A 72089-nucleotide genomic window follows, 5' to 3' on the forward strand; every position below is an offset into this window, starting at 1 on the left:
TCACAGCCTGGTTGATCTGTCATCTGGTGAAGATACTTGTCCAGTTTCCTCTTGAAGGCTTCTGCACTTGTTCCAGCCGTGTTTCGGATATCTTCTGGTAAGATGTTGAACAGTCTGGGACCCCGGATGTTGATACAGTGTTCTCTTATTGTCCCCACCGCACCCCTGCTCCTCACTGGGTTTATTTTACACTTCCTCCCATATCTCTCGCTCCAGTATGTTGTTATGGCAGTGTGCACATTTGGAACCAAGCCCTCGAGTACTGTCCAGGTGTATATTATCATGTATCTCTCTCTCTCTCCGCTCCAATGAGTACATGTTCAGACTTGCAGGCGTTCCCAGTAATTTAGGTGCTTTACTGGCTCAATGCGAGCCGTAAACTGTCTTTATTTGTTCCAGCTTTGACATTTCTCCTGCTTTGAACGGGGCCGTCAGCACTGAGCAGTATTCTAAATGAGGGAGCACTTGTGATTTGAAGAGTGTCACCATCGGCATTATTTCCCTCGTTTTGAAAATTCTTAAAACCCACCACGTTATCTTCCTAGCTATCGTGATAGCCTAACCTACATAGCGCAAATCGAGAAATTTGCTGCTAACCTTATGTGAGGAGTCCACATAGCATTTGTCAAGATGGAATACATGGTAATTGTCCGTGTTCTTCAGACATGCCTTCAGGAGGACAAAATACGCCTGCAGTGTGGATAATACGAACAACATGGTGACATACATTCTCACATCATGGACTGGGGGCAAAAGCATTTACGACGTAACAATTTGGACAGACGCAGAATCTCAATTACAGCCACGATCCACCTCAAACACTCTCAGACCCCATTCCCAAGACAACCCCTTCACCATCCTAACACTACTCACCTCAACCTCTGACCCTCATCTCACCAGTACCGCCGCCACCACCAACCACCACTACCACCAACCACTACCACCAACCACCACTACCCAACCACTACTACCACCAATAACCACTACCACCAACCCACACCACCACTACCACTAACCCACACCACCACTACCACTAACCCACACCACCACCCCAGACCACCACCACCACCACCACCCCACCACCACCACCACCCCACCACCACCACCAGCACCCAACCATCACGACTTATCACTACCTTCCACCACCAACACCACTACATGAGAAACGTCCGCCAGGGAAGATCCGGGTGTTTTGCTTCACACGCTATTTCAATTAATGTTTATTCTCCAGCGAGCTCATTTTCTGCCAGCGGGGGTCAGATAGACCCCTGCTAACACTGCTTTACAAACACTAACCTCATCACAAAATTTCTGCTCCTTTTTTCTCTCCTGGAAAATTTAGAGATGAAGTTTTGCATGTGTTTACTTATTTAGTGGAGAGCCGGGGAGGAGAGGGGGTTTGGGCTCTAGTCTAGGGTGGTCCTGGGTGGTCTAGGGTGATTTGGCGCAGTCTTGGGACGTCTGGGACGGTCTTCCGAGAGTATGGGATGATTTGGGGTTGGTTTAGGTTCTTCTTTGGGATTTTGTGGTCTTGTGAGACTTCTGGGTTATCTGGGTTGATCTTGGATGGTCTGAGGTTGTTTTCTGCAAGTTTGAAGTGGTATGAATCGATCTTTAAAAGTGTTAAGAATGGACTGGAATGATTCTGACGGGTCTTGGTCGAAGCTGGTACAGTTTTTCGGGCGTTCTAGATGGCTTGAGTTGTCTTTTTGGGTCTAGGACTGTCTTCGGTCTTGTGCTGAGGTGGTCAGTCTTCATATTTTTTTTCCCAGGATTATTATATAATAGTTGTGTGCTTCCTGGAGAGTCGAACGCGCAGGTACTGACTGCTGGGACATAATGGATTAGTGGACTGTTCCTTAAACTATCATTTGGTAGATAATATGTAAAGATTAACACTGAAGCAGAGGAGAAATAGGAGAGAAATATAGGGAAAGGGTGGGAGAAATGTTGGGAGAGAGGAAGGGAGAGATACAGAAAGAAAGAGATGAGAGCAGCAATGAATATCTCGTGAAACCAAGGAATGAGTAGTGAGAGATACTTTATGTAAAGAGTGGTGGAGGCTCGATTTTCCCTCCGCTGATGACGAGAAAGACTTGTTACCTATCTGTAATCACCTAGTGGTGAACCAGTGAGGAATCAACAATGATTCGCTGTTCCATCTTCTAATGAGACAACGCTTCACTCTATATAGAGCTTTGTGAACTCGCGACTTAATAAAGCTCTTCACAAAACGACACGTTTCCTCACTGAAAGCTTGTTCTGTAACCTACCTACTTGGAGTCTAGGTTGCAGAACAAGCTTTCACTGAGGAAACGTGTCGTTCTGTGTAGAGCTTTATTAAGTCGCGAGTTCACAAAGCTCTACATAGAGTGAAGCGTTGTCTCATTAGAAGATGGAACAGCGAATCATTGTTGATTCCTCACAGGTTCATCTGTTTTTGTTATAAATGGTATGGTGATACCAACAGACATATTTGCAGTTTGAGGGCTGATTCAGTCACTTGTGGCGAAAGGGTCCCTTTCATTAATGTCTGGAACTGTAAGCAAGAGTCCTTATCCACAAGCAATATGTCCTTGTTTTTAGTAAACCCGTGTGAGACCTGCAGTAGACTTGCGCCGTAATCCAAGAGTGTCACTCTGTGATTACCTGCTCAACCGTGTATGAATCTCTTGAATAAATCCAGAATGTTATTACAACAGTGGTTTAGTAATCCCTCCACCTCACAGTACCATGTAAGATTATACTCCACACTAGTGATTTTTAGTTGTTTTTGTAGTGTTTTGTATTCGTAGTTGTTTTGGTAGAGATTTTTTAGTGTTTTACAGTGGTTTTGAATTTTTTTATAGTGTTTTATGTTGTTTTTGTAGAGTTCTTGTAGAGGCACGGGGTAAAGGAGGATTTCCACTGGAACGGCGGATTAGCAAGTTGACAAATGGATTGCAAAACATGCCGCAGTCTCAGAGAGACTGCGGCAGGTGTCAACCTACGCTGCGCTGCTCTCAGAAAAAAATTCCGATCAGACCTTCAGTTGCTGCCTTGCAATATTGCATAGCTCCTGATAACGCAGATAAGTGTGAAAGTACTTGAGCTAAAGATTTACACCCCCTCCCGTGTCTTGTCATGCATTGTTAAGATCATCTGTCTGCGATTGTTTGCTTTTATATATATATATATATATATATATATATATATATATATATATATATATTTTTTTATATATATATATATATATATATATATATATATATATATATATATATATATATATATATATATATATATATGTCGTGCCGAATAAGTAAAACTTACCATTTTGGCTTAAATAGCTACGCATTTCTTACCTCTACAAGAACCAGCCGCAGTCGTGCCGAATAGATAAAATTGGTCATTAGATAGAACTCGTTCAAAATTAAGTCCTTTCTAAAATTTTCTCTTATACACTTAAAGATATATTTTTTAATTTATGTTAATATAAAAATTAATGATTTTGTACCATAAGAACCTTAGGAAACTTAGTTAACCTTATTATAACAAGCGCAATTTAATTTAGCTTAATCCAACCAAATATATTTTAGGTAAGTTTACAATAATTTAATAATAAACAAACACAATAAAACATATTTTTTTCGTTAGGTTCAGAATGATTTTTGCAAAATTATTGCATACACAAATTTTAGCTTGCCCTATTCGGCAAGAAGTTCTTTGCTATTAAAGCCAAAATAGCAAGTTTTACTTATTCGGCACTATATATATTATATATATATATATATATATATATATATATATATATATATATATATATATATATATATATAGTGAGAGAGTAATTGTGGTAGGGGATGTGAATGCTAAAGTAGGAGAAACTTTTAGAGAGGGTGTGGTAGGTAAGTTTGGGGTGCCAGGCGTAAATGAAAATGGGAGCCCGTTGATTGAACTTTGTATAGAAAGGGGTTTAGTTATAGGTACATATTTTAAGAAAAAAGAGGATAAATAAGTATACAAGATATGAGGTAGGGCGAAATGACAGTAGTTTGTTGGATTATGTATTGGTAGATAAAAGACTGTTGAGTAGACTTCAGGATGTACATGTTTATAGAGGGGCCACAGATATATCAGATCACTTTCTAGTTGTAGCTACACTGAGAGTAAAAGGTAGATGGGTTACAAGGAGAATAGAAGCATTAGGGAAGAGAGAGGTGAAGGTTTATAAACTAAAAGAGGAGGCAGTTAGGGTAAGATATAAACAGCTATTGGAGGATAGATGGGCTAATGAGAGCATAGGAAATGGGGTCGAAGAGGTATGGGGTAGGTTTAAAAATGTAATGTTAGTGTTCAGCAGAAGTTTGTGGTTACAGGAAGGTGGGTGCAGGAGGGAAGAGGAGCGATTGGTGGAATGATGATGTAAAGAGAGTAGTAAGGGAGAAAAAGTTAGCATATGAGAAGTTTTTACAAAGTAGAAGTGATGCAAGGAGGGAAGAGTATATGGAGAAAAAGAGAGAGGTTAAGAGAGTGGTGAAGCAATGTAAAAAGAGAGCAAATGAGAGAGTGGGTGAGATGTTATCAACAAATTTTGTTGAAAATAAGAAACAGTTTTGGAGTGAGATTAACAAGTTAAGGAAACCTAGAGAACAAATGGATTTGTCAGTTAAAAATAGGAGAGGAGAGTTATTAAATGGAGAGTTAGAGGTATTGGGAAGATGGAGGAAATATTTTGAGGAATTGTTAAATGTTGATGAAGATAGGGAAGCTGTGATTTCGTGTATAGGGCAAGGAGGAATAACATCTTGTAGGAGTGAGGAAGAGCCAGTTGTGAGTGTGGGGAAAGTTCGTGAGGCAGTAGGTAAAATGAAAGGGGGTAAGGCAGCCGGGATTGATGGGATAAAGATAGAAATGTTAAAAGCAGGTGGGAATATAGTTTTGGAGTGGTTGGTGCAATTATTTAATAAATGTATGGAAGAGGGTAAGGTACCTAGGGATTGGCAGAGAGCATGCATAGTTCCTTTGTATAAAGGCAAAGGGGACAAAAGAGAGTGCAAAAATTATAGGGGTATAAGTCTGTTGAGTATACCTGGTAAAGTGTATGGTAGAGTTATTATTGAAAGAATTAAGAGTAAGACGAAGAATAGGATAGCAGATGAACAAGGAGGCTTTAGGAAAGGTAGGGGGTGTGTGGACCAGGTGTTTACAGTGAAACATATAAGTGAACAGTATTTAGATAAGGCTAAAGAGGTCTTTGTGGCATTTATGGATTTGGAAAAGGCGTATGACAGGGTGGATAGGGGGGCAATGTGGCAGATGTTGCAGGTGTATGGTGTAGGAGGTAGGTTACTGAAAGCAGTGAAGAGTTTTTACGAGGATAGTGAGGCTCAAGTTAGAGTATGTAGGAAAGAGGGAAATTATTTCCCAGTAAAAGTAAGCCTTAGACAAGGATGTGTGATGTCACCGTGGTTGTTTAATATATTTATAGATGGGGTTGTAAGAGAAGTAAATGCGAGGGTCTTGGCAAGAGGCGTGGAGTTAAAAGATAAAGAATCACACATAAAGTGGGAGTTGTCACAGTTGCTCTTTGCTGATGACACTGTGCTTTTGGGAGATTCTGAAGAGAAGTTGCAGAGATTGGTGGATGAATTCGGTAGGGTGTGCAAAAGAAGAAAATTAAAAGTGAATACAGGAAAGAGTAAGGTTATGAGGATAAAAAGATTAGGTGATGAAAGATTGGATATCAGATTGGAGGGAGAGAGTATGGAGGAGGTGAATGTATTTAGATATTTGGGAGTGGATGTGTCAGCGGATGGGTCTATGAAAGATGAAGTGAATCATAGAATTGATGAGGGGAAAAGGGTGAGTGATGCACTTAGGAGTCTGTGGAGACAAAGAACTTTGTCCTTGGAGGCAAAGAGGGGAATGTATGAGTGTATAGTTTTACCAACGCTCTTATATGGGTGTGAAGCATGGGTGATGAATGTTGCAGCGAGGAGAAGGCTGGAGGCAGTGGAGATGACATGTCTGAGGGCAATGTGTGGTGTGAATATAATGCAGAGAATTCGTAGTTTGGAAGTTAGGAGGAGGTGCGGGATTACCAAAACTGTTGTCCAGAGAGCTGAGGAAGGGTTGTTGAGGTGGTTCGGACATGTAGAGAGAATGGAGCGAAACAGAGTGACTTCAAGAGTGTATCAGTCTGAAGTGGAAGGAAGGCGGGGTAGGGGTCGGCCTAGGAAAGGTTGGAGGGAGGGGGTAAAGGAGGTTTTGTGTGCGAGGGGCTTGGACTTCCAGCAGGCATTCGTGAGCGTGTTTGATAGGAGTGAATGGAGACAAATGGCTTTTAATACTTGACGTGCTGTTGGAGTGTGAGCAAAGTAACATTGATGAAGGGGTTCAGGGAAACCGGCAGGCCGGACTTGAGTCCTGGAGATGGGAAGTACAGTGCCTGCACTCTGAAGGAGGGGTGTTAATGTCGCAGTTTAAACTGTAGTGTAAAGCACCCTTCTGGCAAGACAGTGATGGAGTGAATGATGGTGAAAATTTTTCTTTTTCTGGCCTCCCTGCCTTGGTGGGAATCGGCCAGTGTGATAATATATATATATATATATATATATATATATATATATATATATATATATATATATATATATATATATATATACCCAGGTATAAATATACTGTAGTAACCATTTGCATCCATATCTACATATGAAAAAGTTATTTGCGTTCAAGATGGATTACTTTAAAGGGTATCCATTACTACTAACTCACATGACTACAGCACTACATCAGACCAAATGTTTACAATTTATATTTTTGCAGTCCGAAAATATCAAAATCAGTGCGTTTATCCTGCTCAAAATCCCCCCAAAATCGAGATTGAAACTAAAAAAAAAACATGTATTCATGAAAATGTATAATGAGTCTTGTATGTTTTGAACAGAGATGAGTGTATGACACAAAGGAAGCCACGGTTATTGCCGCTGCTGCTGAGCTCTGTGCAAAAACGTACCTGGCTCATTGTCCTCCAGCAGGTCCCAGCAGGACCGGCACAAAACCACCAACAACATTTGCTCATTTCCACCTGCCAGGAGTCCTTGAATGGAATGGTGCCTTGATGCCGTTCAAGGATTCATGATTCGAGGAATTTAAGGTATCCTTTCTTTCACCGGATAAGACCCGATTGCTTCCAATTCTCCAGTCGCTGCATACTACTACTACTACTACTACTACTACTACTACTACTACTACTACAACTGCTACTACAACTGCTACTACAACTGCTACTACTACTAATACTACTACTACTACTACTAATAATAATAATAATAATAATACCTGCCTGGGAACCTGCCTGTCCCCTGACCTACTAACAGAGTCGAGCAACGATGCTGCCGCACTTTATTCATGTTTTCTTGAATAATGTTTTAAAAAATCGCGAAATGTTTTATGTATTTTGAGTGTTGAATAGGTATAACTCACAGTCTACCTGGAGGATTCATTCATTAGAGGTTTGCCGGTACTTCCGGCCCGGGTCTTCTCCATATGGTGACCCGGCTATACCTGGAGGAGAGCGTGTGTTAAATTACGTCATAGGTGCAAGAACACAAGCCTTAATACATAAATGACAGACTGATAGGGGTACATATCGTAGAGTTCCAGCTAGTTGAAGAGTGTGAATAGCCAGCTTAAGGACCAGAGTAAACAGTTACATTGGTGAATTTGCCTAACTTGAATCCATTTCTTGGAATCTTTTTTTAGTTAACTGTCCTATTTATTTATTCTTTATACCCATCGGTGACTTGTACGATCTATTTCAAACCCTCCTCAAATGAATGTGCGTCTTACTCTCGGCAGAGAAGAGCCTGTATTAAAGTATGAGTATACTTATGTATGAGCGTTAGAACGAGTTACATGTCCACTATGTATCACTTGTCAATTATCTATGTTAAGCATAACTACACTTCAACTTTCTCATCATAGTAGATGGGCCACTGACCTTTTGCGTTCATCTTACTATTTACCCAGCACCTTGTTCAGCCCCTTTCAGTATTTCCCAAATCGTCTTTTCCAGCTCCTCACCATATACTACGGTTACAAACCCTTGTAATCCCTGTGAGGCATGAAGGGAAATGAGAGAGCAAAATTCTTAGAAGAGAATTTCGAGGAGTCATTGAGAGTCCCAAAGAAGAGGAGTGAGAAAAAAAACTGATTATTATCAGTATCTCATATCAAATTTGTTTTTTTTCCTCTGCCATTCGATTGCTGCTTCTAGTCTTTCTTTAGCAATACCGTGTCCAGCATGATTTCGTAAGCTTTTAGCTTCTTAGAAACGACAAGCATAAGTCTTTTCATTCTCTCATGTTTAAACTCTCCCAGTCATTTTAGTCTCATGAAGAGCTAAAACGTCTGTTTCCTTTCATAAGAGACACACTCAATCTTTTCATAGCATTCCTACAATGACAATAATAACATCAATAGCAGCAGCAACAATTACACTATCACCACCACCGCCATCAACAACAACAGTAAGAACATCAATAACACCAGCAACAATTACACCATAACTACCATCAACAACAAGAGTAACAACGTCAGTAGAAGCAGCAACAATTACACCACCACCACCATCAACAACAACAGTAACAACAAAAACACCACAACACCCCCACCAACTACTAAAAAAATAAAAAAAGCAGCAAGCAAAAATGTTAGACATGTAGGACTTGAGAGTAAGGTATAAAATAAAAGGAATATTGTTGATTGTTTTTCCAGTAGACGGAGTTGCAGGCACAAGACAAAGTTGACAATAGGAAAGATATATGAGCTAAGTCACTGTGATCCTCTTAAGCTAAGATGAAAAAACATACTTGTGTTTTTGATTGGAAATACTTGTTCGACCTTGTGAACTCAAGACTTGAGGTTATATACACTATATACCTTGTGTAGTCGACACTTAAGGTGTAGTCGTGACTGGGAAGTTAAAAACAGCGTCAGCTTGTAAAGGTCTTATTGCTTCTTTATTCGTTTACCAAATTATGCTCAGCGTCAATAAAAATATGTATATTCTAAACAACACTTTAAAAAATATTAAAATTGGTTAATGGGCAATGTAACAGATAGTTTCCATATTTAGAATACCGAGGAGAAGGCAGACCATAAAACTTGCAAATTTAATTTTTAGGATTTTTTTTTTGTAGAAAAAAAAAATAAACACAGAGTGGAAGACCAAAGGACCAGAGAAAGTACATTTGCTGTGCACCACAAAAGGGAAAAAAATCATCGTCGCTAAGAGCTTCAGCGGAAGTGGGCCATAACACAGGAGGAGTACAAAGGCAGCAACAATTAGCGGAACAGTGGGTAGAGTGCTGGAGACGCAACCAACACTTAAGTGGGACCCTCCCAACACACACACACACACACGCACACACACACACACACACACACACACACACACACACACACACACACACACACACACACACACACACACACACACGCACACGCACACGCACACGCATATACGACAGGCTTGGTGTCTAATCGACATGTGCCTAGGACATCATGGTAACTAACACACACATACTCCTTCCCATTACTGCAGTTCTTTTCCATTCCCATCACTTCAACTCCTCCCTCTTCTTCTCTCAGCACACATTATTCAGTACTAGAAACCCACATAACCTCATCCTTCCCAGCCTCACTAATCTCACTGACCGGGGTTCCACCCCTCGTCCCTTAAGATCAGGTACGATAGGCGCTACGATTCTAGGAGGGAGTGAATTTGGCAAAAACTCGATCCTCGCAATCACACATACGTGAATACACTCACACACAGATACATGCACGCACGCACGCGCACACACAACAGACTGACCGATAGAACAACAGATAATCAATTGGTTTGGGAGAGAGAGAAACCAGAGACCTTGAATGACAGAATGTGGATAATTGTGTGGTAGCTGGTGCTTGTTCTAACAACCTGTCTTAGGTCTCCCGCTTTCTGGAGACTTCCTTCATTTGTTCTCGAAACTTTAAAAATAATAATAATAATAATAATAATGCTGTATTTCTACAGGTACATGCACATACAAGGTATACAGGCCTAGCTGACATCAATGACATACTACTAAACAGAAAGCCCCTTGTTATGCAGAGCATTTCAGGCAAATTAGGTCAGTTTTGTCCCCAGGATGCGACCCACACCAGACAGCTAACCAGTCAGGAGTTACACGAGTTATTATAATTTGTTGTATTATCGTTTATATTTTTATTTATTTGTTTATAATCAGTATTTTATAGATAAACCTAAACATTCCAAATATTAAGAAACACTTTAATTTTTTTTTTTTTTTACACCAAAGCGTGCAAGAAAAGTTTGCAGATTTTGTGAATGACCCGATCTACTGGAGATGCTCATGCAAAACTACCACTGACTACATTCTTCTGCTAGATGAGCCAAAACGGCCTCATCAAACAAAACTTTTAACATTTCCCACAACGTACCTATGTGAACAGGGATTCTCTATTCTTTGCATTGTCAAGAGTAAGTTTCGTGAAAGGCCTTTTTGTAGAGGGCGACTTGGGTCGTCTGTTAAACACAACACCCAAATTTGAAGCTCTGGCTTTGAATAAGCAAGCACATCCTTTACACTAAAATTCTCAGGAGCAAAATCAAATGCAAATATTTCATATCTTGATTAACGATTTACAGTATAGGCTATAAATTAGCATCTTTATTTCAGAACTGTGTATGTTTTCTTAATATGAAAATACAACTATTTTTTGTGCATCGTAATTGGTTTTCAAAGTAACATTGTATATATGAATAGGCCAACATTTTGTTTCGTAAGTTTATCATTTTCCTATACGATACACGAAGGTGCAGGGATAACAGGGAGGGCACTGCAATGGATCAGGGAATACCTGTCAGGAAGATAAAAGCGAGTCATGGTACGTGACGGGGTGTCAGAGTAGGCACCTGTGACCTAACCCAATTAAATATATTTTAGATTTGTTTACAATAATTTAACACTAAACTAACACAGTGAAATATATTTTTGTCGTTAGGTTCAGAATGATTTTGGCGAAATTATTGCATACACAAATATTCACTTGTCCTATATGGCAAGATGAGCGTTGCTATTTAAGCCAAGATCGCAAGTTCTACCTATTCGGCACGACATATATATATATATATATATATATATATATATATATATATATATATATATATATATATAAATATATATATATATATATATATATATATATATATATATATAAAGATACACAAAAATGTATCGCTGGCAGATACACTGCACGCCTGAAGACACACAAACCGCTCCCAGTCTGTGTTGAACCTTTGGCTTCCAATATCACAAGCTGAATTATATGCTCAGCAAATATTTAAGCAGCGATATTTATACAGCTATTTCTCTCATGTTTCCAAGTTGGCTTCCGTCGCCCAGAAAGACTAATAACCACTTTTTCAGACTTGAAGTTGCATTCTGTGTAAAGCTTTTTCTATCAAGACATGGGATTAAATTGCCCTTCACCTTATACTTATTCTTCTTATACTACTACTTTTTTTTTCTTCTTCTTCTTCTTCTTCTTCTTCTTCTTCTTCTTCTTCTTCTTCTTCTTCTTCTTCTTCTTCTTCTTCTTCTTCTTCTTCTTCTTCTTCTTCTTCTTCTTCTTCTTCTTCTTCTTCTTCTTCTTCTTCCGGGAACTTGCACATCGGTTAGTCGCTGCAGTGTTGTCACGGATGGCAGACAGGTTATTTACTGCTCTCTTCCCTTCTGTTGTGGGCGGAGGAGGAAATTCTGTTGTGGGTTGAAGAGGGGTATTCTGTGGAGGGCAGAGGAGGGGTATTCTATTGAGGGTTGAAGAGGAGTATTCTGTGGAGGGCAGAGGAGGGGTATTCTATTGAGGGTTGAAGAGGAGTATTCTGTGGAGGGCAGAGGAGGGGTATTCTATTGAGGGTTGAAGAGGAGTATTCTGTGGAGGGCAGAGGAGGGGTATTCTATTGAGGGTTGAAGAGGAGTATTCTGTGGAGGGCAGAGGAGGGGTATTCTGTTGAGGGTTGAAGAGGAGTATTCTGTGGAGGGCAGAGGAGGGGTATTCTGTTGAGGGTTGAAGAGGAGTATTCTGTGGAGGGCAGAGGAGGGGTATTCTGTTGAGGGTTGAAGAGGAGTATTCTGTTAGGGGCGGAGGTGGGAATTGCTTCAGAGTTTAGGAGTAAAGATTTATTTTAACAAAATTAAATACTCCGACAGTGTGTAACTTTCGTAATGTGTATGATAGTTACATTGTGGAAGCAAAGACTGCTTTTGTTTTCCCTGTCATGTTTCATCACAGAGTACGAGTTTCATACATCAAGTATTGAAATCTGCCAGCTTGAGCTGTGGAACTTTAGTGCGGTAATGAGCATATCGTCAGAGCTAGGAATTTATTGTTTGCTCTTCAGGTTTTATAGAATCTGAAATGTAAAAAAAAAAAAAAAAAAAAAAAATTAGCCACGTATGTTAATAATTAAACAAACTTATTTTTTTTAGGCAGGTCCACCTCACACCCACCAACAACTACTTATATACTTGTCTAACCTATTTTTAAAGCTACACATGGGACTGAGAGCAGTGCTGACAGTAATAGGTACATTGATATCGACTATTTTGATGAAAGGACATCTTTACTCGATACATTTCGGTCCCGGAACTTTGGTCACCGCAAATAATATAGGAGAATGAAGAAAAAACAGTGTATAGTGTTTAGAATGAAAGTCATTTGAGGTCATTAGAAGACGTCTCACGACGAAACGCATTCAATCGATAACTAAGTACATGTTCTTGTGTCCTAAAGTAGAGCTGTATTATGTCATGTGTGATACTACGGGGCCAAGAGCTGTGACTCGACCAGCATAATATAGATTCTGATAGTTTTAAACTAGCGTTTATATCTAAAAGAGCCACTGTTGATTTCATTCTTTTTACCTGAGTTCCAAATTTCAGTTTATCTCATGGCCAGTTTTCTTATAACTGGCAATGCACGACGGGGCCAGTAATTATGTCCACAAAACATAAGTCAAACCACTTTTAGGAATCAGGCCATACCTTTGATATACCTTTGATGAGTTACGAAAGTTTTCTACTCCCGGAGCCCGGCCATGGGCCAGGCTCATCTGTTACTTGCCTGGACAAACAGGTTGTTGCTGTTTGGTGGCCCATAGCTACACATATCCATCACAGCCTGGCTGATCTGGCGCCTGGTGAAAATACCATATCTGGAAGTCAATCCTGATACTCCCTCTGACACGCTACTGGTCTGCTCATCCCAACTACAGACACTATGTGGTATAAGACAGTGGTACTGCGTCCAAGTCTTCGATCTTAATAATGTTACTATCGTATTCTTTTAAGTTATTCTTAAATTATGAAGGAAATTAAGATTTTGACGAAGGAAAAAGTACTTTGCAGAACAAATTTTTGCGGGCAACGCCTTGCTCTGAGTAGAAGTTTATCAAGTCATGGCTTGCTAGAGTACTTAGCGAAATATTGTCCCAGTAAAAACTGGCTTTGCAAAGTTGTCTTCTCTTCACTATAAATAACAAAAAAGGCACAATACCGTGACTGGAACGATACACAAATAACCCGCACATAAAAGAGAGAAGCTTACGACGACGTTTCGGTCCGACTTGGACCATTGACAAAGTCACACTAACCAGAGGTGGAGCAGGACGGCTATATAGAGGCACGAAGAGGTGGTGGTAGTAGTAGTAGTAGTAGTACAAGAATTGTATATATATTATATACAATTGTATATATATTATATACAATTCTTGTACTACTACTAGTACTACTACTACTACTACCACTACTACCACCACCTCTTCGTGCCTCTATATAGCCGTCCTGCTCCACCTCTGGTTAGTGTGACTTTGTCAATGGTCCAAGTCGGACCGAAACGTCGTCGTAAGCTTCTCTCTTTTATGTGCGGGTTATTTGTGTCTTCTCTTCACTATTGTCGGCAGTAAGCCAGTGGATCCAGAGTTTGTGATGCTATGCAATAGCGTTCAGTGTTGATGGTGGTGGTAGCGCAGACTCTGTCCTGGTGGAAAATACATCAGGTTATTCTGTTAATAATGTTAAAAACTGGACGATCCCTTGTTTTTAAAGTAATTTTTTAAATTCAGAATATGCATAATAATTTATCATCGATCGATGTACAAACAATTCTCAAATGGAACATTAACGCAATAAATGCAAAAATATGGAGATGCAATAGTTTATATGAGGGTGGATGAGTTATTATTTCAGATACTTGTTAAGACACGTGATTATGAGACAGAGAGGCAATGTTTCTGTGTAGAAACACTGAAACACTGCTCACCAAGTTGGTGCACTGATACCCCTGAAAAACTTTTCATTCAAGGAAGGAACTGAAGCTGACCTCATCCTGATTACCCCAGTTTCCCAGCACCAGTTTGACCACTATGGGTTTGTCGCTTCTTATAATTATAACAGCAGTTAGAAATAGGTAATATTTAGAAAAAAAACTATATATATATATATATATATATATATATATATATATATATATATATATATATATATATATCGTAAAGAAACCACTAAAGATGATTAGTTAATGTTTTCTCGTAATTTCTACTACAGTGGTCTATTTTACTCATTTATATTCATGTATTTTTCGTTGCGTCTGCTGTATCCTTGAAAAACAACCGCGGCTCGCGTCTTGTTGCCGAAGACATCTTGTTTCTTATGGTTTTATCGAATTCCTATTTTTTACTCTGCTCCCGAAATTGGAGCATCCTTTTTTGTCTTGAGGTAGGGAGGAGGCGTTTCCAGGAAGGGGAGAGAGAGAGAGAGAGAGAGAGAGAGAGAGAGAGAGAGAGGGAGAGGGAGAGAGGGGGTTTCGAAAAATGTTCCATGTGGAGAAAGCCTTCGACTGTGCTTGTGTGTGTATACTCTCCCATATATGGTTGCAGGTGTGTGTGTTGGGGGGGGAATGGGACTCCCGCTACAACACAGGAAGTCTCCCGCTAGTGTAAATAGCCTCCCGCAGCAGTAGACGAAGCCTCTCTCTGCAGTGCAGAAAGCCCCCATTGCAGGTGTGCAGTGAAGGAAGCCTCCTGCTGTAAATGTGTAGGAATGAGAAATACGCCATGGCTGAGAGTTATAATGTGGTGACCAGGAGCTATAATTAGACCCCTACAATCACAAATACAGCTGGTCGTAAACATAATGAAAAATTGATTTTTATCTATTGTAAAATGAATCGTAATAATACTTTAAATAACAAGGTTCTTTGTCTAACCAAGTTTACCTGAAGTTGGATAGAAAAACGGGCCCTAAAAATAAATAAAAATATGTAAAAATGTGTAAATAGATATGTAAATTTTTAAAAAACTAAATATACGTAGAAATATGTGAAAATGTATAAATAGGCTTGTAAATATTTGTAAATAAACATTTTGATATGTAAAATAAGATATTGCATGCAAGGCAGACTTTTACTGGCGAACGATGTTTCGTATGTGATGTTTCGTTCTGTATTAACTTTGTTAAGTCAAAATGCATCGAATTAAGAAAGCTCTTCCTTGAGCAAAAAGTCGTGTGTAAATAAAGATCTACCGTTCAGCAAAGTTTTTTTTAACAAGTCCGTTTAAATTGGTGCGTCCCACTTTGGAAACATGCTTAGTGGCAAATTTTCAACCTCCCGGGAGGCCGCTTCTGCGTACTCTATTACGTGATTTGGCGAGCTTACAGTATGGCATCATTACTTGCGGATTCGCAGAGTACTCAGCGAGTTGTGCTGGCGATACCACGAGTATCAGTGCCTTGCTCTCCTCCTCAAAGCTTACATTCGACTGGTGTTGCTAGTTCCAACATTCGTGGCCACTTGAAATTGTATTGATCAGATTGGTTTACAGAGACACTTGAACAATAACTAGGAAGTATTAGAGAAGGGTCCTACGACCGTGATCACTCAGAAGTGATCAGGGTCCCAGGACCGAAACGTTTTCTAGTATACATGTCCTAGTGTTTTGCTCACGTGTCTCTTCAAAGCAATTTGTCAGTATCTGTTTCAAGGTTTATGCCATAGATTAGAATAAAGACACGTATACATATCATGACAATTATTAAAGAAAAACGTTTCGCCCACGAGTGGTTTCTTCAACTCTATTGATAAGGATTGATGTAACCACAATACCAAAATACCAACAATCCAACAAAGGGACGAAGTGAGATATGAAACAACGTAAGCTTTTATTTTTAACTTGATAGTTCCCCTTCGAGCGAAACGTCGCTATAAGAAAGGCTGATGCTGTTTTATACCTTTCTTCACCCCATCCACATGAAGCTGTGGTGATGTAGGTTTATTGTGTCAACAACAATGTGGTCGTTGTCATATTCACCCTATAACCGTTTATTTGTCTAATGTCTTGAGTTACTTCTCCTCTAAGTCTGTATGTCTTCTCTGGTCTATTCGTAACCCCCCCCCCGCCATTTTTTTTACCTTAATCTTGCTGGGGTTTAACTCCAATAGCCACATGCTGCGCCATATTTGTATTCTGCCTATCTCTTGCTGATCTCTGTAAGCTTTTGGCTGCTTACCTCTGTTTTCTGTGGTCGTTTCCCACGGTGAAGGGCTCTTGATCTGAGTAATTAGAGCCCTTCACTGGATCGAACCTCAGGCACAGTATGATATGAATTACGGGTTTAGAGTGTCCACCATTTATGCAGTAATAACTATGGCCAGTTTGCCTGGCAGATGGCGCTGACTCGGATAATATACAGACTAAGCCTTTATTTTGACGATGGTTATGCTAGTGTCGAGTTTCAAGTCTGAAAAGAAAAACACTGAGCGAAACGTTATCAAAATGTAGACGTTGTCTGTAAACTTTTTGTATCGTTTTCTATGGTCCTTTATAGCAGGAAATTTTGTCTTATCATTTTTCAGCCTTATTTTGGTATCATTATTTTTTTTTTCGTTAGACAATTAGCAACCCTTGTGTTGTCCATGTTTACTCTCCTAATGAGTACTAATTCCTTCTTAAACATTTCATTCTAGTATTGTTGTTAGATTCGCTCTCATTATTTCACTGTGCCTTCGTCTCTAACATATTTCTCGTTTGAATGGTGTGCTAAGTTAGGACAAAGTCTAGAGTAAGTCTCGACTTAATCTAGACTATAAAACTAACTTTTACCTATCAGGGTTGAGGGACTGATCACCTCAAAATTACCTCTCCACTTCTCCAGTGTTATATTTCCTTATTGTGCAAGCGAAACATTTTGGCAGTATAGATACGTAGGTGTTGCACGTGTGTGTCGCTCTGTTATTAAATCAAGCTCAACACAGAGCGAAACTGTCCCAATAAAAGCTTGTTTTGCAATGTTTTTCTTATCGTAATGATAAAGGTACACAGTAAAGATTAAAGACATATTTCAATTTTAGAAAAGAAGAAACATGGTAAACCACAGAACGGGTGGGATTTCAACCTACCGTGAGTCCTAAGAATGGGTTCAACCCATACCAATTCCATGGTTTTCTTGCAATCATGTTGTTATGATTCCGTGAATCAGTAAACTTGATATTGGACAGGAACTCTACATAAGACCAAAGTTGGTATGAGTTCAAGAAATAATAGCTATGGTGAGATCATTTGACAATGGGATAATGATTGTTAAGCTTAAAATTATGTTTCGGATGATGAGATAAAGTTAGTTTGTATCTTAAGAAAATATCAATGGAAAATATCAATGATTTCCTCAAGCTAGACTCGCCATTCCATCCACTTCAGGATTATTTGCAAGCGGAGAATAAGCAGAAGTGAATACCTAGGGCAGTCACCTCTGAATACTCTCAATATTCCCAAGTCTCTATACATATGTATCACCAGTTACACAGTGGATCCGCAATCCATTTGCTCATTCAATTACTCCTTCCAGTTCCTTCTAAGAACTATCTACGTTTCTCTCATACATAAATTCCCCAAATGCCTCTTCTTGATCTCTCCCAAGACGATCTAAGGTCTCCCCTTTGTCATTGTCCTGCACTGCTTCAGATGCTCGCCCACTTTATGCTTCCTTTAACGATATACATTATTTAAGCAGCTACATAAATCTCGTTTATATATGTAATTCGTTCTCGTAATATGTTCACCTTCACTAGTTTCGTTTACGTGATCTGGTGTTTTCCAACAGCGGAACCTCGCTTATTATGTTTCAGTTGCACATTTTTATTTGTAAATAATATATATATATATATATATATATATATATATATATATATATATATATATATATATAAAATATATATATATATATATATATATATATATATATATATATATGTCGTGCCGAATAGGCAGAACTTGCGATCTTGGCTTAAATAGCAACGTTCATCTTGCCATATAGGACAAGTGAAAATTTGTGTATGTAATAACTTCGCCAAAATCATTCTGAACCTAACGAAAAAATATATTTCACTGGGTTTGTTTAGTATTAAATTATTGTAAAGAAATCTAAAATATATTTAGTAGGGTTAGGTTAAAATAAATTGTTCTTGTTATAATAAGGTTAGGTTAGTTTTCTAAGATTCTTTTGGTGCAAAATTAAAAAATTTTACATTAACATTAATGAAAAAAATATATTTTTAAACGTATAAGAGAAAATTTCAGAAAGGACTTAATTTTAAATGAGTTCTTGCTAATTGACCAGTTTTACATATTCGGCACGACATATATATATATATATATATATATATATATATATATATATATATATATATATATATATATATATATATATATATATATGCAATAAGATCACAGTAAACAGGTGATTTCAGAATATGCAAAACAACCACTCTGAAAGAATAGAGAAATTCCAAGCGCTTTCGTGACAATGTGATAATGTGAGTAGTCACGAAAGCGCTTGGAATTTCTCTATTCTTTCAGAGTGGTTGTTTTGCATATTCTGAAATCACCTGTTTACTGTGATCTTATTGCATATATATATATATATATATATATATATATATATATATATATATATATATATATATATATATATATATATATATATATATATATATATATATATAAATATATATATATATATATGTATATATATATTATCACACTGGCCGATTCCCACCAAGGCAAGGTGGCCCGAAAAAGAAAAACTTTCACCATCATTCACTCCATCACTGTCTTGCCAGAAGGGTGCTTTACACTACAGTTTTTAAACTGCAACATTAACACCCCTCCTTCAGAGTGCAGGCACTGTACTTCCCATCTCCAGGACTCAAGTCTGGCCTGCTGGTTTCCCTGAACCCCTTCATAAATGTTACTTTGCTCACACTCCAACAGCACGTCAAGTATTAAAAACCATTTGTCTCCATTCACTCCTATCAAACACGCTCACGAATGCCTGCTGGAAGTCCAAGCCCCTCGCACACAAAACCTCCTTTACCCTCTCCCTCCAACCTTTCCTAGGCCGACCCCTACCCCGCCTTCCTTCCACTACAGACTGATACACTCTTGAAGTCATTCTGTTTCGCTCCATTCTCTCTACATGTCCGAACCACCTCAACAACCTTTCCTCAGCCCTCTGGACAACAGTTTTGGTAATCCCGCACCTCCTCCTAACTTCCAAACTACGAATTCTCTGCATTATATTCACACCACACATTGCCCTCAGACATGACATCTCCACTGCCTCCAGCCTTCTCCTCGCTGCAACATTCATCACCCATGCTTTACACCCATATAAGAGCGTTGGTAAAACTATACTCTCATACATTCCCCTCTTTGCCTCCAAGGACAAAGTTCTTTGTCTCCACAGACTCCTAAGTGCACCACTCACCCTTTTCCCCTCATCAATTCTATGATTCACCTCATCTTTCATAGACCCATCCGCTGACACGTCCACTCCCAAATATCTGAATACATTCACCTCCTCCATACTCTCTCCCTCCAATCTGATATCCAATCTTTCATCACCTAATCTTTTTGTTATCTTCATAACCTTACTCTTTCCTGTATTCACCTTTAATTTTCTTCTTTTGCACACCCTACCAAATTCATCCACCAATCTCTGCAACTTCTCTTCAGAATCTCCCAAGAGCACAGTGTCATCAGCAAAGAGCAGCTGTGACAACTCCCACTTTGTGTGTGATTCTTTATCTTTTAACTCCACGCCTCTTGCCAAGACCCTCGCATTTACTTCTCTTACAACCCCATCTATAAATATATTAAACAACCACGGTGACATCACACATCCTTGTCTAAGGCCTACTTTTACTGGGAAATAATTTCCCTCTTTCCTACATACTCTAACTTGAGCCTCACTATCCTCGTAAAAACTCTTCACTGCTTTCAGTAACCTACCTCCTACACCATACACCTGCAACATCTGCCACATTGCCCCCCTATCCACCCTGTCATACGCCTTTTCCAAATCCATAAATGCCACAAAGACCTCTTTAGCCTTATCTAAATACTGTTCACTTATATGTTTCACTGTAAACACCTGGTCCACACACCCCCTACCTTTCCTAAAGCCTCCTTGTTCATCTGCTATCCTATTCTCCGTCTTACTCTTAATTCTTTCAATAATAACTCTACCATACACCTTACCAGGTATACTCAACAGACTTATCCCCCTATAATTTTTGCACTCTCTTTTATCCCCTTTGCCTTTATACAAAGGAACTATGCATGCTCTCTGCCAATCCCTAGGTACCTTACCCTCTTCCATAGATTTATTAAATAATTGTACAAACCACTCCAAAACTATATCCCCACCTGCTTTTAACATTTCTATCTTTATCCCATCAATCCCGGCTGCCTTACCCCCTTTCATTTTACCTACTGCCTCACGAACTTCCCCCACACTCACAACTGGCTCTTCCTCACTCCTACAAGATGTTATTCCTCCTTGCCCTATACACGAAATCACAGCTTCCCTGTCTTCATCAACATTTAACAATTCCTCAAAATATTCCCTCCATCTTCCCAATACCTCTAACTCTCCTTTTTATAACTCTCCTCTCCTGTTTTTAACTGACAAATCCATTTGTTCTCTAGGCTTTCTTAGCTTGTTAATCTCACTCCAAAACTGTTTCTTATTTTCAACAAAATTTGTTGATAACATCTCACCCACTCTCTCATTTGCTCTCTTTTTACATTGCTTCACCACTCTCTTAACCTCTCTCTTTTTCTCCGTATACTCTTCCCTCCTTGCATCACTTCCACTTTGTAAAAACGTCTCATATGCTAACTTTTTCTCCCTTACTACTCTCTTTACATCATCATTCCACCAATCGCTCCTCGTCCCTCCCGCACCCACTTTCCTGTAACCACAAACTTCTGCTGAACACTCTAACACTACATTTTTAAACCTACCCCATGCCTCTTCGACCCCATTGCCTATGCTTTCATTAGCCCATCTATCCTCCAATAGCTCTTTATATCTTACCCTAACTGCCTCCTCTTTTAGTTTATAAACCTTACCTCTCTCTTCCCTGATGCTTCTATTCTCCTTGTATCCCATCTACCTTTTACTCTCAGTGTAGCTACAACTAGAAAGTGATCTGATATATCTGTGGCCCCTCTATAAACATGTACATCCTGAAGTCTACTCAACAGTCTTTTATCTACCAATACATAATCCAACAAACTACTGTCATTTCGCTCTACATCATATCTTGTATACTTATTTATCCTCTTTTTCTTAAAATATGTATTACCTATAACTAAACCCCTTTCTATACAAAGTTCAATCAAAGGGCTCCCATTATCATTATCACCTGGCACCCCAAACTTACCTACCACACCCTCCCTAAAAGTTTCTCCTACTTTAGCATTCAGGTCCCCTACCACAATTACTCTCTCACTTGGTTCAAAGGCTCCTCTACATTCACTTAACATCTCCCAAAATCTCTCTCTCTTCTCTGCATTCCTCTCTTCTCCAGATGCACACACGCTTATTATGACCCACTTCTCGCATCCAACCTTTACTTTAATCCACATAATTCTTGAATTTACACATTCATATTCTCTTTTCTCCTTCCATAACTGATCATTCAACATTACTGCTACCCCTTCCTTTGCTCTAACTCTCTCAGATACTCCAGATTTAATCCCATTTATTTCCCCCCACTGAAACTCCCCTTCCCCCTTCAGCTTTGTTTCGCTTAGGACCAGGACATCCAACTTCTTTTCATTCATAACATCAGCAATCATCTGTTTCTTGTCATCCGCGCTACATCCATATATATATGTATATGAGCAGGGACTCAGGTGTAAATGCTCAACTTTCTCCTCGTCTTCTTATCATACAATCTCTGAGGTAATATCCACGGGTTGTGCTGAGTGTGTTAGTGCTTGCGGAAGCACTGCTGCTCATTAAGCTCTTCTCAGGAGCATTCATCCTGTGTTAGACACACCCTACAAAGCCATGATCTTGCAAGCCAGGTGAAAGCACAGTTGGCCAGAGCCATCTAGCAGTTAGTCGAAACACCCTATTTGGACTGGTTAACTAGGTTGGTTGGTTGGGTAATGGGGTTTAATGCCTGTCGACTACACCAGGGTCATTAAAGCTGCACATACCCTTTTCTCCACCAGACAAGTATATTTTAAACCCAAGAATAGGGATTCATGTAGATTCTCAGCATATATAAGCTGAGAGAAACACATCTCTCCGTGTGTATGTCCTGTTCAACCAGGTGCACTGTGGGATTTTAGCACATAAGAGAGTGAGTTAGCTAGCCAGGATAATTACCTCGTTCCCGGAACCCTCTGACAACCCAGACTCTTTCGAGCATCAGCTAATTTATAGCATACTCTAGATCTGTACCCCTCAAGGAAGGTTCCTTGATGTTGGTGAGGGGCTCTTGATTTAGGGAATTGGATCTGTGCTCCAGTTCCCCAAATTAAGCCTGAATGCCTTCCACATCCCCCCCCAGGCGCTGTATAATCCTCCGGGTTTAGCGCTTCCCCCTTGATTAGAATAATAATAATAATAATAATCTAGATCTGTATATCCTTAATTTAGCAGCGCGTAGACACTGTTGTGGTCGAGGGAGAGAGAGAGGGAGGTTCCATTTTTGACAACTCTTCACAAACTCTGTTCACATATATTTGGTATTTTCTTTACTTTCTAGTGTATATATTTGTGTACTTACTTTCTAGTGATGGAATACAGTATTGTTGAATTACTATATCCTAAAGTGGCTGCTCTATTTCCTTGTTTTGATTGAATTATTGACTGTTGGTAATCAACGTCTGCAACACGACCTGGTAATACAAATCTTCAGAAAAGAATTTTGGTTCGTGATAATGTTAATAATATGATAAAGTTAATTGCTATGGCCATAAGAGTCACGCAGCGCTTCGGGGAGGGATGTACGAAAATGTGCCACAGTAGGCAGCAGTGAGTGGTAGAGGTGTGAGAAGGTGGGGGGTTAGTAAGGGTTGTGGGTTTGTGAAGGTTGGTGTAATTGGTTAGATTTCGGTAAAAAAATTCAAAGAAGAAATCTGCGTTCAGATGGGACTTTCAACGAGAAGGTCAATTAGAGTTTCTATTTACCTGCAGTTTACCTGGAGAGAGTTCCGGGGGTCAACGCCCCCGCGGCCCGGTCTGAGACCAGGCCTCCTGGTGGATCAGAGCCTGATCAACCAGGCTGTTGCTGCTGGCTGCACGCAAACCAACATACGAGCCACAGCCCGGCTGATCCGGAACTGACTTTAGGTGCTTGTCCAGTGCCAGCTTGAAGACTGCCAGGGGTCTGTTGGTAATCCCCCTTATGTGTGCTGGGAGGCAGTTGAACAGTCTCGGGCCCCTGACACTTATTGTATGGTCTCTTAACGTGCTAGTGACACCCCTGCTTTTCATTGGGGGGATGGTGCATCGTCTGCCAAGTCTTTTGCTTTCGTAGTGGGTGATTTTCGTGTGCAAGTTCGGTACTAGTCCCTCTAGGATTTTCCAGGTGTATATAATCATGTATCTCTCCCTCCTGCGTTCCAGGGAATACAGGTTTAGGAACCTCAAGCGCTCCCAATAATTGAGGTGTTTTATCTCCGTTATGCGCGCCGTGAAAGTTCTCTGTACATTTTCTAGGTCGGCAATTTCACCTGCCTTGAAAGGTGCTGTTAGTGTGCAGCAATATTCCAGCCTAGATAGAACAAGTGACCTGAAGAGTGTCATCATGGGCTTGGCCTCCCTAGTTTTGAAGGTTCTCATTATCCATCCTGTCATTTTTCTAGCAGATGCGATTGATACAATGTTATGGTCCTTGAAGGTGAGATCCTCCGACATGATCACTCCCAGGTCTTTGACGTTGGTGTTTCGCTCTATTTTGTGGCCAGAATTTGTTTTGTACTCTGATGAAGATTTAATTTCCTCATGTTTACCATATCTGAGTAATTGAAATTTCTCATCGTTGAACTTCATATTGTTTTCTGCAGCCCACTGAAAGATTTGGTTGATGTCTGCCTGGAGCTCTGCAGTGTCTGCAATGGAAGACACTGTCATGCAGATTCGGGTGTCATCTGCAAAGGAAGACACGGTGCTGTGGCTGACATCCTTGTCTATGTCGGATATAAGGATGAGGAACAAGATGGGAGCGAGTACTGTGCCTTGTGGAACAGAGCTTTTCACCGTAGCTGCCTCGGACTTTACTCTGTTGACGACTACTCTCTGTGTTCTGTTAGTGAGGAAATTATAGATCCATCGACCGACTTTTCCTGTTATTCCTTTAGCACGCATTTTGTGCGCTATTACGCCATGGTCACACTTGTCGAAGGCTTTTGCAAAGTCTGTATATATTACATCTGCATTCTTTTTGTCTTCTAGTGCATTTAGGACCTTGTCGTAGTGGTCCAATAGTTGAGACAGACAGGAGCGACCTGTTCTAAACCCATGTTGCCCTGGGTTGTGTAACTGATGGGTTTCTAGATGCGTGGTGATCTTGCTTCTTAGGACCCTTTCAAAGATTTTTATGATATGGGATGTTAGTGGGATGAGCAGTGAAGGTGTGGAAAATGAACCTTACGTGTCTGCTGATAGATACGACAAGCTATCATGATATGGTGGACTGACAGTGGTCTGATAGTACACACACACACACACACACACACACACACACACACACACACACACACTCGACCCCCGCAACCTCAACTAGGTGAGTACACACACACACACACACACATTATATCTGTTGGTAACGATATACATTCACACAATCACGAACTTCATAACAGAACGCCAGCACAGATTCGGAAAGGTTAAGTCCAGCCTTGATGAACAAGACACATGTGCAAGACTCGAGACACCCAGGTGTTACACATGTGTCTTTATTCGTCAACGTGTAGATATTATTTACAATACATAGTTATGAAGTCCCGTCTTGCAGATCAAATACAGATACATAAAACGTGGGCAGATTGCATATTACTTGCTGTACTCATCCTGTATGTGGTTGCAGGGGTTGTGCCTCAGCTTCTGGCCCCGAGTCTCAGTTCCTGTATTTAATGAGGCGCTAAACCCCTGTGGATTATTCACTACAGGGACAAGTGGAGGCTCGACCCTCCGTCAAGTCGTAACTTGATAGTGTTCAATCTAGGGTGAAACGTGCTTTATAATAAATGTTTACTCTCCATCAAATGTCTATAATTATGTCTAAAATACCTGTATACTAGTCTAACATAACCTAACCTATCCTAGCAAAACCTAACCTAACCTATCCTAGCAAAACCTAACCTAACCTAACTAACCTCGAATTCGCTTAACCTATAATAGCACAACCAAACCTAACTTTACCTAATGTAGCTTTTATCTATTCTATCCTAGCAAAGCCTTATCTAACCTGACCTAGCGAGCAATTAACGTATCCTAGCAGAAGTTAACCTAGCACGCACAGCTGGTGTAATTTAGCAGGCTTCAGAGACATGTTAGGCAGGAATACCCACTAGAGTGTATCTAGGAAACAGAGCTTAAATGAGTGTGGCAGCAGCAAGAGAGATGTGTCACCAGTAATCTCTCCTTTCTACCACATGTTTACATTTGCAGGCGTGGGCGGTGTAAGGTGTGGGCGATGCAAGACGTGGGCGGTGGAAGGTGTGGGCGATACAAGATGTGGGCGGTGCAAGGCGTAGTGGGGTGCAAGCCGTTGTGGGGTCTAAGCCATGGGAGGAGGTACAAGCCATGTGGGTGTACAAGCTATGTGGGGGGTACAAGCCGTGTGGGGGATACAAGCCATGTGAGGGTACAAGCCATGTGAGTGTACAAGCTGTGTGGGGGTACAAACCATGGGGTACAAGCCGTGTGGGGGTACAAGCTATGTGGGGATACAAGCCATGGGGTACAAACAGTGTGGGGGTACAAGCCCTGTGGGGGGTACAAGACGTGTGGGGATACAAGCCATGTGGGGGTACAAGCCATGTGGGGTTGCCATCAGTCGGTATTATCTACAACTACGGCAATATACTCCCCATAACCCTCTCAGGAAATTCCTATCTCTACTTTCACGAGCCTGGGAATAGCTGGTTCTTAGTAAACCAAGGGTCATAAACCATGGAGAGAGCGAGAGAGAGAGAGAGAGAGAGAGAGAATATACTCGCCTTTATGTATTCACCAATATGTGCTCGAAGAGGTCGGTTCATAGCTCCTGGCCTCGTCTCTTTGCTGGTCGCTACTAGGTCCACTCTCTAGCTGCTTCAAGAGCTATATGTGTGTGTGTGTGTGTGTGTGTGTGTGTGTACTCACCTAGTTGTGGTTGCATGGGTCGATTCACAGCTACCAGGCCCCGCCAGGTAGCTGTCCTGCCTCCATTACATCACTTCCCAGACTATTCCATTTCCTGACTACTCTGTGACAGAAGAAATACTTCCTAACATCCCTGTGATTCATCTGAGTCCTCAGCTTCCAATTGTGACCCCTTGTTGCTGTGTCCCATCTCTGGAACATCCTTTCTTTGTCCACCTTGTCTATTCCTCTCAGTATTTTACATGTCGTTATCATATCCCTACTATCTCTCCTGTCCTCTAGTGTCATCAGGTCGATTTCCCATAACCTCTCCTCGTAGGACATGCCCCTTAGTTTCGAGACTAGTCTTGTTGCAAACCGTTGCACTGTCTCTAATTTCCTGACGTACTTGCCTAGGTGTGGGTTCCAAACTTGTACTGCATACTCCAATATAGGCCTGACGTACACGGTGTACAGAGTCCTGAACGATTCCTTATTGAGATGTCGGAATGCTATTCTTAGGTTTGCTAGGCCCCCATATACTGCAGCAGTTATTTAGTAGATGTACGCCTCAGGAGATGTGCTCGGTGTTATACTCACCCTAAAATCCTTTTCCCTGATTGAGGTTTGTACTCTCTGGCCACCAGAATGTACTCTGTCTGCGGTCTTCTTTGCTTTTCCCCAGTCTTCATGACTTTGTACTTCGTGGGGTTGAATTGCAGGAGCCACTTTCAGGACCAGCCCTGCAGCCTGTCCAGATCCCTTTTTAGTTCTGCCTGGTCCTTATCCAATCGAATTCTTCTCATTAACTTCACATCATCTGCAAACAAGGACACTTCTGAGTCTGTTACTTCAGTCATGTCGTTCACACATATACCAGAAACAGTACCGGTTCTAGGACTGACCTCTGTGAAATCCCACTCGTCCCAGGCTCCCACTCTGACACCTCGTCACGTACCATTACTCGTTGCCTACCTGTCAGGTATTCTCTGATCCATTGCAGTGCCTTCCCTGTTGTACCTACCTGTTCCTCCAGCCTTTGCACTAATCTCTTGTGTGAAACTGTGTCAAAAACCTTCTTGCAGACCGAGAAAACGCAACCCCACCTCTCTCTTTTCTTACTGCTGTCACCCTGTTATAGAACTCCATTAGGTTTGTGACACAGGATTTCCCGTCCCTGAAACCATTGCTGGTTGTCGTTGATAAGCTTATTCCTTTCTAGGTGCTCCACCACTCTCCTCCTTATAATCTTTTCTATTCATTTGCATACTATACATGTCATTGACAGTGGTCTGTAGTTTAATGCTTCGTGTCTGTCTCCTTTTTTAAAAATTGGGACTACATTTGCTGTCTTCCATACCTCAGGGAGTTGGCCTGTCTCGATAGATGTGTTGAAGATTGTTGTTAGTGGTACACATAGCGCCTCTGCTCCCTCTCTCGGAACCCACGGAGAGATGTTACCCGGTCCCATCGACTTTGAGGTATCTAGCTCGCTTAGCAGCCTCTTCACTTCCTCCTCGGTTATATGTATAGTGTCCAACACTTGATGGTGTACACCACCTCTCCGTCTTTCTGGAGTCCCTTCTGTCTCCTTGTATTTGCCTGTATGTAGTTGAAAAGGTCGAGTGTCAGCTCTTGGCCCCGTCTCTTCACTGGCCGCTTGTGACTTCCTAAAATTAGGTATAAATCACGACTCTACCACTTCACTATCCAGGCCGTTCCTCTTCATGACTACTATAAAGTTGAAGAATTATTTCCTGATGTCTCTGTAACTCATCAGTGCTTTTAACTTCCGGCTGTGCAATCATGTTCCTATTTCCAATCTCTTGACGAGACTGTGTGTGTGTGTGTGTGTGTGTGTGTGTGTGTGTGTGTGTGTGTGTGTGTGTTAACCAAGTTATCATGGTGGCGTCATGTAAGTAGAAATATTGTAGCACTTTTAGCGAGAGTTGTAGGACTTTCACTACCAAAGTAGCTGACAAAAACCAATGTTCCATCTGTGTTCACAGGATATATACCCCTGTAAGGTATATATCTCTGTGTGTATATCCTGAGTATACAACACACAATATCCTAAGTATTTTGTTTCATTCGTACTTTAGGGATTGACGTGCTCTTGACTGAGGGTGCAAAAGTGACATGGAGTCTCAATGACCCTCGTTTAGTTGATAGGTTTTAAACCCCATTAACCAAGCAACCTCTGCTCCCTAAGTGTGCTTCCACTCTACTTGCCTCCAATTCCTGTATTTCTCTCACTCTCAGACGTGTATCGAAAAAGCAGTATGTTTGGTAACGTAATTTTTTTCTATTTTGTCAGTATATCATGTAAGTTTTTGACCTCTTGTTGTGGAAAAGAACACATATTCAGCTAATGTACCATTTTATTGCGGGAACGTTTGGCTCAACAGGAGCTTTATCAAGCCTGGAGAGAGAAACGTTGCAGCAATAAAATGTCACATTAATTGCACATGTGTCCCTTTCTCCAACATATCATCGTTAATTCTCCCAACATTATAACATTTTGTGTTCGTGCGAGTCTTTTTTTATATTACCTTGCACAAATATTTACTCTTACGGTCCAGCACAAGTCCCCAAAAAGATTAATATGCATGCACGCAGAGTTGTATATTTTACGCAGTATAACCACTTTAATTCTTGGAATATACAGGGAGAGGAGTGCAACTCCCAGTGTGTGTGTGTGTGTGTGTATATATATATATATATATATATATATATATATATATATATATATATATATATATATATATATATATATATATATATATATATATATATATATATATATATATATATATATATATATACACGTAAGTTATTCTCGACTATTGAAGTACAGGTTACATTGTAGCCTTGATGACCCTTGTGTTGTCGATAGGATTTAATCCCAATGTATGCACCAACCATAGTTAAGCCAGAGTATACATACCGCGAGGTGTATATTAGTATATAAACGCTGAGAATTTGCTTTAATTTTTACTTTAGGTATACAATTAGTATTTTTGTCTTTTAGGTAAACACAACCTTAATGACCTCATACAGTCAGAAGACTTTTAAACCTCCCAGATAGTATAGCATATATGATTGGTGTATTTCTCTCGATGTATATGCGCTGACAGCAGTGTGTACATACACACACTCCGAGAAGCTTGTATCTCACGTTATATACAAAGGGCTCAACTGTTATCTGTTTTAGAGATTAAAATGTTTTTGCTGGAGTGTACAGGTGATAAGCGGCCTTAATGACCCCTCGAGTAGTCGATTCGTTTTAATGACCCTGGTTTAGTCGATAGACTTCAAACCCTTAACCAGCCAAGTGCCACGGTCTAGAAAGTTTATCAAGACCTGTTACATGTGAAAAATACGCTAGTTTCAAAGCCCGCCTTTACTGAGACAACGTTTCGCTCTGTATTGACCTTCATTAAGTCATATCAAGAAGAAACGCGACACAGAGAGAAACGTCACAATAAAAGCTTGTTTTGCAACTTGTGTCTTTTATATAATAAATGATATAGAATTCCGACAAGTTGATATATAAGATGCATGTTCAACACTTGCGTATATTTATTGTAGAAATGCTTCAACTGCATAGCAGGCTTCTTCAGTTGAATACAGGCGAATTCAACACTGAAGACAGTAGTTTTGACGTGATCAGTGTTGTAGTCACCTGTATCTGAAGAAGCCTTTTGTTGCAGTCTATACACTGCTATTGTTGCAGTCTATACACTGCTCTTGTTGCAGCCTATACACTGTTCTTGTTGCAGTCTATACACTGCTCTTGTTGCAGTCTATACACTGCTCTTGTTGCAGTCTATACACTGTTCTTGTTGCAGTCTATACACTGTTCTTGTTGCAGTCTATACACTGCTCTTGTTGCAGTCTATACACTGCTCTTGTTGCAGCCTATACACTGTTCTTGTTGCAGTCTATACATTGTTCTTGTTGCAGTCTATACACTGCTCTTGTTGCAGTCTACACACTGCTCTTATTGCAGTATATACACTGTTCTTGTTGCAGTCTATACACTGCTCTTGTTGCAGTATACATACTGCTCTTGTTGCGGTCTATACACTGCTCATATTGCAGTATACATACTGCTCTTGTTGCAGTCTACACACTGCTCTTGTTGCAGTATACATACTGCTCTTGTTGCAGTCTACACACTGCTCTTGTTGCAGTATACATACTGCTCTTGTTGCGGTCTATACACTGCTCATATTGCAGTATACATACTGCTCTTGTTGCAGTCTACACACTGCTCTTGTTGCAGTATACATACTGCTCTTGTTGCAGTCTACACACTGCTCTTGTTGAAATCTACACACTGCTCTTGTTGCCATATACACACTGCTTTTATTGCAGTCTACACACTGCTCTTGTTGCAGTCTACACACTGCTCTTGTTGCAGTCTACACACTGCTCTTGTTGAAATCTACACACTGCTCTTGTTGCCATATACACACTGCTTTTATTGCAGTCTACACACTGCTCTTGTTGCAGTCTACACACTGCTCTTGTTGCCATATACACACTGCTTTTATTGCAGTCTACACACTGCTCTTGTTGCAGTCTACACAGTGCTTTCGTTGCAGTCTACACACTGCTCTTGTTGCAATCTACACACTGCTCTTGTTGCAGTCTACACACTGCTCTTGTTGCAATCTACACACTACTCTTGTTGCAATCTACACACTGCTCTTGTTGCACTCTACACACTGCTCTTGTTGCAATGTACACACTGCTCTTGTTGTAGTCTACACACTGTTCTAATTGCAGCATAAACTGTCCTGGTTGCAGTATGCATATGCTGTTCTCAAAACAGCATATACAGTGCCCTTCATTATAGCATAGACACTGTCCATGTAGTACGATGCACAATGCGACGTAGCATACATACTGCCCTTGTTGCATACGCAGTGTTCTTATTGAAGCATACACACTTCGTGTTGCAAAACTCGCAATGTTCTTGCTCAGACATTCAAGAGTGTTGTTGCAGTATCAACACTGTCATTGCGGCAGTATAAAGATTTAAATCCTACATGCAGCACATAGAATGCCGTACCTTGTCTCTAAGCTCTACTGCTACTCAGACAGTGGTCCATGTTACAACGCCAGGCTTTATGCATGTAGCAGAGCGTGTAGCACATGTAGCTGCGCTTGTAGTACATGAAGCGACAAGGATTGCATACAGTCTCGGGCACCTTGCAGCATCATTGCACGAGTTGTGCTTCTCTTGTTATTCAAGGCTCTTGGATAGTCCTGAGGGTATATCTGGAGGGTATTCCGAGGATCAGTGTCTCCGCGGCCTGGTCCATGACCAGGCCTCGTGGTGGATCAGGTCCTGATCAACGAGGCTGCTACTTCGGGTCGCACGCAAATCGACGTGCGAACCACAGCCCGGCTTTTCAGGTACTGACTTTAGACTGGAAGTAAATTTTGATCACGACGGATGTCTGCACTGCGTGTGAAGAATCGTTGACTCCAAAGGGGTATAAATAAGAGGATGAATAACATACACGGTTATAAATAAGAAATGGATGTCTCTGATAGACGTTTCGCCCACTACAGGCTTTATCAGTCTAATTTATAGACGAACTCCTCTGTTGCTACTTTGTGCGTACTTAAACTAGTGGGCCCCGCTCACGTGTGACATCGTCTACAACTGCTGCATCTCTCCACTTCTTCCACTGGTTCCACTATAAAAGTCTGTCATCATGTCTCTGTATTAGATTGGAAAAGATTGTGGTGAGCGAAACGTCTCTCACTAAGGATACCCAGGTGTCGCACATATGTCTTACTCGTCAGCTTGTCGCCATTGTATATAAGCTGTTGATCTAATGATCTAAAAGTATTGTTGGTACAGGGAGTGTAGAGCTCTGTAGAACAATGCTGGTGCAGGAAGTGTAGAGCTCTGTAGAACAATGCTGGTACAGAGAGTGTAGAGCTCTGCAGAACAATGCTGGTACAGAGAGTGTAGAGCCCTGTAGAACAATGTTGGTACAGGGAGTGTAGAGCTCTGTAGAACAATGTTGGTACAGGGAGTGTAGAGCTCTGTAGAACAATGCTGGTGCAGAGAGTGCAGAGCTCTGTAGAACAATGCTGGTACAGGGAGTGTAGAGCTCTGTATAACAATGTTGGTACAGAGAGTGTAGAGCTCTGTAGAACAATGCTGGTACAGAGAGTGTAGAGCTCTGTAGAACAATGCTGGTACAGGGAATGTAGAGCTCTGTAGAACAATGCTGGTACAGAGAGTGTAGAGCTCTGTAGAACAATGCTGGTACAGGGAGTGTAGAGCTCTGTAGAACAATGCTGGTACAGAGTGTAGAGCTCTGTAGAACAATGCTGGTACAGGGAGTGTAGAGCTCTGTAGAACAATATTGGTACAGGGAGTGTAGAGCTCTGTAGAACAATGTTGGTACAGGGAGTGTAGAGCTCTGTAGAACAATGCTGGTGCAGAGAGTGTAGAGCTCTGTAGAACAATGCTGGTACAGGGAGTGTAGAGCTCTGTAGAACAACGTTGGTACAGGGAGTGTAGAGCTCTGTAGAACAATGCTGGTACAGGGAGTGTAGAGCTCTGTAGAACAATACTGGTACAGAGAGTGTAGAGCTCTGTAGAACAATGCTGGTACAGGGAGTGTAGAGCTCTGTAGAACAATGCTGGTACAGAGAGTGTAGAGCTCTGTAGAACAATGCTGGTACAGGGAGTGTAGAGCTCTGTAGAACAATGTTGGTACAGGGAGTGTAGAGCTCTGTAGAACATTGTTGGTATAGGGAGTGTAGAGCTCTGTAGAACAATGCTGGTGCAGAGAGTGTAGAGCTCTGTAGAACAATGCTGGTACAGGGAGTGTAGAGCTCTGTAGAATAGTGTTGGTACAGGGAGTGTAGAGCTCTGTAGAACAATGTTGGTACAGGGAGTGTAGAGCTCTGTAGAACAATGCTGGTGCAGAGAGTGTAGAGCTCTGAAGAACAATGGTGGTACAGGGAGTGTAGAGCTCTGTAGAACAATGCTGGTACAGGGAGTGTAGAGCTCTGTAGAACAATGTTGGTACAGGGAGTGTAGAGCTCTGTAGAACAATGTTGGTACAGGGAGTGTAGAGCTCTGTAGAACAATGTTGGTACAGGGAGTGTAGAGCTCTGTAAAACAATGCTGGTACAGAGAGTGTAGAGCTCTGTAGAACAAGAATGCTGGTACAGAAAGTGTAGAGCTCTTTAGACCAAGAATACTGATATAGAGAGTGTAGAGCTCTGTAGAACAATGTTGGTACAGGGAGTGTAGAGCTCTGTAGAACAATGTTGGTACAGGGAGTGTAGAGCTCTGTAAAACAATGCTGGTATAGAGAGTGTAGAGCTCTGTAGAACAAGAATGCTGGTACAGAAAGTGTAGAGCTCTTTAGACCAAGAATACTGGTACAGAGAGTGTAGAGCTCTGTAGAACAAGAATACTGGTACAGAGAGTGTAGAGCTCTGTAGAACAAGAATACTGGTACAGAGAGTGTAGAGCTCTGTAGAACAAGAATGCTGGTACAGAAAGTGTAGAGCTCTGTAGACCAAGGATAGCATCAGAGCCAAATATTCTGTCATCTGCGTCTTCATACAGGCACGTAGATGATGAGACGCACTTGAATATATTCTGGTAATACTGAGAGCTTTTCGTAACCTAAGACAGCTTTACTGATAAAGCTCACTCCGATGCAGCACAGTATAGAGGTAAATCCCTCCAAATGGTCGCAGTTTACACCAATACATCTTCAAAGGCGTCTAAAATCCTGACAGACGACTATTTTCACCTCTTTCTCGGTCAAGCAAAAAAGGAATGCCATTTACCTCTACTCAAGAATATATATCCAGGGAGAGAGAGAGAGATTTTAAGTTATATTAAATATAAAATGTTTATGGTGACTTTGCCTGTAAAATTACCCCCTCCCCCCCCCCAACTTATGATTTGCATAAAAGAATTTTGCAGTTTATGCACAGAAGACAGAGTTTATTGGAGACGAAAGAGAACGAAAATTATTATTGAACATTTTGTCTGTAATGAAAAAATATTAAAAAAAAAGGCGTGGGTTAAAAGGGAAAAATTACGCCTCTGCAGTAGCAGCGGAAAGTCAAATTTTAAACCGTCTGATGAGTTGTCACTTTGTATATATACTACAAAATATACCTCTCTTGATGTGTATACACTGAGAGCAGCCGTGTGCATACAGAACTGTTTACATAATTGTGTGAATGTGTGTGTGTGTGTGTGTGTGTGTGTGTGCTGTGTGTGCTGTGTGTGTGTGTGTGTGTGTGTGTGTGTGTGTGTGTGTGTGTGTTGAATAGGTAAAGTTGGTCAATTAGCAGGAACTCATTTAAAATTAAGTCATTTCTAAAATTTTCTCTTATATTTGTAAAGTTATATTTTTTTTCATTTGTGTTAATGTAAAAATTAATAATTTGTACCAAAAGAACCTTAGAAAACTTATCTAACCTTATTATAACAAGCGCAGTTTAATTTAGCCTAATACGACTAAATATATTTTAGATAAGTTTACAGTAATTTAATAATAAACACAATGAAATATATTTTTTTCGTTAGGTTCAGAATGATTTTTCGAAATTATTGCATACACAAATTTTCGCTTACCTTATTCTGCAAAAAGTGCGTTGCTATTTAAGCCAAAATCGCAAGTTTTACCTGTTCGGCACGACATTATGTATTTATATATATATATATATATATATATATATATATATATATATATATATATATATATATATATATATATATATATATATATATATATATTATACATATATATATATATATATATATATATATATATATATATATATATATATATATATATATAGTATAGATATAGATACTCAAGTCTAGGTAGTAGGTTGGTAGACAGCAACCGCCCAGGGAGGTACTACCGTCCTGCCAAGTGAGTGTAAAACGAAAGCCTGTAATTGTTTTACATGATGGTAGGATTGCTGGTGTCCTTTTTTTCTGTCTCATAAACATGCAAGATTTCAGGTATGTCTTGCTACTTCTACTTAAACTTAGGTCACACTACACATACATGTACAAGCATATATATGTATGTATATATACACATCCCTCTGGGTTTTCTTCTATTTTCTTTCTAGTTCTTGTTGTTGTTTATTTCCTCTTATCTCCATGGGGAAGTGGAACAGAATTCTTCCTCCGTAAGCCATGCGTGTTGTAAGAGGCGCCTAAATGCCAGGAGCAAGGGGCTAGTAACCCCTTCTCCCGTATAAATTACTAAATTTAAAAAGAGAAACTTTCGTTTTTCTTTTTGGGCCACCCTGCCTTGGTGGGATACGGCCGGTTTGTTGAAAAAAAAAAAATATATATATATATATATCGTAAAATTAAAACCGAGTTATCGTAAGTCTCTGCCAGTGAAGTTAAAGTTATCTTTCTTGAGCAACTATGTTGTCATGTCTGGGCTAGAGAAAAAAGTGATGGAAGGTGTGGGATAGAAGGCAAGAATGAGGGAGGTGAAGAGGATGCAAGTAGAGGAGGGATGGAGGGATACACTCCAGGTTAACACTAACTAGTACTGGTTAACTCAGATACACTCCAGGTTAACACTAGCTAGCACTGGTTAACTCAGATACACTCCAGGTTAACACTAGTGCTGGTACACTCTGAGATACTGTCCAGTTTTGGGAATAGGTTGGACAAACCGGTTGGTGAAAGTAGTTAAATTTGAGAAGGGCCTACCAAGCCCGGGCCAGTAGACCTGCTGCAGTGTTTCTTCATTCCACTATAAATCTTTGTAAAATTTTAGACGTCATGGCTGGGCAGATTGAAGCATAAGATACAATTCCTCTACGGATTAGTATACGTGTTCGTCCTTTCAACCATTTCGAAGTTTATTTTTTCTGGTCATAGAAATATCACATTCCCTTTGACACTTGTAACTCGCTGATTACGTATATATCACCTACCGGACACCTCTTTCTAGCTAGTTAGGTAAATAACACCTATTGGGCACCTGTGTCTCGCTAATTAGGTAAATAACACCTATTGGACACCTGTGTTTCGCTAATTAGGTAAATAACACCTATTGGACACCTGTGTCTCGCTAATTAGGTAAATAACACCTATTGGACACCTGTTTCTCGCTAATTAGGTAAATAACACTTGATTTAGGTAAATAACATCTATTGGACACCTGTGTCTCGCTAATTAGGTAAATAACACCTATTGGACACCTGTTTCTCGCTAATTAGGTAAATAACACTTGATTTAGGTAAATAACATCTATTGGACACCTGTGTTTCGCTAATTAGGTAAATAACACGTATTGGACACCTGTGTTTCTCTAATTAGGTAAATAACACTCGATTTAGGTAAATAACACCTATTGGACACCTGTCTCGCTAATTAGGTAAATAACACCTATTGGACACCTGTGTTTCGCTAATTAGGTAAATAACACCTTTCGTACACCTGTGAAAGAGAAATAGTGACAACCATACAAAAGAAATTGGAAGATAATTTAAAATAAAACAATAATGAAACTAACAAAGTGAAAAGTAGATGGTAAATACGACGATGAAAGAGGAAGACGAGAGAGAAATCTTAGGAAAGATGTAAGGAAATATGAAGAGGAGGATGAGAAAGGAGTCAAGAGAAAAAAGTTTAAAATGCAGAGATGGGAAGAAGGGTCGCAGTTTAGATGATAGTAAAAGAGAAAGAAAAAAAAATGGGAGAGAGGGAGACAGAGAAACAAGACAGGAGAAGATGGAAGAAAGGACAGACGAAAGGAGAAACGTTAGAGAGAAAAAATTAAGGCACAGAGGGAGAGGGCGAGGAATTTAGAGAAAAGGAAGGAAGGAAAACGTTGTAAGATAAACGAGGCAAAGGGAAAAAAGGAACTGAGATTGTTGGTAGAGTGAAGCACTGCAGGTGGCCTCTCATGACTGTCTGGCGATGGTCTCTTCATCCAAGGTGTCAGAGCTACTGATCTTTTAGGATCAAACATGGTTACCACTCATTCTCCTTCCTCCACCCTGGCCACTAGTCGTGGCCGTCTCCCTCCACCCTGGCCACTAGTGGCCATCTCCCTCCTCCCTAGCCAGTAGTGGCCATATCCCTCCTCCTTGGTCAGTAGTGGCCATCTCCCTCCTCCCTGGCCACTAGTGGCCATCTCCCTCCTCCTTGGTCACTAGTGGCCATCTCCCTCCTCCCTGGCCACTAGTGGCCTTCTCCCTCCACCCTGACCTCTAGTCGTGGCCATCTCCCTCCACCCTGGCCACTAGTGGCCACCTTCCTCCACCTTGAAAACCAAACGTGGCCATCACCCTCCACATTGGCCACCACTCTGGGCCACTCACCGCTGAGGCATGGCCAGAGGGTTCGTTCACTATCTAATGAGATACTTTTTATGCCTTGGGATTTACAAGACTCGTATTTTGGCCCATAAAGGCAATAAACTGCGTCTTTCTCGCCTGAATATATAACGGGTTTGTGCGCTGCTCTGAAGAACAAAGATTTTATGGTGTGTGTGTGTGTGTGTGTGTGTGTACTCACCTAGTTGTACTCACCTAGTTGAGGTTGCGGGGGTCGAGTCCGAGCTCCTGGCCCCGCCTCTTCACTGATCGCTACTAGGTCACTCTCCCCGAGCCGTGAGCTTTATCATACCTCTGCTTAAAGCTATGTATGGATCCTGCCTCCACTACATCGCTTCCCAAACTATTCCACTTACTGACTACTCTGTGGCTGAAGAAATACTTCCTAACATCCCTGTGATTCATCTGTGTCTTTAGCTTCCAACTGTGTCCCCTTGTTGCTGTGTCCAAACTCTGGAACATCCTGTCTTTGTCCACCTTGTCAATTCCCCTCAGTATTTTGTATGTCGTTATCATGTCCCCCCTATCTCTCCTGTCCTCCAGTGTCGTCAGGTTGATTTCCCTTAACCTCTCCTCGTAGGACATACCTCTTAGCTCTGGGACTAGTCTTGTTGCAAACCTTTGCACTTTCTCTAGTTTCTTTACGTGCTTGGCTAGGTGTGGGTTCCAAACTGGTGCCGCATACTCCAATATGGGCCTAACGTATACGGTGTACAGGGTCCTGAACGATTCCTTATTAAGATGTCGGAATGCTGTTCTGAGGTTTGCTAGGCGCCCATATGCTGCAGCAGTTATTTGGTTGATGTGCGCTTCAGGAGATGTGCCTGGTGTTATACTCACCCCAAGATCTTTTTCCTTGAGTGAGGTTTGTAGTCTCTGACCCCCTAGACTGTACTCCGTCTGCGGCCTTCTTTGCCCTTCCCCAATCTTCATGACTTTGCACTTGGTGGGATTGAACTCCAGGAGCCAATTGCTGGACCAGGTCTGCAGCCTGTCCAGATCCCTTTGTAGTTCTGCCTGGTCTTCGATCGAGTGTATTCTTCTCATCAACTTCACGTCATCTGCAAACAGGGACACCTCAGAGTCTATTCCTTCCGTCATGTCGTTCACAAATACCAGAAACAGCACTGGTCCTAGGACTGACCCCTGCGGGACCCCGCTGGTCACAGGTGCCCACTCTGACACCTCGCCACGTACCATGACTCGCTGCTGTCTTCCTGACAAGTATTCCCTGATCCATTGTAGTGCCTTCCCTGTTATCCCTGCTTGGTCCTCCAGTTTTTGCACCAATCTCTTGTGGGGAACTGTGTCAAACGCCTTCTTGCAGTCCAAGAAAATGCAATCCACCCACCCCTCTCTCTCTTGTCTTACTGCTGTCACCATGTCATAGAACTCCAGTAGGTTTGTGACACAGGATTTCCCGTCCCTGAAACCATGCTGGCTGCTGTTGATGAGATCATTCCTTTCTAGGTGTTCCACCACTCTTCTCCTGATAATCTTCTCCATGATTTTGCATACTATACATGTCAGTGACACTGGTCTGTAGTTTAACGCTTCATGTCTGTCTCCTTTTTTAAAGATTGGGACTACATTTGCTGTCTTCCATGCCTCAGGCAATCTCCCTGTTTCGATAGATGTATTGAATATTGTTGTTAGGGGTACACATAGCGCCTCTGCTCCCTCTCTCAATACTCATGGGGAGATGTTATCTGGCCCCATTGCCTTTGAGGTATCTAGCTCACTCAGAAGCCTCTTCACTTCTTCCTCGGTTGTGTGCACTGTGTCCAGCACTTGGTGGTGTGCCCCTCCTCTCCGTCTTTCTGGAGTCCCTTCTGTCTCCTCTGTGAACACTTCTTTGAATCTCTTGTTGAGTTCTTCACATACTTCACGGTCATTTCCTGTTGTCTCTCCTCCTTCCTTCCTTAGCCTGATTACCTGGTCCTTGACTGTTGTTTTCCTCCTGATGTGGCTGTACAACAGTTTCGGGTCAGATTTGGCTTTCGCTGCTATGTCATTTTCATATTGTCTTTGGGCCTCCCTTCTTATCTGTGCATATTCGTTTCTGGCTCTACGACTGTTCTCCTTATTCTCCTGGGTCCTTTGCCTTCTATATTTCTTCCATTCCCTAGCACACTTGGTTTTTGCCTCCCTGCACCTTTGGGTAAACCATGGGCTCATCCTGGCTTTTTCATTACTCCTGTTACCCTTGGGTACAAACCTCTCCTCAGCCTCCTTGCATTTTGTTGCTACATATTCCATCATCTCATTAACTGGCTTCCCTGCCAGTTCTCTGTCCCACTGAACCCCGTTCAGGTAGTTCCTCATTCCTGTGTAGTCCCCTTTCTTGTAGTTTGGCTTCATTCGTCCTGGCCTTCCTGCTTCTCCCTCCACTTGTAGCTCTACTGTGTATTCGAAGCTTAAAACCACATGGTCACTGGCCCCAAGGGGTCTTTCATATGTGATGTCCTCGATATCTGCACTACTGAAGGTGAATACTAAGTCCAGCCTTGCTGGTTCATCCTCTCCTCTCTCTCTTGTAGTGTCCCTTACGTGTTGGTACATGAAGTTCTCCAGTACCACCTCCATCATCTTAGCCCTCCATGTATCTTGGCCCCCATGTGGGTCCAAGTTCTCCCAATCGTGTGTGTGTGTGTGTGTGTGTGTGTGTGTGTGTGTGTGTGTGTGTTTGTGGTGTGTGTGTGTGTGTGTGTGTGTGTGTGTGTGTGTGTGTGTGTGTGTGTGTGTGTGTACTCACCTAGTTGTGGTTGCAGGGGTCGATTCATAGCTCCTGGCCCCGCCTCTTCACTGAACGCTACTGGGTCACTCTTCCTGCTCCATGAACTTTATCATACCTCTTCTTAGAACTATGTATGGACCCTGCCTCCACTACATCGCTTTCCAACCTATTCCACTTCCTGACAACTCTGTGACTGAAGAAATACTTCCTAACATCCCTGTGATTCATCTGAGTCTTCAACTTCCAACTGTGACCCCTTGTTTCTGTGTCCCATACTGTTAGTTAGTTAGTGTATGTGTGTGTTAGTTACCATTTGGTCTTAGGCACATGTCGATTAGACACTAGGCCTGTTGTATGTGTGTGTGTGTGTGTGTGTGTGTGTGTGTGTGTGTGTGTGTGTGTGTACTCACCTAGTTGTACTCACCTAGTTGAGGTTGCGGGGGTCGAGTCCGAGCTTCTGGCCCCACCTCTTCATTGATCGCTACTAGGTCACTCTCCCTGAGCCGTGAGCTTTATCATACCTCTGCTTAAAGCTATGTATGGATCCTACCTCCATTACATCGCTTCCCAAACTATTCCACTTACTGACTACTCTGTGGCTGAAGAAATACTTCCTAACATCCCTGTGATTCATCTGTGTCTTCAACTTCCAACTGTGTCCCCTTGTTACTGTGTCCAATCTCTGGAACATCCTGTCTTTGTCCACCTTGTCAATTCCTCTCAGTATATTGTATGTCGTTATCATGTCCCCCCCTATCTCTCCTGTCCTCCAGTGTCGTCAGGTTGATTTCCCGTAACCTCTCCTCGTAGGACATACCTCTTAGCTCTGGGACTAGTCTTGTTGCAAACCTTTGCACTTTCTCTAGTTTCTTTACGTGCTTGGCTAGGTGTGGGTTCCAAACTGGTACCGCATACTCCAATATGGGCCTAACGTACACGGTGTACAGGGTCCTGAACGATTCCTTATTAAGATGTCGGAATGCTGTTCTGAGGTTTGCTAGGCGCCCATATGCTGCAGCAGTTATTTGGTTGATGTGCGCTTCAGGAGATGTGCCTAGTGTTATACTCACCCCAAGATCTTTTTCCTTGAGTGAGGTTTGTAGTCTCTGGCCCCCTAGACTGTACTCCGTCTGCGGTCTTCTTTGCCCTTCCCCAATCTTCATGACTTTGCACTTGGTGGGATTGAACTCCAGGAGCCAATTGCTGGACCAGGTCTGCAGCCTGTCCAGATCCCTTTGTAGTTCTGCCTGGTCTTCGATCGAGTGAATTCTTCTCATCAACTTCACATCTGTAAACAGGGACACCTCAGAGTCTATTCCTTCCGTCATGTCGTTCACAAATACCAGAAACAGCACTGGTCCTAGGACTGACCCCTGTGGGACCCCGCTGGTCACAGGTGCCCACTCTGACACCTCACCACGTACCATGACACGCTGCTGTCTTCCTGACAAGTATTCCCTGATCCATTGTAGTGCCTTCCCTGTTATCCCTGCTTGGTCCTCCAGTTTTTGCACCAATCTCTTGTGTGGAACTGTGTCAAACGCCTTCTCGCAGTCCAAGAATATGCAATCCACCCACCCCTCTCTCTCTTGTCTTACTGCTGTCACCATGTCATAGAACTCCAGTAGGTTGGTGACACAGGATTTCCCGTCCCTGAAACCATGTTGGCTGCTGTTGATGAGATTATTCCTTTCTAGGTGTTCCACCACTCTTCTCCTGATAATCTTCTCCATGATTTTGCATACTATACATGTCAGTGACACTGGTCTGTAGTTTAATGCTTCATGTCTGTCTCCTTTTTTAAAGATTGGGACTACATTTGCTGTCTTCCATGCCTCAGGCAATCTCCCTGTTTCGATAGATGTATTGAATATTGTTGTTTGGGGTACACATAGCGCCTCTGCTCCCTCTCTCAATACCCATGGGGAGATGTTATCTGGCCCCATTGCCTTTGAGGTATCTAGCTCACTCAGAAGCCTCTTCACTTCTTCCTCGGTTGTGTGCACTGTGTCCAGCACGTGGTGGTGTGCCCCTCCTCTCCGTCTTTCTGGAGCCACTTCTGTCTCTTCTGTGAAAACTTCTTTGAATCTCTTGTTGAGTTCCTCACATACTTCACAGTCATTTCTTGTTGTCTCTCCTCCTTCCTTCCTTAGCCTGATTACCTGGTCCTTGACTGTTGTTTTCCTCCTGATGTGGCTGTACAACAGTTTCGGGTCAGATTTGGCTTTCGCTGCTATGTCATTTTCATATTGTCTTTGGGCCTCCCTTCTTATCTGTGCATATTCGTTTCTGGCTCTACGACTGCTCTTCTTATTCTCCTGGGTCCTATGCCTTCTATATTTCTTCCATTCCCTAGCACACTTGGTTTTTGCCTCCCTGCACCTTTGGGTAAACCATGGGCTCATCCTGGCTTTTTCATTATTCCTGTTACCCTTGGGTACAAACCTCTCCTCAGCCTCCTTGCATTTTGTTGCTACATATTCCATCATCTCATTAACTGGCTTCCCTGCCAGTTCTCTGTCCCACTGAACCCCATTCAGGAAGTTCCTCATTCCTGTGTAGTCCCCTTTCTTGTAGTTTGGCTTCATTCGTCCTGGCCTTCCTGCTTCTCCCTCCACTTGTAGCTCGACTGTGTATTCGAAGCTTAAAACCACATGGTCACTGGCCCCAAGGGGTCTTTCATATGTGATGTCCTCGATATCTGCACTACTCAAGGTGAATACAAAGTCCAGCCTTGCTGGGTCATCCTCTCCTCTCTCTCTTGTAGTGTCCCTTACGTGTTGGTACATGAAGTTTTCCAGTACAACCTCCATCATCCTAGCCCTCCATGTATCTTGGCCCCCATGTGGGTCCAAGTTCTCCCAATCGATCTCCTTGTGGTTAAAGTCACCCATGATCACGAGCTTTGCCCTGCATGCATGAGCTCTTCTGGCCACTCTAGCCAGTGTGTCAACCATCGCTCTATTGCCCTCGTCGTACTCTTGCCTTGGCCTCCTGCTGTTCTGTGGTGGGTTATACATCACTGCTATTACCACCTTGGGACCTCCAGAGTGAAGCGTTCCCGCTATGTAATCACTTCTCCGCTGTCTCCTCTCTCCAGCTCATCAAAATTCCAGCGATTTTTGATCAGCAATGCCACTCCTCCACCCCCCTTGTTCCCTCTGTCTTTCCTCAGGATTTGGTATCCCGTTGGAAAGATGGCATCTGTTATCATACCTGTAAGCTTGGTTTCTGTGAGAGCTATGATGTCCGGTGATGCCTCTTTGACTCTTTCATGCCACTCCTCCCACTTATTTGTTATTCCATCAGCGTTTGTGTACCGTACCTTCAGTTTCCTTTCCAACACTGTGGTTTGGGGGGCCTGTGAGGGTGGGAGACCTGGTAGCATACTGTGAGATTCTATAGCTCGGTGTTGGGTGGAGGCTGTGGGTATGGATTGTAGTGTGTGTTGGGATGGTGTGATAGGTTGTATGGTTCTGAGAATAGTTGTGTGTGTGCTTGCCCTTGCTGTTCTGTTCTGTGTGTGTGTGTGTGTGTGTTTGCTTGTTTCCTAATTGAAAATATGAAAGAATATACACACACACACACACACACACACACACACACACACACATATATATATATATATATATATATATATATATATATATATATATATATATATATATTGATGAATGGACTTAGGAAGCCACTTGTTGGTGAAACGTTTTCACGAGATCCCTAAGTGTTGCACAAGTGTCATCACAACTACGACTTGACAGTGGTCGAGTTTTTTTTTTTGGCGATTGTTCCAACCACTGCATTACGCTTTTTTATCCTTCAGTATATGGGAACAGAGAGAGAAATGCAGGAGGAAGAAGTAAAATAAGTTATATGAGCAGACGTTTCGCCACGAATGGTTTTATTGAGAACTTAAGAATTTATTTGTGGCGAAATAAGAGCTCCTAACACAGCAGAAATGTCTTATTTCGCGATTCCTGATATTATGTACAATCTCTTATTCATGGACTGTACACATAAGAACAGGCAGGTCCTTCACAAGTCCAACCTACTAACAAGAGTATACGCTATCCAAGCAATAATCTTTGATAATTCTATTTACTCAAAGCAAAAGAGTCGGCAGTCGATGCAACATCCCCCAATGAAAAACAGGGGTACCACTTGCACGATAAGAAACAACACAGTAAGTGTCAGGGGCCCAAGACTGTTCAATTGTCTCCCAGCATACATAAGGGGAATTACTAATAGATCCCTGGTTGTCTTCAAGAGGGCATTGGACAGGCATCTTAAGTCAGTACCTGACCAGCCGGGCTGTGGTTCGTACGTCGGGTTGCGTGCGACTAACAGTAACAGTCTGGTTGATGAGACCCTGATCCACCATGAGGCCTGGTCACAGACGGAGCCGCGGGGGCGCTGACCCCCGAAACTCTGCAGGTATACTCACATTCAATTCCCACTCAAATCCAACCATTATTATTACTATTGCTGCTGCTACTATTATTATTATTATTAATATTACTATTATTATTATTATTATTATTATTATTATTATTATTATTACTATTATTATTATTATTATTAATTCTACATAAGAACATTTTTATCATTATATAGGAGGAGGACGCGTTGTATGTTCTAATGTGAAGTGGGAAGAGAGGTCGTGTACCCCAGGATGGTGTAGGAAGATGAGGGGTAGTGTACCCCAGGATGGTGTAGGAAGATGAGGGTTAGTGTACCCCAGGATGGTGTAGGAAGATGAGGGGTAGTGTACCCCAGGATGGTGTAGTAAGATGAGGGATAGTGTACCCCAGGATGGTGTAGGAAGATGAGGGTTAGTGTACCCCAGGATGGTGTAGGAAGATGAGGGGTATTGTACCCCAGGATGGTGTAGGAAGATGAGGGTTAGTGTACCCCAGGATGGTGTAGGAAGATGAGGGGTAGTGTACCCCAGGATGGTGTAGTAAGATGAGGGATAGTGTACCCCAGGATGATGTAGGAAGATGAGGGGTAGTGTACCCCAGGATGGTGTAGGAAGATGAGGGTTAGTGTACCCCAGGATGGTGTAGGAAGATGAGATGTAGTGTACCCCAGGATGGTGTAGGAAGATGAGGGTTAGTGTACCCCAGGATGGTGTAGGAAGATGAGGGGTAGTGTACCCCAGGATGGTGTAGTAAGATGAGGGATAGTGTACCCCAGGATGGTGTAGGAAGATGAGGGTTAGTGTACCCCAGGATGGTGTAGGAAGATGAGGGGTATTGTACCCCAGGATGGTGTAGGAAGATGAGGGGTAGTGTACCCCAGGATGGTGTAGGAAGATGAGGGGTAGTGTACCCCAGGATGGTGTAGGAGGATGAGGGGTAGTGTACCCCAGGATGGTGTAGGAAGATGAGGGGTAGTGTACCCCAGGATGGTGTAGGAAGATGAGGGGTAGTGTACCCCAGGATGGTGTAGGAAGATGAGGGGTAGTGTACCCCAGGATGGTGTAGGAAGATGAGGGGTAGTGTACCCCAGGATGGTGTAGGAAGATGAGGGGTAGTGTACCCCAGGATGGTGTAGGAAGATGAGGGGTAGTGTACCCCAGGATGGTGTAGGAAGATGAGGGGTAGTGTACCCCAGGATGGTGTAGGAGTATGAGGGGTAGTGTACCCCAGGATGGTGTAGGAAGATGAGGGGTAGTGTACCCCAGGATGGTGTAGGAGTATGAGGGGTAGTGTACCCCAGGATGGTGTAGGAAGATGAGGGGTAGTGTACCCCAGGATGGTGTAGGAAGATGAGGGGTAGTGTACCCCAGGATGGTGTAGGAAGATGAGGGGTCGTGTACCCCAGGATGGTGTAGGAAGATGAGGGGTAGTGTACCCCAGGATGGTGTAGGAAGATGAGGGGTCGTGTACCCCAGGATGGTGTAGGAAGATGAGGGGTCGTGTATCCCAGGATGGTGTAGGAAGATGAGGGGTAGTGTACCCCAGGATGGTGTAGGAAGATGAGGGGTCGTGTACCCCAGGATGGTGTAGGAAGATGAGGGGTAGTGTACCCCAGGATGGTGTAGGAAGATGAGGGGTAGTGTACCCCAGGATGGTGTAGGAAGATGAGGGGTCGTGTACCCTAGGATGGTGTAGGAAGATGAGGGGTCGTGTACCCCAGGATGGTGTAGGAAGATGAGGGGTCGTGTACCCCAGGATGGTGTAGGAAGATGAGTGGTAGTGTACCCCAGGATGGTGTAGGAAGATGAGGGGTAGTGTACCCCAGGATGGTGTAGGAAGATGAGGGGTCGTGTACCCCAGGATGGTGTAGGAAGATGAGGGGTAGTGTACCCCAGGATGGTGTAGGAAGATGAGGGGTAGTGTACCCCAGGATGGTGTAGGAAGATGAGGGGTAGTGTACCCCAGGATGGTGTAGGAAGATGAGGGGTCGTGTACCCCAGGATGGTGTAGGAAGATGAGGGGTCGTGTACCCCAGGATGGTATAGGAAGATGAGGGGTAGTGTACCCCAGGATGGTGTAGGAAGATGAGGGGTCGTGTACCCCAGGATGGTGTAGGAAGATGAGGGGTAGTGTACCCCAGGATGGTGTAGGAAGATGAGGGGTAGTGTACTCCAGGATGGTGTAGGAAGATGAGGGGTCGTGTACCCTAGGATGGTGTAGGAAGATGAAGGGTCGTGTACCCCAGGATGGTGTAAGAAGATGAGGGGTAGTGTACCCCAGGATGGTGTAGGAAGATGAGGGGTAGTGTTCCCCAGGATGGTGTAGGAAGATGAGGGGTAGTGTACCCCAGGATGGTGTAGGAAGATGAGGGGTAGTGTACCCCAGGATGGTGTAGGAAGATGAGGGGTCGTGTACCCCAGGATGGTGTAGGAAGATGAGGGGTAGTGTACCCCAGGATGGTGTAGGAAGATGAGGGGTAGTGTACCCCAGGATGGTGTAGGATGATGAGGGGTCGTGTACCCCAGGATGGTGTAGGAAGATGAGGGGTATTGTACCCCAGGATGGTGTAGGAAGATGAAGGGTAGTGTACCCCAGGATGGTGTAGGAAGATGATGGGTAGTGTACCCCAGGATGGTGTAGGAAGATGAGGGGTCGTGTACCCTAGGATGGTGTAGAAAGATGAGGGGTCGTGTACCCCAGGATGGTGTAGGAAGATGAGGGGTAGTGTACCCCAGGATGGTATAGGAAGATGAGTGGTAGTGTACCCCAGGATGGTGTAGGAAGATGAGGGGTAGTGTACCCCAGGATGGTGTAGGAGGATGAGGGGTAGTGTACCCCAGGATGGTGTAGGAAGTTGAGGGGTAGTGTACCCCAGGATGGTGTAGGAGGATGAGGGGTAGTGTACCCCAGGATGGTGTAGGAGGATGAGGGGTAGTGTACTCCAGGATGGTGTAGGAAGATGAGGGGTCGTGTACCCCAGGATGGTGTAGGAAGATGAGGGGTAGTGTACCCCAGGATGGTGTAGGAAGATGAGGGGTAGTGTACCCCAGGATGGTGTTGGAAGATGAGGGGTAGTGTACCCCAGGATGGTGTAGGAAGATGAGGGGTAGTGTACCCCAGGATGGTGTAGGAAGATGAGGGGTCGTGTACCCCAGGATGGTGTAGGAAGATGAGGGGTAGTGTACCCCAGGATGGTGTAGGAAGATGAGGGGTAGTGTACCCCAGGATGGTGTAGGAAGATGAGGGGTAGTGTACCCCAGGATGGTGTAGGAAGATGAGGGGTAGTGTACCCCAGGATGGTGTAGGAAGATGAGGGGTCGTGTACCCCAGGATGGTGTAGGAAGATGAGGGGTAGTGTACCCCAGGATGGTGTAGGAAGATGAGGGGTAGTGTACCCCAGGATGGTGTAGGAAGATGAGGGGTCGTGTACCCCAGGATGGTGTAGGAAGATGAGGGGTCGTGTACCCCAGGATGGTGTAGGAAGATGAGGGGTCGTGTACCCCAGGATGGTGTAGGAAGATGAGGGGTCGTGTACCCCAGGATGGTGTAGGAAGATGAGGGGTCGTGTACCCCAGGATGGTGTAGGAAGATGAGGGGTCGTGTACCCCAGGATGGTGTAGGAAGATGAGGGGTAGTGTACCCCAGGATGGTGTAGGAAGATGAGGGGTAGTGTACCCCAGGATGGTGTAGGATGATGAGGGGTAGTGTACCCCAGGATGGTGTAGGAAGATGAGGGGTAGTGTACCCCAGGATGGTGTAGGAGGATGAGGGGTAGTGTACCCCAGGATGGTGTAGGAGGATGAGGGGTAGTGTACCCCAGGATGGTGTAGGAGGATGAGGGGTAGTGTACCCCAGGATGGTGTAGGAAGATGAGGGGTAGTGTACCCCAGGATGGTGTAGGAAGATGAGGGGTAGTGTACCAGAGGATGGTGTAGGAAGATGAGGGGTAGTGTACCCCAGGATGGTGTAGGAAGATGAGGGGTAGTGTACCCCAGGATGGTGTAGGAAAATGAGGGGTAGTGTACCCCAGGATGGTTTAGGAAAATGAGGGGTAGTGTACCCCAGGATGGTGTAGGAAGATGAAGGGTCGTGTACCCCAGGATGGTGTAAGAAGACGAGGGGTCGTGTACCCCAGGATGGTGTAGGAAGATGAGGGGTCGTGTACCCCAGGATAGTGTAGGAAGATGAGGGGTCGTGTACCGCCGGATGGTGTAGGAAGATAAGGGGTCGTGTACCCCAGGATGGTGTAGGAAGATGAGGGGTCGTGTACCCCAGGATAGTGTAGGAAGATGAGGGGTCGTGTACCCCAGGATCGTGTAGGAAGATGAAGGGTCGTGTACCCGAGGATCGTGTAGGAAGATGAGGGGTCGTGTACCTCAGGATGGTGTAGGAAGATGATGGGTCGTGTACCCCAGGATGGTGTAGGAAGATGAGGGGTCGTGTACCCCAAGATGGTGTAGGAAGATGAGGGGATCGTGTACCCCAGGATAGTGTAGGAAGATGAGGGGTCGTGTACCCCAGGATCGTGTAGGAAGATGAGGGGTCGTGTACCCCAGGATGGTGTAGGAAGATGAGGGGGTCGTGTACCCCAGGATAGTGTAGGAAGATGAGGGGTTGTGTAACCCCAGAATCGTGTAGGAAGATGAGGGGTCGTGTACCCCAGGATGGTGTAGGAAGATGAGGGGTCGTGTACCCCAGGATGTTGTAGGAATATGAGGGGTCGTGTACCCCAGGATGGTATAGGAAGATAAGGGGTCGTGTACCCCAGGATGGTGTAGGAAGATGACGGGTCGTGTACCCCTGGATAGTGTAGGAAGATGAGGGGTCGTGTACCCAAGGATGGAGTAAGAAGATGAGGGGTCGTGCGCCCCAGGATGGTGTAGGAAGGTGAGGGGTCGTGTACCGCCGGATGGTGTAGGAAAATGAGGGGTCGTGTACCCCAGGATGGTGTAGGAAGGTGAGGAGTCGTGCGGGCCAGGATTTTGTAGGAAGGTGTGGGGTCGTGTACCACCGGATGGTGTAGGAAAATGAGGGTTCGTGTACCACAAGATGGTGAAGGAAGATGAAGGGTCGTGTATTCCAGGAATGTGTAGGAAGATGAGGGGTCGTGTACTCCAGGATGGTGTAAGATGAGGGGTCGTGTACCCCAGGATGGTGTAGGAAGATGATGGGTCGTGTACGCCAGGATGGTGTAAAAAGATGAGGGGTCGTGTACCCCAGGATGGTGTAGGAAGATGAGGGGTCGTGTACCCCAGGATGATGTACGAAGGTGAGGGGTCGTGTACGCCAGGAGTATGAGGAGTCGTGTATCCCTGGAGGGTGAAGGAGGATGAGGGGTCGTGTGTAAGTGTTGTGCTAGCTGGTGTCATCCATGTTGGTTTGACACTTAAAACTTAGCCAATGTTTCTCTGCTTTACGAGGCAACTTTGTTCAGCGGCCTCTTATAAGAGAGATAAAGCTGCGTCATCTTGAGCTGCAGCTGATGAAGATGTGACATAGCTGTGACCTAGTGACTCAGTGACCTCTGACCTTCCAGTCACACCTACACCCGACTACCTTTGATCTCCCAGTGACCTCTGACCTCGTACACATATCCCTCACCAAGTGACTTCTTGATATCCCAGCCACACACATCCGGTGACCACTGACCTCCCAGGGACGTCTGACCATCCATTCACACCACTCACAGGATGACCTCTCAAGTTAGGTATCTGGCAGGTTTCGATCCTGTAGCAAGCCAGTGCTCTTACCACTGGTCCACGCTGGCTTAGACTCATTCAGCTAGTTATATTTCTATATACTGGGCAGGTTAGCATAGGCCTCACTGTGACCACAAAAGTATTTTTTACAGAAACAAATCTCACTTCATGTGAAAGCGATAAAATCAAGCTCGAAGAGCCTTCAAAGAAATATAGGCAGTTGAACGACCCTTACTAAGCCTGTGTGAGCCAGTGGTAAGAGCGCAGGACTCTTAGTTTAAAGACTCACGAAATCGTAATAACTAATTGCAAACAAACCACGGTACGGGTACTGCCCAGGAGTTTTTTGACTCACCTCCCATGATTTCTATCCCCACCTACACCATGGCTTGTTGGTTTTTAAGTGTGGTTTGACACGGGTTCGAACTATGCCCTTCACCCCGAGTTGTTTACGGAGACATTTTGAAGCAGGAGTTGAGCGTCACCTCTGAACTCCCAGTGATCCGTAACCTCTGACCTCTCAAACCTGCTCGAGTTACTTCCAATTAAACCACCGGGTGGGACTTGGCTTGGAGTTTTACGACTCACTTGCCATGAGTTCGAGCCCTGCCCGTACCGTGGTTTGTTTACAATCGTGTTATTAAGATTTCCTGAATCATGATGGCTACTTAAATTACCTCCTTTAACCCCTCTCATCCTCCATCCCTGCTGGCACTAGGCCGGTCCATAGTGGTAATGGTGAATTTAGAGCCACTTAGAATTACTGTGAAGATTCCACAAAGCGGAAAATAATTGAAGCAGTGGATATAAATAACCCGGTTAAAATATCTAATCAAGACAGGACTCGCAACAGTGAGTTCAAGCAGGGAAAATTTAAGTTTCGAAACATAAAAAGGAAGGAGCACTACTCCAGGCTTGCTGGCCCATGCTAGGCAGGCCCAACTCACACCCACCCACACAAACTTGTGTACTTATCCACCCTATTTTTAAAGCTACACAAGGTTTTCGATTCAGTGACGCTACTCGGGAGTTTGTTCCACTTATCCACAACATTGTTACCAAATAAAATCCTTCTTAAATCAAAGTTTTTCCAGCTTGAACCCATTGACGCGAGTCCTATCTTGGTTAAATGCTTTTATCACGATACTTACATCCCCTTTATTTATTATCGCTTTCCATTTATATCCTTCAGTCATATCTCCCCTAATCATACAACTTTTTAGAGCGTGCAGATTCAGTGTCCTCAGTCTATCCTCGTAGGAAAGCTTTCTGATACATGGGATCAACTTTGTCATCCTTCTCTGTATGTTTTCCAGCGCATTTATGTCCATTCTTTAATACGGTGACCATAATGGCGCAGCATAATATAGATGAGGCCTAACCAGCGATATATAAAAATAGTAAAACACTGGTTTGACACTGGCGTTGAGGCTGACTGGAATAAACCAGGTAGTCTCATTAAGTAGCATTAAGTAGCCTCATGAAGGTGAGAACTTTAGGTAGCATAAAAAATAATATTACAAGTGGAGCATTCCTAAAGTTAGTCCATGCTAGGTGCACTGTCACCAAAATTACGCCACTCTACGCGCCGTAATTAACGTAATGGCGCTGACCTTCACTAAAATTACAACGCTTTACGCAGCCTAACTAACGGGTTGGCGCCTCGCCGAATAAGCAAAATCCGACCGATCGAATTATAACAAGGGCACAGAGGTGCCTTGATACTGGAGGGCTCTTGATTCAAAGAACTAGAGCTAAACTCCCCGCCCCTTTGTAAACGACGTTTCGATTTCATAAAAATGTCTTTGTAAGTCGTTCGAACTGTGATATTGTGACTTTTATTCGTCCAGTTCCTCAGCTTCTACATACACACACAAAAAAAAAAATCACAGTTTTTCAACAGTCCACCACTGACTCTGGGTATCGCATCAGCACACTCAAACTAACCACATGCATTTTTTCTGATATTTTTTCTAATTATATAAGGCTTGGTGTATAATGAATTTTGTTATTAAGGTGAACATCAGAGGCATTAACAAGCGAGAGGGTAATTACCTAGCACTAGAGGAAGTAGCAACTCGCTTACCTCTTCATTACTGCCATCATAATAATAATAATAATTACAATAATAATGAGTAAAAGGCACGATACCGTGGCTGGAACGATGTTCCCATAACCCGCACATATGAGAGTGAAAGTCCGATTTGGACCATTGACTAAATTATAGCGATGACTATAATTTGAAAAGCAAGGAAAACCAGGATATGACTGTGTGAAGGTTTTTTCGGAGGCAAGATTTTGAGGCTCCAGGAGGCATCTGTGAACGTGTTAATTCAGAGAGGAGGTTAGTGATTCATGGGATTTGACGCTCTGGTGATATCTGAGCAAGGTAATAGCTATGAAGGGATTCTGGAAAACCGGTTAGCCGGAGTTTTGCACTTTAAGAGACTGGTAGGGCTGTTGTGATGCGGTGAATGTCATCATTGGGTCAGCATCAAATATCAATTCTGGGAAGAGAGTTTACGAACGAGTGATGGTGAATGAGTTTTCGTTTTTTTTTTTTTTTGGGTCAACATGGATTGATGGAGAATGGTTTGTATTTTTCCTTTGTCTTTACATTACCATTTGCAAGTTCTTCTATTAATCTGTTATCCTTCCTTGTATTCTAGCCTCAACTCTCGCCATTCTTCAAAATGTTCTCAATATTTTACTCATTTCTGTATTCACTCTACGATTCTTCACTCACCTTTCCTCCACCTATTCATAATCTTCCAATAACTTAGTTTTATTGTAATAATGTTGGTAGAATTACCGACAATATGTAAAGTAAAAAAGGACACAAGTGCAACTAATGTGACATTTTATTCTGGCAAAGTTTTGCCCTCCAGGGGCTTTGTCAAGCCGTTACAAACAGTTTGTAACGGCTTGACAAAGCTCCTGGAGAGCGAAACGTTGCCAGAATAAAATGTCACATTAGTTGCACTTGTGCCCTTTTACTTTACTTAGTTTTATTGGAAAACAGAAGCTGCAACATCTCACATTTCACAACAGATTCGCTGTCTTCTCAAACTAATGAACGCCAGTATACACTCTGCTTCTAAATTACACGGACATAGATTATATAAAGTGCCGACATCATAGGTAAAGATGAAGATTTAGATACACGTGCAACATCTTTGTAGACGTTTCGCCATCCAGTGGCTTTATCAATATAATTCAAGGACATATTGTGAAGGCAGTAGAACTACATACAAAAGACGAGGTAATCAGTCCCTCAGCCTAGTAGCAGTTTGCTCATCACCTGCTCTGAGGCTGAGGGACTGATTACCTCATCTGTTGTATATAATTCTTCATATTATGCCCTTGTAGTGTATTGATAAAACCTGGATGGCGAAACGTCTACAAATAAAGATACCCAGATGTTGCACATGTGTCTAATTCTTCAATGTTAAACATGCTGAACGGACATGAAACCCTTCCCTTCATGCTTCTGTGTGACTAGTTAGTGGTTCATGTAGGACAGAAACGTCGTTATAAGTTTGTCTCCTTCGTGCGGGTTATTTGCACATTGAAATCATTCATCATTAGTGTAGGTAAGATTCGTCAGAAAACACGACAATTTACTCACGAAATCATAATAACACGATTGTAAACAAATCGTGGAACGGAGGGGGTTTGAACCTATGGTCAGACCTGTGAGTTTTAAGACTCGTTTGCCATGGGTTCAAATCCCACTCGTTCCGTGATTTGAGAAGACAACTGTCCTGGCGCGGATCATAGTCGTATAATGACCCACCTGAAGAAGACTTGCCCTTAAGAAACAGTTCATGTTAATTCCTATACGTTTTTAAATGGGTCTCACTTCCCTTCACTTTCCACTCACTTTCCACTCATTTTCCCCCCACTTTCTCTCACTTCCCCCACTTTTCACTCCCTTTCACTTCCCCCTCACTTCGCCCCACTTCCCTCTCACTTCCTTCTCACATCCCCTCATTCCAGTACACTGTTTTTGTTACGCATTATTTAACTTACATATTATGGCTTCAGTCCAACAAAGAGAATCGTATTGGACTGAAGAGGTCATTGGTTAGCGAAACGTTTCCTAAATAAAAGTTCCCAAATATTGCACAAGTGTCTTATTCTTCACCTTGACGATTTTTTAAACCGTCAAGTTTTTTTTTTTTAAACGAACTTAAGTAAACGTCTCCATTGTCATTAAAATTATCGTCCAAATTGTCATTAAAATTATCGTCCAAATTGTCATTAAAATTATCGTCCAAATTGTCCTAAAAATTATCTTCCAAATTATCATTAAAGTTATCGTCTCCATTGTCATTAAACTTAAGTAAACTTACCCACTGTCATTTACACTATGCACTTCAAACTTTGCTGATGCATCTTCAGGAGTGTGCGTGTCTCCCGCGCCAGGCATCCAAGACTCCCACACAACTCTTCTCTCACTCGGTTACATTTGTTTAACACTTCCCTAAGTCTCAGTCTCTCTCTCTCTCTCTCTCTCTCTCTCTCTCTCTCTCTCTCTCTCTCTCTCTCTCTCTCTCTCTCTCTCTCTCTCTCTCTCCCTCTCCCTCTCCCTCTCCCTCTCTCTCCTATATGAAGCTGAATAAACAGTAAACTACCGCTTCTCGTATTCTTCCAGCCTCATCTTCACCATATCCTGTCTCGTTATTTCTCTGTCTAATACACTCACCTTCATTCATTTTGCATCTTTTCACTAAAACTTCTACGGTTTATTTCTATATCTAAGTAGATGTCCAAACAACTTGGTGTGTTAGTGTGACTTGTCCTCATAAGCTTCTTCCTCCTATGTGCAGGTTATTTGTGTATCGTCAGTTTTCCAGTCATTCATGACAGCCTATGACATTATACACATTTTTTTTTACTATATCCACGAACATTGAAATCTCAGTCGCGGTTTTCAGCTATTTTGTTTAGTACACAAAATAATTGGAGCAAAGGAAGCTTTTATTAAACAACGTTGTACTAAATTTTTAGATATTTTACTGGACAATGTCTTATTTATCGTTCACGTGCACACCGATATCTTTCATAACATCTGATTCATATGAGTTTTTTGATGTTATGACTTGAGAATACTTAACTTTGAGCGAAACGTTGCAAATCGGTAGTAACTATCCCCTAGTACTTGTAATGTATATATATAAATACATATATATATATATATATATATATATATATATATATATATATATATATATATATATATATATATATATATATATATATATATATATATATATATATATATTAACACATCGGCCGTTTCCCACCATCATTCACTCCATCATTGTCTTGCCAGAGGCGCGCTTACACTACAGTTATAAAACTGCAACATTAACACCCTTCCTTCAGAGTGCAGGCTATATACTTCCCATCGCCAGGACTCAAGTTCGGCCTGCCGGTTTCCCTAAATCCTTTCATAAATATTACCTTAATATACCTTTGATGTACCTTTGAAGAGTTTCGAGAGTTTGTTTACTCTCTGAGCCCGGCCATGGGCCAGGCTCGTCTGGTGCTTGCCTGGTCAACCAGGCTGTTGCTGCTGGAGGCCCCCTGCCCCACATATCCATCACAGCCTGGTTGATCTGGCACCTGGTGAAGATACTTGTCCAGTTTCCTCTTGAAGGCTTCTACGCTTGTTCCAGCAGTGTTTCTGATATCTTCTGGTAAGATGATGAAAAGTCTGGGACCCCGCATGTTGATACAGTGTTCCCTTATTTTACCCACCGCACCCCTGCTCCTCACTGGGTTTATTTTACACTTCCTCCCATATCTCTAATTCCAGTATGTTGTTATGGCAGTGCAGATTTGGGACCAAGCCCTCGAGTTCCTTCCAGGTATATATTATCATGTACCTCTCTCTCCTCCGTTCCAGTGAGTACATGTTCAAGACTTGCAGGCGTTCCCAGTAGTTTAGGTGCTTTACTGGCTCAGTGTGAGCAGTAAACGATCTCTGTATTTGTTCCAGCTCCGATATTTCTCCTGCCTTGAACGGGGTCGTCAGTACTGAGCAATATTCTAAGTGAGGGAGCATTAGCGATTTGAAGAGTGTCACCATCGGCATTATTTCCCTTGTTTTGAAAGTTCTCATTACCCACCTCGTCATCTTCCTGGCTGTCGTGATCTTTGTCTTGTTATGGTCTTTAAAAGAAAGGTAACAGCACGTCAAGTCCTAAAAACCATTTGTCTCCATTACTGCAGCTGGCCGAAATTCGATCCCGCAGGATCGAATCTCAGCCAGCCACAGTTTCGTTGATCATATGCTTGAAATGAAACGTCAACTAACTTTGTTCTCCATACTCCTTTTCACAACGTCCATCTATCACCAGCATCGCCCAACCATCTATCGGTACCATCATCAGTCACTCACCTGTACAACCCATCTATCACTATCACTAGCATTTATCACCAGCACCACACATCTATCACCAGCACCACTCATCTATCACCAGCACCACTCATCTATCACCAGCATCACTCATCCATCACAAGCACCACTCATCTATCACCACTACCTATCTGTGACCAGCACCACCCATCTACCACCAGCACCATCCATCTATGACTAGCACCACCCATCTGTCAGTATAAACCATCCATCACTAGCGCCTCCCATCTATCCCCAGCACCACTTATCTAATGCCAGCATCATCCATCTACCAGCACTACCCATCTATCATCAAAAACACCCATCTATCACCTGCACCACCCATCTATCACCGGCCCCGCCCATTTGCCAGGTCCTTATTTCCTGCCACTCACTCCTGTACACTTCTCCATCAGTCCCGCCCCGCCTACCTGTCATGTACATCTGCGTCGCTACCTCCACACCATCTCTATTTACATACCTGTAAAGGCTTTCCAGATTTCTCCTACTCTTAAAGTTCAGCCTGAGGCCAGGCTTTCCAGGTGAGTGCCTGATCAGCCAGGCTGTTGTTGCCAACGGCTCTCAGGCCTTAATAGCTACTGTTTAACAACCTGGCTGATTTGGCAGCTTACTAGTAGTTGCTTAGTTTCATCTTGAAATTTTGGTGGTGCAAGATTTCTTATTGCTGATAGGTGAGTGGAAACTCTTAGACCACTGATATTGAAACACTGTTCTCCGAGTCTAGTGCACTTGTATTCTTTCTGCAACACTTGCTAGTGTTGCACATGTTTTGTCTTATTCCTCACCTTAATATTATGTACCTTTTCTACAATGATATCTCTGCTCCTCTCCACTATCATCCAGATTTTCATATTTCTTACTCAGAAATTTCGTCATGACAGCGTTGTCATTATGGTTATGGGTCTCGAATATTTTCCAAGTATATATAGTTACTTATAAAGCAGTTTATAGCTGTAGATAAATGGTTCAGAGAACCGACAGGTTGATAAATTAGCCACTTGTGCAACACTTGGGTATCTTTATTGGACTGATGAAGTCACTGTATGGCGAAATGTTTCCGTAATAAAAATACCCAAGTGTTGTACATGTGTGTAATTCACCAATTTGTAGCTGAGACTATCAGAGGCATCCAGTGTAGTTTGGAAGCGTGTGTAGTGATATTAGCTAACTCTTATTTATGCTTGTTTTGCTATAGTTTTCACACCCAAACACGAAAAATATCACAAAAGTCGTCCTCCACAGGTAACTCAGCCCAACTGCAACACCAACTTTGCATTTACACAGATACACAAGGTCAGAAGAAAGATATTTTTCCAGTAAAGCTGGATTTCTTAAATGAGAATTAGTACATGCTAAATAACAGCGTATATTATATCTAATTCAAGTTTTTCTTGGACCAGCATTAGCCTGCGCTCACCTGGTCGTTGAAATTACTGATTTTCATTAAATTTTGTGCCTTGCCAAAATGCAATTCAAAATACGAAATCGAACTCATTTCCATTCAGTTATGAAACATTCATGCTGCTTTTAGAGTCCAGTGATGAATAGGCTTTCTTAGTTGTTTGCAATCTGTTGAATAACAGTTAACAGAATATACCTCTATAATTTTACTGAGAAAAATGGTTTCCAGAAATTATCGTTGAACGGAGTAAATGTCGCAGTACTGAACGTAATCCTTGAATATGTAAAGGCTATTGAATAACATTATTAAATCGACAGTTAGCATCCAGCAATTTGGAATTATTGTGGCAAATAAGGAAAATTCTTGAAATATAAATGAAGTAAGTCAGTAGAAGCAAACAGATTTAGTAAAATCAAGCGAAGTTGTTTGCCTCTACACCTCAACACTACATAGTCTTCTGCCGTATCATACTGACATTGCCTAAAGTGGTGATAGTTTGTTTATGAGGCAATAGAACGTGCGTCTCCTGACACGGGTCTTTGTTAAAGGATGAACAGGAGACTTTATATTCCTATGCTAAAAAACAGAGCATCACTACAAAGGAGTGTCCTATGATGACAGTTCGCCTCTCTTATGTGTGTAGCTGTGTGTTTATATTGTAATTGTTAGCGGATTTAAAGGTAGCACAGCTAGGGAGTGTTAGCTCACACACCAGGATATGTACATCGAGAATTGCTGCATATACACTTAGACTTTAATCCCATTATTTACGGATTGAAGAATTTTTGCTGTCCAACCATCCCTCTGTCTCCTGCATTACTGCTGCTACTTTATTACAGAAATCCAGTAAGGTTTTTGAGACAAGAGTTGTCATCTCTAATCCCGTAGTGATTCTTGTTTATAAAACAATATCACACCAACTTCTTCACCACCCTCCCTCTGATTCATCCTCTCCATTACTCTTCATGTGGAGGTATACATGTCAGTGATACTGATCTGTAGTTTAACGCTTACTGCTTCTATTCTTTCGTAAATACCAATAAGACATTTGCAGCCTTCTAGATCTCTGGCAACTCTGGATCTAGAGTTGCCATGTTAAAATTAGCATGAAATGATTGTACATCTTCGACTCAGACTTTCAGGGAAGAGATGGTGGAGTGGGTTGGGGCTTGGATGTCGAAGACGTGAGAATGCTCAGTAATAATCCACATGGAGACAGTTACTCAGAAGGTTGATTGATCTCTATATTTCGAGCTCCTCCTTGGATCCTCTGCAGCAGCAGAGATCCGCTGTGTGGCGAAAAGTTTCCGTAATAAAGATACCCAAATGTTGCACAAGTGTCTCATTTATTAACATAAGAACATAAGAATGGAGGAACACTGTAGAATGTCTACTGGCCCATACAAGGCAGGCCCTTATCAAAACCACCACTCGTCGGTTTGGTAAACCATTTCTTCACACTCCTGTAGTGCCAGCTGGAGACTTCTCATCCTGGGATAAAAGAATAAACTCAGTTTAGGGAAAAGGTCTATAGATTTCTCCCCGGAGTCGTTCGAGTATTTTCATCTAACACCCACTATATATGTATATATTTATTTTTAAAACTTTTGTTTGAATAATACACGGGAACGCATGTTTGCATATTAATGAGTACAATTATGTTGGGGAAATTGCATGCATGGAGAATTATAAAGTATGTGGAAATTTAATATAAGTTGTGGAGGTCCTGGAGCTTCTCAGACGACGTCCGGAGCCGAGGATGCAACGTGTGTTCCCTCTCTGGATCTCCACACCCAGGCGCTGGAAGAGAAAGGGTCCAGCGCTCGGGTCTCTGCTGGTTTCATTGAACTCTTTGAGGAAACCCAGGACATACATTCCTCAGGTCTCATGCTTGTTGGTATAATATTGGAGAGAGTCGTTTCCCTGAACCAGTCTGCTTGGACTTTATACTAAATTTCTGTAACATCGCATTATCCTGATGCGTTGATTGCAACACGAAAGGCCTATAGCTATTATATATATATATATATATATATATATATATATATATATATATATATATATATATATATATATATATATATATATATATAAATCTACTTTCGTATATCCCTTATGATATAATTCACCTTTACACTCGCAGTAATTCCTTCAGCAGTAATATATCTTAAGGATCAAACTTTTAACTTTAGCTTTCATTCCAAATTGATCTAAATTTATATTTCAAAACTTTCTGTTGTCTCATAGATTACTTTTTAGCGTTAATTAGAAAACTTTCACGAATGCAGTTAAGACCAAGCAAATGATGGGGTACAAATCAGGAATTTTTTTTGTAATAAATGTTGGGAGACTTTAGACCTCTCATCAATATTTTGGCTCATAAAATATATGTACCTTTTCTTCCGAAACTCTTTCTTGACTTGTTCTAATATGAGACGAGAGACTGTTCATGCCTGTATATTTTGTTCAGGTAATTTATGAGGTATACCTGGAGGGTGTACCGGGGGTCAACGCCCCCGCGGCCCGGCCCATGACCATGCCTCGTGGTGCATCAGGACCTGATTAACCAGGCTGTTACTAGTCATTAGCTTTATTCAAGAGAGGAAGAATGAGCACCGTTACTGTTGTTTTTCATAGTTATTTGTATTTATTCTTTTCCAGGCTAGTGTGTAAGAGACGAAAAGGAGGAAGGCATAGAAGAGAAGAAAATGTGGAAAAGAAATAGAGGACACCCTTCAGTTAGGTGCCTTTATACTGGTAAAGGGATTTTGATCGAAAGAAACAATCAGGTCAAACCTGATTGTTTCCCATTCTCCAGGCACTGTATGACCCTCTACAGTTGAGAAGTGGAGAAAACCTTAATAATTTAAAGACGACAGAAGTGAAAAGGGTAATAAATTAAGGAGAATTGAGAAAAACGACAGTAAAATCAACAGAAAAAAAAAGAAAAAATGTCGAGAAAAGGGTAAAAGCTCTGAAAGAGCTCACCGTGTCACTGTTTTTGTCACAAGTTGTGTCGTTTCGTTGTGTATTGTGTTTTGGTGTAGTGGCAGGGAGGCAGGCAACAGCTGATCCCTGAGTGTTTCCAAGGCATCGTTTTGATTGGATTGCTTGTACTCTCCCCTCGCCCCCGACCATCTAACACTGCTCTACAATTGCTACGTGAATTTCCCCCCTCTAGGAAGTTAGCCCTGCTATCACTGACAGATGAAAGTGAGTCAGAAGAGGTCGAGGCACTGTTGCGAGGAGGGCGCCGCCAGAAATGGCTCTCAAGACAAAAAGATTTGTGTTTTTCTCTTCAGCGAGGGGAAAGAGGGGAAGAGATGGAAGCTTTCCATCTTGTTTTATGCTCAGATCATTTTTTCTTGCACCACGGGTGTTATTCGGATTCCATATACACCCGCTGCAGTAAAGTTGAGGTGAACACTATCTCTCTTCTTACTAGTAGGAAGAAAAAGAGCTTGTTTGCTTGCTTGCTTGCTTGCTTGCTTGCTTGCTTGTTTTCCTGGTCATTCACAGCATCTCTATACCTTATGCTTTCTAGCCATTCACAGTATTTCTATTCCTTGGTCATTAAAAGAATCTCCTAATTTAGTGTTACATCTAGCTCATTTTTTCCTCTTCAAAGGTCTGTTTCTCTTTTCCCAGAATTCCTTTTACATTAAACATGACTACTCCAAAGACACTTGTAAGTTTTTTTCCTCAGCGTTTCTTAGAGATTACCGCAAAATTAAATAAAAAATGTAGAGTATTGGGGCTGTAGTGCCGACGGTGGGAAACTGAGCCGAGCTTAATCAAACTACCATACAACCTTTCTCATTTATAGTTTTATTTCCCCGATTAATCTACTTGGAGTCTACTAGGAAGGTGTTGTGGGGGTCAACGCTCCCGCGGCCTAGTCCTTGATCAGGCCTCCCTGTGGATCAGGGCCTGATCAGCCAGGCTGTTACTGCTGGTCGCACGTAGTCCATCGTACGAACCACAGCCCGGCTGATCGGGTACTGACTTTAGGTATTTGTCGAGCTGCCTCTTTACGGCAGTGGGAGACTGCTGAACAGTCTTGGGCTTCGGACACTAATAATAATAATAATAATAATTTATTTTTATTGTTATTATTATTGCGTATTCCCAGTAGTTACCCGATTTTTTTCTTCCTTCAAAGATTTTGGTTATAACTTGAAAATGCTGATTTGGTGTAAAATTTCAACGCTGGTGTATTGTAACTAGGGAAATATTCATGCAAATATCTGTACGTGCAGATGCGATAACTTGAGAAAGCTTTCTCCGATCGGCTTGAAACTTTCAAAACTGTTATATCCTAATTAGTTGAAGATTTGAATTTGCTGTGCAAAGTGAGGGTGATACCGACAAGATGTGGAAAAAGTTAGAGTTATGACATATATTAAGGAAAACGTTTCATTAGGATTGAGTTCTTAAATCCTAGGGCAGAGACAGTTAAGTACGCATGTATGTAGTGACTGGAGACAGGTGACTTGAAGTGAGGTAATAGCTGTAAAGAGATGACATGATGAATAGTTGGTAACATGTGACGGTGAGTGTGGGTTGATGTCACCTCATTGTTCTGTCCAGTGTGGGCAACATGTCGCTAAATGCTTGGAAACGCTAAAACTGACCAATTTCTGTGAGATGATGCTTGAGATTGATTTAAGAGAGGCTTCCAAGTGTTTCCCTCTGTGCAGCTCTTCGTGGGTGACCAGTTCTCTATTTGTCTCTCTCTCTCTCTCTCTCTCTCTCTCTCTCTCTCTCTCTCTCTCTCTCTCTCTCTCTCTCTCTCTCTCTCTCTCTCTCTCTCTCTCTCTCTCTCTTATGTATATATATATATATATAACCTTTAGATTTTCTTTGTGGGAATAGGGATTGAAAGCATGGATCTGTGGTAAACATCGTTTAATATCCAAATATATTCCTCTATCATCTAAATGTTTCGAAGAATCAAACTCCCTTCTCAGTGATAAAACAAATAATGATTACCAAACAGAATAGCTGGTCCATATTAAAACAAATATGTTCTATTTAAACAGGGTCATCAAATTCATAGTATATCTGAGGTACACACATACACATAACCATTTTTTGCCATGTTTCCTCAAATCATTACGAGCCTTTTAAAGTGTATCGGACTTTAAAGGGAGAGGCGCCTTGATGCTGGTGAAGGGCTCTTGATCCATAGACTTGAAGCTACCCTACACTTTCTTACATCTAACCAAATTATCTCTTATCATTCAGACGCTGTATGACCCTCCTTCCCCAATAGATTTCGCGCTTTCCGATAGATGTAATGTTACAGGTTTCCTGTTCCCTGAAAAAACTACTGGTGTTGTGGTTGTTACTCTGTCTCTCACGCTGCCTGCCTCTGTCATACCCAGGAAGAAGGTGAGAGAGAGAGAGAGAGAGAGCAATGGAAATTGAAAAGAAAGACTGGAGTTATTTGGTTATATCCAATCTATATAACGCATTACACAAAGGGAATGGAGAGAAGCACTAGCAGAAGCGGCAGTGAACAGGGCTCGAAAAAAGCGTAAGCTGTCAGTTGCCCTGTAAACCCCCAACATGAAGAAGAATGGTCCGTGAACGAGGCCATGCTCGCCCAGGGTAAACTTCATCAGTAGAAGAACAAAAAAAAAAAGTCACAATACCGTGACTGGAACAATACACAAATAACCCGCACATAGGAGATAGAAGCTTACGACAGCTTTCCGGTCTGACTTGGACCACTTACAAAGTCACACTGTGTGACTTTGTAAATTGTCCAAGTCAGACCGGAAACGTCGTTCTAAGCCCCCTCTCCTATGTGCGGATTATTTGTGTATACATCATATTCAATATACCACGCTAATATACTCCATCAATACACTACTTCGGTATACTGCATCATTTGGCTCAACCTTGGTGGAGGTACAGTGCAGAGGTCTGGCAGGTAGACGCTGTGTCAGCACGCAAGACATATTTCAACTGCACTTTAAGCAGAGAGAAAAACTATTTCACAATGTTTTTGTTCACATTGGGGGGAGGGGGTGAGAGGCTTTGTCATTTGATAAAGCCCCCAACTGTGGGCGAACCGTTGCATAGAGGTGGTCTGAATTCCTAAGGTCTGGTACATGTCTGTGTCCGCGGTGGGTGAAACGGAGGTGAAGATTTACCGCTTCGCTCTAAATAGAGCATTATTGTGACAACGTTTTCCTCTAGGTTGAGCTTTATTGTGACGAGGTTTATCTTTAATAAGAGCTTTGTTATATCGTTTCGTTCCACTGAGAGCTTTATTATGACCATGTTTCTTGACAAGGAGAGTTTTGTAACAATGTTTTGCTCTAAGGAGAGCGTTATCGTGACAACGTTTTCTTATAAAGAGAGCTTCTTGTGACAATGTTTCGTTGTAAAGAAAGCTTCTTTTTACAACGTTTCGTCACACACAATTTGAAAAATAACCCCCCCCCCTCCTTCCTTAGCTAAATGCGTGTTCATTTGTTTATGTGTGTGTTGTGTGACCGCATTCATCAGCATTATCGACATGGATATACTAGAAAACGCTTTTTCAGTGGTGATAGGAGAACCGCAGTTTGAAGAGTAGGTATGACATGACCCATAAAGCTAGGAATAGTTTGTTGATCATTCGTAGGAAGTCTAGAGACGTAGTCGAACAGGGACAACAGGTGTAAGACTAATACCCGGGTAGTTACTGCTAGGTGAACAGGGGGCAACTAGTTACTGCTAGGTGAATGGAGTCAGGAGGTGTAAGTAAACATGGCACCTGTTTAGAGGTAGAACTCAGGTCCCACGTACATTGCTCACTGTTTATTTTTAACCCCCCCCCCCAAAAAAAAAAAAAAAAAAAATCTCTTTTCTCCGTTAGCAAGCAATGCATACATTAGTTGTCATTTCCCTTCTGAGTTCTCCGGTGATGTACTCCAAAGCTGAGTTCTCTGGTGATGTACTTCAGAGCTGAGTTCTCCGGTGATGTACTCCAAAGCTGAGTTCTCTGGTGATGTACTTCAGAGCTGAGTTCTCCGGTGATGTACTCCAGAGCTGAGTTCTCTGGTGATGTACTTCAGAGCTGAGTTCTCCGGTGATGTACTCCAGAGCTGAGTTCTCTGGTGATGTACTCCAGAGCTGAGTTCTCCGGTGATGTACTTCAGAGCTGAGTTCTCCGGTGATGTACTCCAGAGCTGAGTTCTCTGGTGATGTACTCCAGAGCTGAGTTCTCCGGTGATGTACTCCAGAGCTGAGTTCTCCGGTGATGTACTCTAGAGCTGAGTTCTCCGGTGATGTACTCCAGAGCTGAGTTCTCCGGTGATGTACTCCAGAGCTGAGTTCTCCGGTGATGTACTCCAGAGCTGAGTTCTCTGGTGATGTACTCCAGAGCTGAGTTCTCCGGTGATGTACTCCAGAGCTGAGTTCTCTGGTGATGTACTCCAGAGCCGAGTTCTCCGGTGATGTACTCCAGAGCTGAGTTCTCCGGTGATTTACTCCAGAGCTGAGTTCTCTGGTGATGTACTCCAGAGCTGAGTTCTCCGGTGATGTACTCCAGAGCCGAGTTCTCCGGTGATGTACTCCAGAGCCGAGTTCTCCGGTGATGTACTCCAGATTTGAGTTCTCCGGTGATGTACTCCAGAGCTGAGTTCTCCGGTGATGTACTCCAGAGCTGAGTTCTCTGGTGATGTACTCCAGAGCTGAGTTCTCTGGTGATGTACTCCAGAGCTGAGTTCTCTGGTGATGTACTCCAGAGCTGAGTTCTCTGGTGATGTACTCCAGAGCTGAGTTCTCTGGTGATGTACTCCAGAGCTGAGTTCTCTGGTGATGTACTCCAGAGCTGAGTTCTCTGGTGATGTACTCCAGAGCTGAGTTCTCTGGTGATGTACTCCAGAGCTGAGTTCTCTGGTGATGTACTCCAGAGCTGAGTTCTCTGGTGATGTACTCCAGAGCTGAGTTCTCTGGTGATGTACTCCAGAGAACTTAGCTACTTGTTCATGTAAGGAAGAGTAGGGCTGCATGAACTCATCTGATCAAAGATCCTTCGTCAGCAGAGGCAGAGTCCTTGTAATAACCAGCAAAAACCAATCCCTTTAAATAAAGTGTGTGCAATTATTACTGTAATAATAGTATACTATACCGGTAAGTTGATGGATAAGACACATGTGCAGCACCTGGGCATCTTTAGTGATGGATAAGACACATGTGCAGCACCTGGGCATCTTTAGTGATGGATAAGACACATGTGCAGTACCTGGGCATCTTTAGTGATGGATAAGACACATGTGCAGCACCTGGGCATCTTTAGTGATGGATAAGACACATGTGCAACATCTGGGTATTTTTATTGATGGATAAGACACATGTGCAACACCTGTGTATATTTATTGATGAATAAAACACGTGTGCAACACCTGGGTTTCTTTATTGATAAATAAGGCACAGGTGGAACACCTGGGTATCTTTACTGATGGATATGACATATGTGCAACACTTTATCTTAATTTTCGAGATGTATCGTCTACACAGACGGGACTGATCACAGCAGCTTTACCTCTCCACTGCTTCTGCTCTGTCCACTTATAGTCACCTCGGTATTCGACCTCAGTATTCCGCCTAGTGTGTGGGCGAAACGTTTCAGAGATAAACATATCAAAGTGCTGTGCATGTGTCATATTTATCAAAGCGTAAGTAAACATCAGTGAGCAGGTTATGGCATGTTATTTGTGAAGATATTTCGTCCGTCAGGAATTTCATGAATTCCTAAAGAATAACACGACATGGGCGTCAAGAGACCGTCACGAGTACCAAGGCCTTGAAGATCGCAGAATAATTTATACCCGTGTATACAGAATTCCAGATATACCACTCTTCAAAGAATTGGATAGCGTTTGAAGGTGTCCTAAGAAATTCATGATTTGGGGCAATCCGAAAAACATTACCCAATTTTTCCTATCAGCGGCTGGTGAATTATTTAAAAATGCCACGCGGAAAAAATCAATACCAGAAAAAAAAAAATGCCCCAAAATGCCAAACGTTCCCTGTACGAGTATTGACAAAATATCATCACGTAAACTCGTTAACTCTCATCCCATGAGTGGTAAATGCCAATAAAACATCAGCATTTATGGTAATGTTTTAAAGTGTTGGCGCTGTGTAAATCTAATTTTGTTTCTGGTGTTTGTTGTTAGTGGAGCGAGTTATTAGTGTAGTTAGCGGAGCTAGTTGTTTGTGTACTTGTCAATGTTAATAGTTGTTAGTGTACTTGTTAATGGAGCGCGTTATTAGTCGAGCTAATGCTAGCCGGTAGAGCTAGTTAGTAGTGAAGATGTTAGTTGAATTATTTGTTAGTGGATCCAGTTATTAATGAAGTTGTTAGTTGAATTATTGTTAGTGGAGCTTGATGTTAGTTCATGTTTGGTTCAGGTTCTGTTTATGTTTGCTTTAGGTTCTGTTCATGTTCAACTCAAGGTCATGTTCACTTCATACGGCTCCTGGGAAATAGGATATACCAGGTTTGGTGCGAGGAAAGGGAGATAGCTCCTGTCCCTTTGCCGACATGTGGCATTTAATTAGGTAATGTTATTTACTCTTAATAATCCTTTTCATTTTATTTTTCGGCATATTTTGCTATACTTTTTCAAAGCCATAGGCATGGCCATAGGCAGGGCCATAGGCATGGCCATAGATAGCCCATAGGCATGGCCATAGACATCCCATAGGCATGGCCATAGACAGCCCATAGGCATGGCCATAAACAGCCCATCTGTATGGGCATAGCCCATAGGTATGACCATAGGCGTACCCATAGGCAGGGCCATATGCGTAGCCATTGACATGGTCATAGGTATGGCCATAGGCATATTTTGCTGTTTTTTTTTCCTTCTCTTATAGATGAACGTATTTTTTTGTCAAAAATAATATCGAGATAATAAATGGCTTCAGTGAATGGCATTTAAACAGCACAGTAAGCTGTTGTTAATAAAGGCCGCTGGTTGCGAAACAAACTTTGATAGGACCTACGTTTCGCTTTGTGACTTTATGAAGCTACACAGAGCGAAACGTTGTCCCGAGTTAGCTGGCTCTGCAACCTGTCTTTTCTTCACCATTGTTGTTCCCTCAGAGGGAGGTTTCCGGTTGTCGGTGAAAGGGGGAAGGAAGAACGTTTGATCCGAGTAATTGGACGTGTCCTCCCCTTCCTGGGATCGTGCCTGAATATCTTCCATTCCCCCCTCAGCTGTTGTATAAACCCCTATGGTTTAGTGCTTCCCGCATACTATAATACATCACCATTCTTTTAGGACCACCATAAGAATTGTGAATCCCATGTTGAAGTGTCTAAAGATTTTATTATTGATGGTATACGATACTAAGCTGATGATTATGACACATGTGCAACATGTGGGTATTTTTTGTGGCCGAAATGTTTCGCCTGCAGAGTAGGCTTCTTCAGTCGAATACAGCCGAAGTTAATGAGGGGTTACAGGGAGAGAACACAGCTTAAGTCGTGTGTTCGTGTGGAACGCATAACGGATAAGAAGACAGTGGACAAGATTGATGATGTCAAATCCTAGAGTAAGAGCAGAAAAAAACGTGGAATACCGAGGCAGGAAAGGTATGTAACCAGTTGTAAAAGTTTACTGGTATTGTAAGATTATAGTGTGTTGTTCCTGACGGTACACGCACCTCAGCGTGTTTACGATGCCCCTGAGGCGACCATGCCCATAGTTCCTTTCCCAGGTAGTCACGTAGCTGTTGTTGAGGCTTTTATGCTACGATCCTTTTTTTATTTTATTTTTTAAATGTGGATACGTCAGCAGTGTGCTGGTGCACCATTCTATATAATAGATAGTGGGAATAAAAGATAGCCGTATTTGCTCTGTCATGTTCTATCACAGAGGATTGGTCACATGCCTAGGGTTGAAATCAGTATGAGCTGGGAGATTGCAGCAGGATAAAGATTAGTCAAGCATTCCATTACAGGTTCATTAGCCTCAAAAGTTTCTTTTCATCATTGCTGGAGTTATTATCACTCGGAAATTGCTATGAGCCATCAGCACTGCGCGTGAGTGATTAACACATCCAGGTTCTGTCTGTTCATAACATTAAAAATATGTTCATTCTTACCATCTGCTCTACTTCCACGCACTCTCAGACAAGCCAGCTACAAAATTTCCGTCTGTTTTGGTAGAAATTGATACAGAAAAATGGGCTGCTAACCTTTTGATCCCGGCATTTAGTCGGGTTCTGTTACAAAAATCTTACAAGGAAGGATTCTAACCCACTCGGAATAATTCAGGAAACATTCTTGAGACAAAAAATATTGAATTTAGATATCAAATTAAAATAATTGAATACTGAATATACATACGTAAAATTTTGTATGATTTACCTGTCATCTTAAGTGTTTATCAGATACAATGAAAAACTAGTAATACTGCCAGAGTGCAAAACATTTAGCAGGTTTACGTGTTGCTAATTGCAGCGCGTACTTGACCAGCCAGGCTGTTGGTGAAGGCATGGAGTTGTTGTTGTTTTTGTTATTAAATTGTCTATCAGCAGCCAGTTAACACTACGTCAGCACTCCATACTAAAAGACATTTTATATATTTTCTAAGGCATATATATATATATATATATATATATATATATATATATATATATATGTATAGGTAGTAGGCTGGTAGACAGCAGCCACCCAGAGAGGTTCTACCGTCCTGCCAAGTGAGTGTAAAACAAAAGCCTGTAATTGTTTTACATGATGGTAGGATTGCTGGTGTCCATTTTTCTGTCTCATGAACATGCAAGATTTCAGGTACGTCTTGCTACTTCTACTTACACTTAGGTCACACTACACGTACATGTGCAAGCATATATATACACACCCCTCTGGGTTTTCTTCTATTTTCTTTCTAGTTCTTGTTCTTGTTTATTTCCTCTTATCTCCATGGGGAAGTGGAACAGAATTCTTCCTCCGTAAGCCATGCGTGTTGTAAGAGGCGACTAAAATGCCGGGAGCAAGGGGCTAGTAACCCCTTCTCCTGTATAAATTACTAAATTTAAAAAGAAAAAACTTTCGTTTTTCTTTTTGGGCCACCCTGCCTTGGTTGGATACACACACACACACACACACACACACACACACACACACACACACACACACACACACACACACACATATATATATATATATATATATATATATATATATATATATATATATATATATATATATATATATGGATATATATATATATATATATATATATTTTTATTTTATTTTATTATCACACTGGCCGATTCCCACCAAGGCAGGGTGGCCCGAAAAAGAAAAACTTTCACCATCATTCACTCCATCACTGTCTTGCCAGAAGGGTGCTTTACACTACAGTTTTTAAACTGCAACACTAACACCCCTCCTTCAGAGTGCAGGCACTGTACTTCCCATCTCCAGGACTCAAGTCCGGCCTGCCGGTTTCCCTGAACCCCTTCATAAATGTTATATATATATATATATATATATATATATATATATATATATATATATATATGGATATATATATATATGGATATATATATATATGGCTATATATATATATATATGGCTATATATATATATATATATGGCTATATATATATATATATGGCTATATATATATATATATATATATGGCTATATATATATATATGGCTATATATATATATATGGCTATATATATATATAGCTATATATATATATATATATATATATATATATATATATGGCTATATATATATATATATATATATATATATATATATATATATATATATATATATATATATATATATATATATATATATATATATATATAACTGTGTGTTTATTACGAATTAGATGGAGTTCATAGACTATGGCTTTGAGGAAGGTGGGTAAATATTTTCTATGAAGGTTGCTGGAGTTGTGGGAGTCAGTCAGGGTCACAGTTGGTGCCGCTGACGGTGACTTGAATATAAATTCTGTTTCCGAATCTTTCCTATTAGAAACTCCGTAGCTGAGCAGTAACCCTTCCCCGTTAATCTTTCCGTTTATTAATTTAAAGTCGTTTATTGCGTTTTAAACCGTGGATTGTAGTGATTTACTGTTTAATGATCCCCGTGAAGTCCATTGGCGTTAAACCTAATAAACCAGGCAAACCACGTTAATAAACCTGGTGTAGTCGATAGGTTTTTAAACCAAATAAAACAACCCACCACTAAACCTGAGAGTTACTTCAGGTATTCTCCAAACC

This window comes from Cherax quadricarinatus, chromosome 49 (genome assembly GCF_038502225.1).
Source record: "Cherax quadricarinatus isolate ZL_2023a chromosome 49, ASM3850222v1, whole genome shotgun sequence".
NCBI classification, from domain to species: domain Eukaryota; kingdom Metazoa; phylum Arthropoda; class Malacostraca; order Decapoda; family Parastacidae; genus Cherax; species Cherax quadricarinatus.